The sequence below is a fragment of the Apium graveolens genome, chromosome 9 (genome assembly GCF_009905375.1).
Source record: "Apium graveolens cultivar Ventura chromosome 9, ASM990537v1, whole genome shotgun sequence".
NCBI lineage: Eukaryota > Viridiplantae > Streptophyta > Magnoliopsida > Apiales > Apiaceae > Apium > Apium graveolens.
The window spans coordinates 285,602,527-285,674,615 of NC_133655.1; the positions used below are offsets into that span (position 1 = coordinate 285,602,527).

Here is a 72,089-nt window from a genome sequence, read left to right on the forward strand (position 1 = left end):
TTTCTTCGACTTTTTCGCCTTCGCTTTAGCTTCATTTTCTTTTTTTTTCTTGCGCTCAAGCGCCATTTGAATATGGCGTAGAGCTATTTCCATGTCTTATTCTGTTTCGGGCCCGTCGTAAGCCACACCATCTATAATTACCTTATTATTGTCAAAATCGTAGTAGAAAACCATTTTTAGGATATTATAGAAGATAATGTTGAAGAGAAAATGTAGAATGAAAATAGAGAAGAGAATGTTGAAAAAAAATGAGATGAGGCAGGACTATTTATAGGTGAAAATCTGAATTTTAAAATTCACAAAATTAAATTTGGCACAAAAAAAATTTTGCTGAAAAAATTTCATTTGACTGTTGAAATTACCGCAATGAAGCATTGCGTCATTGCGGCGTGTCCAAACTGCCGCATTGTTTCATTGCGGTGTGTCGGTCAAGCTTCTGCTCTATTGACCAGTCAATTCAACTACCGCAATGTTTCATTGCGGTGTGTCAGTCAAACTTCTGCTCTATTGACCAGTCAATTCTTATTAATATTGGCACAAAAATAAGTTTTGCACAAAAAATAAGTTTGACTGTTGATAAATTTTTTAAACTAAAATAACTCAATTCACTAAAAAGTATAAAATTAATAATATTATTTTTTAAACTAAAATTATTCATACGATAATTTAAAGAAAAAGTACAGAAAAAATTAAATTGATAAATTTATTATTAAAATTGATAATATTTTAATATATTACTACTACTTATATTTAATGTTAACATATTTTAAAAAATTAATTACTGTTGAAAATTAATATTATTTTTATACTTATATAAATAAGTTAAATATTAGAATAAGCTAAAGAGAGGGGCAGTTTGGACATTAAAAACTGGGAGCCTAACAAACAATGAAACATTTCGCAATGTTTCCTGTGCATGGCGACATCCCGCAATGTTTCATTGCGGAAGTCAAAACCCGCATTGAAACATTGTTTTCCCCCGCAATGTTTCATTGCCGTGGGTTGACTGGCTGTCCCCCCCAACCCACGTTGGCTCCTGATTATTTCCCATTCGTAAAACATCGTAAATATAGCATCATGTATATATCAACATTATTTGAAAACAAACACAACACAACAATTTCAAAAAAGGTAGGGTTTGAAAACTTGCATGGAGTCCAAGACACGTTTCCCGACTTCCTCTCGTTCCGGGTTTTCTAATCAACAAACATCATAATGTTAATCAGTATTCCTACTCTCATCACCAACTTATATTTTTAATAAGTTCAATACTTCATAACTTTCATTATTCGACCGACTCGAAATAAGTATCACTCCTTGGTCGAAACGGACGGTCAAAGTGGTCTTCTAGATTTGATTTTACCGAATATTACTATTACGCGACTAGCACTCCGTCATTTTTAATAAATCATAAAATTAATATTTTATACGAAAATACCTCGAGGAGCTTCTTGAGTGCTTGTAATTTATCCTAAAAGTTTCATTTTGATAAAATGAATTTAATTAGGTGAAAAACATTTCAAAAGTTTGGTCAACTACGGAGTTTTACTATTCAAACCGCTTTCACTAAAATGTTGATATCTCTCAAACCGTTAACTCAATTGATGCACCGTTTTCGCGCCCATTTGTCAGAAAGCGAGCGCGCCCGCGCTGATATGCGGGGCGACCGCTCTGGGTCGGGATTGCAGAATCCTAATTGTAATATAATAATGATTTTTCAGACTCTAGATCGTATTGGGCTTATATATAAATCCTTTTGAAGACGTTTTTTATAACAACGAGAAGAAGGAGAGAGCAGTAAGAAGACCTAATAACACAATACAACGAAGGAGAAGAAGATCTTATTTTTACTTGTGATTCTTTGCTTAAGTTGTAACGTTGGATGCTTGTTTTCTTATTCGTTTGAACCTTACACTCTTGTTAACGTACTTTTGATTATTATTCAGTTTATAAAGATCTAGTTTTATACCATGATTTCATTGGAACCCATGGTGACGATGAGTTCGGTTATGAACTAATCGTTATCGTGGGATTCTAACGGATTTACTTATGAATTTTTATAGTTAATTTATTTCAATATCTTGGTGTGTGGTGATTGATTGATATCCTAGTATTGGTTGTGCTTATTCATCTTATGTGCGTAGCTAACATATAAGATAGCGTGTTAATCTCTATTGAAGCGAAAGTGAATATAGAGGTTTAGAACTTGTCATGCTAGCATAGGTTCATGTATAATTGTTATGCATGATTCGTAGGTAATTTTAACCATCTTACTTACCCTATGTAATCACGATAGATAACTTGCGCATTAAACCTTTATATTTTCAAATTCTATAGACATATAGGGTCTAAGCATAATTAGTGTCTACTTAGCTTCTATCTCTTTTGCGGATGTCTCGTAGTAGGGTATTCGTGCAACGAAAGTTGGCGTTTACTAGTTCCGTGTTATCTGATTAGTTGTCATCACCATTGCATGTTAAGGTTAAGAACAATGACTTTGAATGAAGTATTTAATGAAATTAGAATCTTATGTTTGTCTCATATAGTTAATTCAATCACTTTTATTCTTAGTTAATTGCATGTTAGTTTAATCTTAGTTATAAACATCTCAACTTGTTATTGTCTTAGCATTTAGCGATAGTCATACCATTGTTACATATGTGCATAATCTTAAGTTAACCGAAAAGAGTCTCTGTGGGTACGGATCTGATTTATATCTTATACTACTTGTGAACGCGTATACTTGCGTGTAATTTTAGCGTGTGTTTTCTCCCTAACAACTTGATAGTGACATCTACATACAAATTTCTGATGGATTAAAGATGCCTGAAGCATGTAATTCACAATGCCGAGAGTTATACTCAATTAAATTAAGAAGATCTTTGTACGAATTGAAACAATCAAGACGAATGTGGTATACACGTCTGAGTGAGTACCTTTTGAAAGATAGTTACGTTGATAATGCAATATGTCCATGTATTTTTATCAAGCGTAGGGTTTACTATCATTGTTGTATATATTGATGATTTAAACATCATCGGGACTCCTCCTGAACTTGATGAGACGATTACATATTTGAAAAAGGAATTTGAAATGAAAGACTTGGGTACAACAAAACTTTGCCTTGGTTTTCAAGTTGGACATTTATCAAAGGGATTTTTTGTTCACGAGTCATCATATATCGAGATGATCCTTAAACGATTTATTATGAATAAAGCATATCCAGTAAGCACACCCATAGTTGATGAAATTTTACATATTTTGAAATCCAATCAAATTAGATGAGATTTTAAAGGATTATTCTAATTATATCCTTTATATATAATAAGCATAAGACAGTTCTTATCCAAAACTTTGGTCCCCTACCGCCAAAAAAATCTCAACCGTTGATATGCTATAATTGAAAATATACGATTAAGATTATATCTTATTAGAATAAATTTATTAATAATACAATCACAAATAAAAAAATAGTTGCATTTGTTCCACTACTATTCCAACACCAAAATATGATATAATGATACTGCTATTACAATACCAAAATATGATACAATGATACAACAATCAGTGAAATATGATTAGATGTTCTACTATATATAGTTGTAATATTTCATATCTACATCTGTATATTTTTCAATATTTGTGCATTTGTTGCAACGATACTACAACAAACTACCAAAACTAAAAACAATATTGTAATAGTATTATAAGTAACAATATATATGTACATTAAAAAATGTTAAAATTGAATTTTGAAAAAAATAAAAAAACCGTGCATCGCACGGGCTATAAGCTAATTATCAAAATTCTATGCAAACATGTTTCCTCCCAAATTTTAATGAACACGATCTCTCGTTGTTTCCAAATCCTAATATCATATAATTATATCATTTACTATCTAATGTTATAATATGCTGAAATTTATATAAAATTTTTAAAGACCAATTTATCTATGACATCTTATTATTTTATTTATAATAAAACCTTTATATTTTTGCTGAATTCTCTTCGATTTGAGTAAATTTTCGTGCTAACATTTATATTCCCAAGTAAAAAATGAAATGAAATAGACTCATACAATTTTTAAATAGATTAAAAATAAAAATTATTTAAATGTTCAGTTAGCTTCACTTATTACTCTCGTAATTTTTTTAAGTGTTAATACAATCGAGATTAAATATTGAACCATACATCATGCAAATTTAGTGCAAAACATGATGAGATGACCGATCTTTGGACTCAGAGGATGATAAACTTAAATCAAATATATCAAAACAACAATAACAAAGTACCGAAGCAAATAAAAAAGACGATGAAAAATAATATAACAAGAGTGAGAAACACGGATAGTGACAGATGAGTTAAACTTGTTACTTGAATCTTGTCATTTATTTAGAAATATAATATTGTTATTAGTTGATATTTGAAATTATAAAATAAAAGAAATATTAGCAAAGCAATCCATTAAAATTCATGAGATTTTATTCAATCCACGAGATTTTATTCAATCCATCAAAATCAACCATTGAAATCTGTATAGAATTAAAAAAATCAATATCCAAATCTTTGTGAAATTTAAAATATCCATGAATTTAAAAAATTCATTAAAATTCTTGCATTATTATAAATCCATTAAAATCTCAAACGAATACACTCCATACACAACTGTATCCAAAATTTTCTTCCAATATTTGAGAAGATTGGGAGAGAAATGATAAGGACAACTCCAACACGAGTGTCAAGTACAATGTGACATGACATTTTTGGGTGCCAACTTATTAAATTGTAAAGTGTGCTTCAACGGTGTAAAGAGAATTGATCAATTTTTGACTTCTTGACATCCCTTAGTATTAGCTAAAATTCGTAATATATATATAGGGGAATGATCAAATACAAACTAAAATTAAAATAAAAACTTAGAACTAATCTAAGTCATTAGATCTACCTAATCTAATGGTCCCCCTTAAATCACACTACCCAACTACCCTGCACCCCCCACACCCAATTTCAGCATTTTCCCTCCATTTTTAATTTGATATTTCCCGTCAAACCGTAATTTTTTTAAAATCCGATTCACTGTATTTTTTTACATCTCTCAATGATCGATTTGAATACCATATGTGTTATATTTCGAATACATTTTTAAAAAAAATTATTTGGTTTCTAGTTTATATTTTAAATTGGTTTCTATTAGAGTAGCCCCCTATATATATATATGAGTCGTAGACCTCGGAGACCACTATTTTATCGGAGACCTCGGAGACCACCTATGTTCTGCAATCAAAACACTATAAAATACATTATTTTATGAAGTATGTTCAACAAATATCACTAATTCATTAAAATTGTTGAAGATCCTTTAAGTTTAATAAGTAAAATGCGTATGTTCTACAAGCTGAACAAATGTTCTGCAAATTAGACATGTTGCGTAAAATAAATAATTTTGTAATGTTCTATATGCAATACAAATATGATATTCAAGTTTTTGAATAAAACAATGATTTTTGCAAAACATGATTCATAAAATAATAAGTTTTGCAATGTTTTTATGTAAGATTTTACTTGCAGAATATAAATGGTCTCCAATAAAAACATGGTCTACATAGAACGTAACTCATATATATATATATATATATCATTTAGGGATCATTTGTTAACTCCTAAACCAAATTAAAAGTACTAAACGACGCGACTATTGACTGATTAAGATTGTTTGTGCGTTTAACTTTTTTCTGGACGTGACAAATTTTTCTTTGAATGACAGAGACTTAAATTTTACTCTAACTACTACGGTGTGTCTATGTTTAATGGGAAAAAGTGACTTGTATGTGTTGTATATTAATTTTATATTTTATTATCATTTTCTTTTTATATTAATTTGACATAATCATTATTTATAAATCTCATATGAAAATAATTTATTGCAATTAAATAAATACCCCATTCGTCCCTAAATACATGTCCATTTTGACTTTTGACGGGTCAACTGGACCAAATTTTGACTGAAATTTACACCTACTATATAATAAAAATTATATCATTGAAAAATACATTTAGTCTATTTTAAAATTTAACTGTCATATTTAAAAAATAATTAATCAATAATTTTTAATATTAAGTCAAAAATTGGTCAATTTGACTTTTAGAAAAACAAAATGGACATGTAAATATACACGTATTGAGTAACAAAAAATATTTATTTTATAAGATTGTACCTTTCTTTAAAATGTTGTGATTACGTACAAAATTGATAAAAAAAAATTTCCGCTTCTTCCTGAAAATATGAAAAAATTTGACATGACATTTTATTAATAACTTAAAATAAATACATTGTTCAGAAAAATAAATATTTTTTTATCAAACAACATTACTCATCGAGTATTCTAATAATCAATCATCGAGCAATTTTAATCATTCAGAAAAATGGTTCAGATTTAACAAATGGTCCCTTACTTTTTCAATTATTTTTAATTAATTTATTTATTTACCATTGATTTCACTTGTTACCGATCTCGTTCGCAACTAACAATAATCCCACCCCATCAATCTCTCTTACACATCATAATCATGGGGTGAGTTCTATGGAGTCCACCTTTTTATCGGAGTCCTCGGAGTCCATCTACGTTCTGCAAATAAAATATATTGTAAAACGTGTTATTTTGCAAAACATGTTACACAAATAGCATAACTTCAACAAAATCATGCAAATCTCATATATTTACGGTACAATATGTATGTTCTGCAATATGTTCTGCAACATGAACATTTATGTTCTGCAAACTAAACATGTTTTGTAGAATATATATTTTTGCAATGTTCTGCTTGTAAAATGTATGCAATCTACAAGATTTTTGATAAAATATTGATGTTTGTCGAAAAATAATATGTTTTGCAATATTTTACTCTCATAATCATATCATATACATATTTGTATATTTGTTTTGTTTGTTTAGTTTGCTCATTTTTTGATGTTTGACTTCATTCTTTTCTCAGTGCTGTCTTCATTCTACGCCGTCGTTTCTGCATCAATACAGGTAAGCTCCTTCATCTCAATACATACATACATACATATATTAGTTTCTTCTTTATAATTTGTTCTTTAAAATTACAGTAATTATATATATTTTACTGCATTCACTTGATTAATTACTCTCCTTTGATCATCTGTTAGTTGTGCGATTACTAATTTGCGATCAAATTTGTGATATCTGCACTTGTTTATGTGTAAACAGATACTGTTACGAGCGGGATATACCGAGTATGTTTTCGAAATTCGAAGTCTTAGAATTAGTTATTGTGTTTTATTGTATTGATTTAAGTTATTAATTGCAATCTTTTGTATTTTGTTACTTGTTAGTGTATTTGTAGGTTAATTAGTGACTTTAAACGTATCGTTTGTAGTTACAGTGTTATGTAGAGTTACGGTGCGTTTATGCTTAAAATGATTTGTTAGTGCTATTACTGTCCTCTTATGAACATCGCGTTTGGTTGGAAGAAAATGAAATTCGGTATAATTTATTCATTGTTTCCGTGATTTTGGTTCTTAGGAAACTAAACTAGAGTTTGAATGGACTGATTTGAGAATGAGGGATTCGTTCTCCTTTGTTCACATTGAATCAACAAACTTCATCGTAGGAAAGACACAGTCGTTGTAGAACGATTTCCCTCTGTTTTTTTATTCTTCCGACTATACATTATGTTTTCCCCTTTAAATTCGTACACAAGTTTTAATTCCAACCAAATGGAGCGTATTTTCGATACTATATGAACTCACAGAGCTTATTTAAACTAATTATAGCTCAATATTATTAAAGACTGTACATATTATTTTGTCACTTTGGTTACGTAGTGTCTGAGACCAGCATAGATTGTTTAACCTTATTCTTAGTGCACTTTCATTTTGAAGGCTTGGCGAAACTCTGAAACACCATGATATCACCAGAAGAAGCACTTCAAAAAATATTGAATGTAGCTCAGCGGTTACCGCCAGTTAATGTTCCCATTCATGATGCTCTTGACAAAGTCTTGGCAGAAGATATTCGTGCTCCTGACCCTCTCCCTCCTTACCGTGCGTCTATAAAGGTACCTTCTCATTTTTTTTAATTTGTGCCCCTCTACCCATTCTCTATTTAGCATATCCATTGTGCAGTCTATTTCTCCTATGTAAAATTTTTAAATTGTTTAAATTTGAATCTGGTAGTTCTAATACACTAGGAGTTCTCAAAATCATAATCTGATTTAGTTTATGCCATATGTGCAGGATGGCTATGCAGTAGTTGCCTCTGATGGGCCTGGGGAATATCCTATAATTACTGAATCGAGGGCAGGAAATGATGGAATTGGCGTGACAGTGTCTCCTGGAACTGTAGCTTATGTCACGACAGGAGGTAGAGGACCGTGTAGTTTATAGTTCGCTTTATTTGTGCTAAACCTTTCTTTAACATTGGTTGTATTTTTTGGAAACTAAACATTCTTTCTTTCCAGGACCAATCCCTGATGGAGCCGATGCAGTTGTGCAGGTAGAGGATACTGAAATCATCAGGAGTGATTCAGTTGGGTTGAGCCGAGTAAGAATATTGGTGAAAACTAGTCAGGGAGTTGATATTCGCCCTGTGGTATGACCTTTATACTGTTATGCTCACTTTCATATTCTACCCAACTGCTCAAGTTACTTTGCAAATATCAGGAATGTCAGTGTGACCTTTAAATATACTTAATTAACTCTGCAATTACTGTCTATGTCTGAAATGGAAGTCATGCAAGTATGAGATCAGTAGATCACCAACAAACATAGTTTGGAAACATTGCGTTACTATATCTATCATAGATTTTGCTATCTCTATCTCATTTCTGTTTTCTGTGATCTTGTTTCCTGTATCCTTAAAACTATTCCTGATGGTAGAGTTGGACTTAATGTACACATAATCACCATTTAAGCCACGCTATATTTGCTCAGCATGTTAACTTACAGAAAGCTCGTATTTGAGTTATTCAATTTGTTAGTACTTTTTCCTCTGGTCTAATATTTGTCATTAAGCTACAAATAGTATTGATGGGTCATGGGGAGCACAAGTATAAGGGAATATATATAATTCTTATTGTGGTTTATATACTAATTGTGGTAGAGAATTAATGTATATAGTCATTTGTATCTTTTGTATGTGGGGCTAGGTGTTTGTTGAATGTTTATTTACGTTCTTCCTAATAGGCACAATTGTTTATGGGTGTGCGTCCGTTAGGTTAATTTTATAGGTTTAATGTGTAATATTCAGAGTGAAGTTCAGACCTCACAAAATTAAGTCTCTCCTTTTATGGGATGCATTGATTCTCTTTTCTCTCTTCTGTAAAAATTCCAAGGAAGTAGTTATTCTATGGTTGAATCAACTTTAGTGTTTTGTTCCTTCTCAATTCTTGTCCTGCATAAGATATATTGATCACGAGATTTAGTTGTAATCATGTTTGATTGATTGTTACATATTTCTACAACTTTCATTTCATTTAGCTACCCAATAATAGTTTACTTTAATGAATTGCTTCATTTTAAATTTAATGTGTGTGTGTGTGTATGTATATACATGTGTATAAGTGTGTGTGTGCATTTTTTTTTTGCATGAAGTGCTTATCTGGTTTTCTTCGGTTAGGGATGTGACATTGAAAAAGATACTGTAGTGTTAAAATCAGGTGAACGATTAGGCGTTGCAGAAATCGGGCTACTTGCAACCGTGGGTGTAGTGGAAGTGAAGGTACTTATTTGTTGACTATTTGTGGGATCGAAATTTGACCTTGTGCTCATAAAAATTGTAACTGTTGAATTCATTCTTTCTTGCAGGTATATCCTACGCCTATAATTGCTGTGCTATCCACTGGTGATGAACTTGTAGATCCAACTACAAGGTGTTTGGGCCGTGGTCAGGTCCGCAGATTATATGATAATTATATTGAAATTTTCTTATCCTTTCAATTGTTTTATTTAATATTCATTCTCACTGGTTGCCTTGAGTTTAATTCAGCTTGCATGTTCACATATTGTAATTGGCTTGAAATGAATATGTTAAATGTTAACAGAGTAGTAGTGAATTAAATCAGGTCCTATATGAAGTTTTTCTTTAGTGATCTTCATTATCTTTTTTCGAAACAGTTCCAAAATTGGCAAAAAGAACGAAGTGTTCGGAAGTTCAACTAAAATCTTTCTTTCATTTTATTAGGTAATCTGAAAATTTCCTTTGCTTTTTAGTCCTTTATTTTTCCTTTGTTCACTTTTTTATTGTCCCAGGCTTCAGGCTAGGGTGCAAAACATTTAATTCAACACGTGACAATTTTAGGGTGATTTCTTGATCATTTGATCCCGAGAATAAGTTCACCGAGCAGTAGCTTTTTCTCTTATCATAAGATATTTTCTCCTATTCCTCTTCCTGTTGGTCGATTGCTCATATAAGGGATGCATGTCATATTTATTATAGTCTTTTTCTGTCTGTATTGCATGTTATTCTGAATCTAATTGAGTCTAAATTTTGTAACTCACTGACTGTGAACTATTAATTCCCAATGTAAGCTCACAAGTCATCATATATTCATTTTCCATATTATATGTTTTATTTGTCGGTGCATTAAACGTCTGTAGTTTATTCTTGAAATTTTCCTACAAAGTTGATTGTTATGTGCAGATTAGGGACTCTAACCGTGCTATGATGCTGGCTGCTGCGGCACAGCATCAATGCAAAGTTGTGGACCTTGGTATAGCTCCTGATGATGAAGAAGAGACTAAGAAAATTTTGAATCGTGCTTTCTCTTCTGGGATTCATATCATTATAACTTCTGGAGGAGTTTCCATGGGGGACAGGGACTATATCAAGCCTTTGCTTGAAAAGAGAGGAAAAGTTCATTTTGACAAGGTAAACAAATGACCTGTTTTTTCTTGTATTTAGTGCTATCGATGTCTTATTTTCTCCTTTACCTTTCATCCTTGTTTTTGTTGTTCGGTGTCATTTTTATTGGCAATAAAATTTTTTAAACTGCCATTTGGCAAGATAACAATTACTTTTTACGTCGCAACTTTAGCATATATAAGCTTGTCAAGATTCAGAAAAACAATATCAAATTTTTTGGAGCATTTTTTTAGTTATAAAAAGTAAAGGGAGGGTGTCTATGTGCTGTACAGTTTTTTGCCTATGTGATATGTGTATGCTTACGTATGGAAAAATGCAGAATGTAGGAAGCTTAGATAAACTTGGCTTCACATAACCGTGAAATATGATGCTCTAACATATTTTATTATCAAAGTGAATTATATCTATATATGTGTGTGTGTGTGTGTAATTACGAAAATGGTCTTGTACATTGCGCTGAGGAATATGTTTAGATAATTCTCCCTATGTCTCAATTTGTTGTATTTGTTTTTTTAAGACTTTGACCCGCAGACAAATTTGTAATCCACTTGCCCATGCATCCAATTATGTTGTACAATATTACCCTTATTAAGCTCTACAAGTATTAACAGTAACCAAATACCTTATTAAGTTATTAATAGGGATATGATTGAACTTTAAATATCTAATGAACTTTAGAAAAAGAGAAAAATTAAATGTCAGAGACAAGACTAAGCTCTTATAGAGTTATAGGCCATTAGAGGGAATGCTAGTTAAAAAGTTTTTTTCAGTATTATTTTAGAGATTTAGGCATATAGGTATTTTCTTAGATTATGAAAATGGGAGTCCTATAACAAAACTAAAACTCAGCTTACCGTTTTCTCACCTCACCGGTATGTGGATATTTTGAAACAATGAATTTACTATCGCTAGGTGGCTTGTAGCCGGGGTTGACTATGGCTAGCCACAGGCCCACAACCCTCCTTGCCCCAACAATGCCCATATTATGTTTTCTATATATAACCAAACTGAACATGCCAGTCTTAAACTACCAAAGGTCTGGGATTGGATTCCTGACAACTGCACAAAGTAACAAAATATTTGAATATTAGTATTTGGTTGTCAACCACCCTTTACTGAAAGTCAAGGGTTTGAGACTTGACAACTAAAAAAATTTACATGTATTTATTTATTAATGTACACAAATATCTACAAATAATTATGTTTAAAATATTTGATTATACAATTCTATTAAATATGCACATGTTTCATTTATTAATAAAATTATGTAATTATTATAGATTAAATTTCTTTTAAATATCAAATAATATATTATTAGTACACATGCATCGCATGAATTATAAGCTTGTATTTTTCTTTTTCTTGGAGTTAGGATGACTGACTGCTGCTGTATTCTGTTTTCAGTGATTCCTGTGTCTTTCTTGATATGTAGAATTTAAGTTCTAGTCCATAAGTGTAAACAGTATTCTGCGCAGTCTGATTTAAAAATAAATAGAGGACAGGAACATAATAATATTTTGTCTCAGGTTCGCATGAAACCAGGAAAGCCTTTTACATTTGCAGAGATTGTTGCAGAACCAGGGGACAGCACTAAAGTTGATAAAATTCTTGCATTTGGTTTACCTGGAAATCCAGTGAGCTGTTTAGTCTGTTTTCACCTCTTTGTGGTTCCATCAATACGCCATGTTGCTGGATGGGAAAACCCCTACCCACTGAGGTCGCTGAAGTTTAAAAGAAATTTACACATTCATCTCCTCATCCACCCCCATATTATATACATATTGTCACTAAAATTATATAGAAGAGAATTTACAGCACATTTAATGATGTTATGTAATGAATGTTTTTACTTGTACATTTAACAGAGTGCTCGCACGCCTTAAGCATTCCATTAAGACAGATGCAGGCCGTCCAGAATTTCATCGTGCTATTGTCAAATGGGAGGCTGTTGATGGTTTAGGCAATCAAGGGTGAGAGTCGCTTATGTCGAAGAGTTGCTATATGGTCTATTTTCCAATTGATTGCCACAAGGGCTGATTTTTTCGAAATTACAATCTTGATGATTATCAGGCTGATGATATATAGTCACTCTCAATGTAACAAAGATGATATTTCCCACTTTGATGGATTTCAGATTTGTTGCTGAGAGCACTGGTCATCAGATGAGCAGCAGACTTTTGAGTATGAAGTCTGCAAATGCTTTGTTGGAAATGCCGGCATCTGGGGGCTTAGTATCTGCTGGAACCTCTGTGACAGCAGTAGTCATTTCTAGTCTGAGTGACTTCGCAGGGAGTATGAGGTCTTCACCAGTTTCAAGTCATGCTCCCAGACCTGATGGATCACTAGTAACTGTAAATGCATCTCAACATTCTGAATTTACTGTGGCAGTCCTCACAGTCAGTGATACTGTTGCATCAGGGTCTGGTCCTGATAGGAGGTATTCTACATACTTTTAATTGCCTCTTTTCCATATATTGGGCTTTGGTATTACCTTAACATGTGGAGATATATACTGCGGGTGTTTGCCATTCTTATCTTTGAGAAATAAATAGTTGATTCTAAAACATTGATTTTCTTAGCTGGAGGATTTTTAATCCAGTTTTTCTTTACACTATGGATTTTCTAATGCGTGTGTGTGTTATTGCACGTGTTTTCCAAGATGCTCCACCCAGAAAGATGTCTGAAAGTACAAAATGATTTATCTAGAAGAATGATGTCTAAAAAATAAAGAGAGCATTTGTGTGTGTGTGTGTGTGAGACATAAATATGACAATAGCTTATTGGGAATTTTGTACCTGGTCATTGGATCCAATGATGCATAATTTTTCAAAAAGAAGGAAACAACATAATTACACACAAACACACAACACACACAATTTTGTGACTGGTGTAAGCTTTTTTTTTCCTTCATGTTTTTAGTAAAATGGGCTTGGATTTAAATACATGCATCCGGATACACCTTTCTGGATCATCATTCCAAATGGGTCACTTTGCTGATGCTATAGAAATTGTGAAGTCGATGTTGCTCCATGTCAGAGTAGGACATAGAAGTACTGAATTATTCACAGAAATTACTTTGATATTAACTACCGGAGAAGCCCACTATTTAATAATTCAAGACTTGACATTTTATATGAAACTGCAAGTAAATATGCAAATTGCAGTACATACTAATGTTTGTACTTTATAAAGAAGGAGAAATGTAACACTCACTCTGTTTTACAATATTCGCTCTTGGACAATATTTCACGTACATTGAGGTGTAAACAATAAATAATACATTTGAAATCAACTATTTAGATTTTTAAATCAAATAATTAAATCTTTTTTGTGATATAAAAAAGAAATTTAGTATGAAAAGTTGTTATTTATTTTTTTGTACTTCAACATCGTAAGAAATCATCCAAAAGGCTATTATCTTGAAACAGAGCGAGTACTAGTACTATTTTTCCGAAGTTAACAGGTTCAAAATGTATTCTTAGTGTTCACAAATGTATACATTGCATCGGGATACACCTCTTTGGATCATCATTCCATATGGGCCACTTTGCTGATGCTACAGTGAAATTGCAATGTTGTTGTTGCTCCATGTCCAAGTGTGACATGAAGTATTGAATCTTTGCAAATATTATTAGCAATTTGAAGTACTCTTTTGAACGTTTTTGAATACTTTGGAACTACTTATGGCGCTGGACTGAGCAGAAGTTGTAAGATACATCTATTAAGATATTAGAAAATGCTTCACAAACATCGTATGCTGTTTTGTTGGATACACTTAATTTCTTGAAAGTAAGGAGTGCAACTTGTTTGCTAGTATCCTTGATAAAATATTTATCATAAAAAAGGAGTATTTAGATCGTAAATATACAATATACAATAAACTTGTCATAGATTGGGTGACTTAAAACATATGTCTTCAGGTTGTCATCAGAAATCTGTACTTTGTCCTCTTTCGTGCTTTTCCCTCCAATAATGTTTCCTTCTTTTTTGAATGCTCAATTATTTTGTAGTATTATATCTCCAAAATTCAAATAGTTGATTGTAGCGTCATACTTGAAGTTGAAGACTCCGCATCATGACGTCATATGAATTGGCTGATCTAATATAACAATTTCAATTATGCAGTGGTCCACGGGCAGTCTCTGTTGTAAATTCTTCATCAGAAAAATTAGGAGGGGCGAAAGTAGTTGCAACAGCTGTGGTTTCTGATGACATACCCAAGATTAAAGACATATTGCAAAAATGGAGTGATGTTGACAATATTGATCTAATTATCACACTTGGTAAGCTTTTTAACTCCAATAATCCTGTTTTTCTTTAGAGTGATAGTATAGTTTATTTTCATCCCCTTTTTATGTAACTGTTTGTTTAGGTGGCACTGGCTTCACCTCAAGGGATGTTACTCCCGAGGCAACAAAGGATATAATAGAGAAGGAGACTCCTGGTCTTCTACATGTAATGATGCAAGAAAGTTTGAAGGTACTGTGTTCTTGTGAAATTTTTACAATTTATGTCCTTAGTCTATTTATCATTACACATAATATAAAGAGATATATGCAAACACCACACAAATGCGCGTGGGCGCGCACACACAAACACACACACACTCACTCTCTTGCTCAGACTTTCACATGCATATCAACTTGAAAGATATCTTAGATGAGCAGTGAGCTGCCTATGGGTGTTTGACGGATTCTGCAGTAGAAAAACATATATTACTTTTATCTTCACAATGATCAAGCCAGTTTACTTATTCCTAATTTAGGAAAAAATATTAACACCACTCTGTTTCTTACATGTACTGTGTACACAATGAATTCCTGTCAAAGAGAGTCCAAATTTTGTACCTCATACTTCCTACCCACTATAAATAGCCTTCTCATTCATATGTTCATCCTGCAAATTTTAGAAGTGACCTAAATTGGCTTAAAACTTCAATTTGAAAAGAAGGAATTGCATGTTTGTAATTATGTTCCAAGCTCTCTGCAAAGTAGAGCATGCATATAGACCATAGTTCATGCTTCACTGGTTTAATGTAACTGTATTTAGTATGTACTTACTTCCACAGTGATATGTATAAAATTATAATTGCAAGTATACATGTTCACTTATATATCTGCCATCAATTGGATAGGTTACACCATTTGCGATGTTATCACGATCTGCAGCTGGAATAAGAGGATCTACGTTGGTAAGGCAGAATACCACCATCTCAAGTCTCAACACTTGTGTTTCTTTAGAATGTTAAGATGATCACACTGAAATATTAAACATTTCAAAGTGTTTTTTAGACATGAGGTGAATGATTTGATTTGTTTGACTTCATAACACCAATTTTTTATGCCGTGACTGGTAGAGGCAATCGTGTAAAAAATAAATTAAATTTGGGGTATCTATAAATTATAAAGTACTGTTCAATCATCATCTCACACTTGTCCCTTTCAGATAATCAACATGCCAGGAAATCCTAATGCAGTCGCCGAGTGTATGGAAGCTTTGTTGCCTGCTCTTAAGCACGCCCTGAAACAGATAAAAGGGGACAAGAGAGAGAAGCATCCCCGTCACATCCCTCATGCACAAGCTGTTCCAACGGACACATGGGAACAAAGTTATAAATCAGCTTCTACAACAGACAAAGCGGCTGGTTGTTCATGTTCACATTAAACTAATTTCCCCCTTTAATGCATCGACATTATATTCTGAACACTTTAAATGTACATTGTACACTAAAGAATAGTACCCTGGGAAGACCATGTTGTTTTCTTGCTCATCTTGTATAGACGATGGAAGCGAAAATATGAAAAGTTGTAATGAATATTTTGATATTAGTTGAGGAATAAAACCATGCCCTAAATTCGATATGACTTATCAGATTATTGGCAACGTTGCATCAATGCAAGATGGAAACTGAAATATAAGTTAGCAATTCATTTTTAATTCTTTTTTATCCAACTTTGTTGTAGAATTATAAATAGAATTGCCATCATAATAATCATCTGCGGGGATAGCTCAGTTGGGAGAGCGTCAGACTGAAGATCTGAAGGTCAGGTGTTCGATCCACCTTCACCGCATGGTTTTTTTCCGTTTTCGAAACACAAAATAATTATTTCTTATCTTAATGCTATCTATTAACCATTTCCTCAACACAAGCAGGTTTAATATCATGCTTTTTACTAAACAAAAAAGTGAAAGCATATAAATCCCGGCTTAATAGTGTTTTTTTTAGAATAAGTTTTTTTTAATAAGTAACCCGCAACCGCTACTTTTCGGGTGCGCATTGGGTAAAATCCACGAGCTCACGCAATAGTATACAAAATACGTGAACATTTGGAATGTATGATATATAAACACATACATCACGCTGGTGATTTGGTTCTTGTATCCCTTTGACAGAGGTCAAGAGTTCGACTCGCACGTATGTAACCAATTAGCAAAAAAAATATTTAAAATTTCATGAGGTTCTGATTAGTTTAGTAATGACAATTGCATTAAGCAGCACGTTTAGTTTCTTGATTTACAAGGACTTTAATTTAAAGTTGAATGTTTTATAAGCATATGCAGGAATGTCTGTCATCTTGTTTAGGGAAAAAAGAAAATAAGGAAACCAAATTTATACAAATGAAAATTCAATTCATTAGAATCGAAAAAAATACAGATGTAACGGTTAAAATAGGAAAAGGATTTACAATAAAAATATTCTTTTTTAAATTTCTTGTAATTTGGTGGGTTTTTTTTGTTGTTGACAATATTGTAATTGGGGTTAAAAACACTTTCCACTTCGTATTTAGACGTGACTTATTTTTAAATATTAAATAATTATATATAATTTTTATATTTTAGTAAATTAGTGAGGGCTGTAGCTCCACTAACCACTAACTCATTTTCTCAAATACTTTATAAATGATAACTTTTCTCGTTATAATATGGAACTCCGCATGCATTCATATGCGATCATAAATTCAATTTTGACACATGTCATGCCACACCATTTTATAATTATTTTTTGACACATTTTAGGTTAACTTGTATTACTAATAAATACAAACATTTTAATTAAATTTTATGTGAACACAAAAAAATTATTAAATTTATGCTACCAAAAAAGACAAGATTGGGGGTAGAGGTGTAATGGAATGAACGGCCAGGGCAAAGCGGCCCTCACTTGCAAGTCATTGAGCGGGTTCGAGATATATAGGGGTGCCGTTTGAATCATAAAATTTTAATTCGTTCAACGATGAGATTATAATATAAAAATATATTATAGCTGTATACTTATTATTTTTAATTGGGTTGAAATATTATGACTTATACAATTTCACCTAAAATTAATTGGTCCAATAAATTTTTCTTCCTTACATTTAAGTAAGCTTAATTTATGTCGACGAGACCGTAGTCAAGTAAAATCATCGAACATACGACTTTACTCCATTTTGTAATTTATTTCGGCGATGTTATAGTTTAGTGAGTCATCGAACATACAACACTCCTCTTTTCTTGTCAAATGAACTTTTATAAGCTTAATTTATGTCGACGAAATCATATTCTGGTGATAAAAATTGAACAGCAAAATTTACGACTTTTCTCAATTATAATTTGTATTGTACGAATGAAATTAAGATAAGTTTCCGAATCAATCTAAATTCTTATCATAATCCAAATCCGCATGATTATCTACGTAACTTTGAAAAATAATTAATTACCATTACTCTCGAAGCTGATTAGTGTTTGTGGCGCACAGGTGACCGCCCCACCAAATTAATTAAACATGTTTATACATGTCAAATCATGATTATGGTTAATATGATACTAACATATTTTAACTAATTATTCTAGTTGACCAAACTACTATACTATAACAAGGACAACCTAAAGACATTTGTGGAAATATAAAAAAGAGGTAAAAAAAGAAGAAACAAAAGAGTCAACTACATTTTGTTGTTTAATCTAGTGCATCTCACTTTGTTAACCCTCTTATTTTGTTACTTATTGGTTGATGAGTTTACTTTATCATAAATTAAACAATTTTACCTTTTAGTATAAGTATTCCATTTTTTTTAGATATAAACAATTGATTAATTTTTTTAATATTAGCACCCTCATGTATCATGTCATTGTTAAAGTCACAAAAAAATCTTACCTACTTACTCTTATCGAGAAATAAATAAGTTAAGTAAAATCGGAACTGAGTGTAAATTTGTCGAGTCGAATATAATTTACAACAAATATAATATATCATTTCACGATAAAGAAAAGTAGCATGATCGTAATTAAGTGTAAATTTAGCGAGCATATATGATTTACAATAAACACAATTAGGGCTGAGCATAAATTATCCAAACCGACCGAAACCGCCCAATCCAAACCGACCAAACCGAATTTTACGGTTTACTAACGGTTTGGTTCGGTTACGGATTGTCATTTTAAAAACCGAATTTTTTCGGTTTGGTTTCGGTTTTTACCTCCAAACCGACCGATATAACCGAACCGAACCGAATATTTAAATATATTAGTAAAGTGCAATTAATAATAAAATTATTATGTACAACATATGTGTAAACTAAAACATATAAAAGAACTAATCATAATATATTTTATTCTAAGATATAAATATTCATGTATGTGTTGTATTTTCACTATTTTTATTTTTATTCAATAAAAGCATAAGAATTGGTCACATCTTTTTCGTTCATCTTCTTGCCTTTTTTATTTTTCAAAGTCATTATTTTTATATATATTATTTTTGAATATGATTATAATAGAAAATATAATTCAATAATATGGTACAAAATTTCAATTCTCATTTACAATTTCAAGTTTAATTTAATTTCTAACTTTGTTTTATAGGAAAAACGGTTTAAACCGAAACCAAACCGAATCGAACCGTTTCAAACGGATTGGTTTGGTTTGGTTTTTTCACATAACGGTTTGGTTTCGGATTGGATTTTAGGGAAACCGCTAATTTCGGTTTGGTTCGGTTTGGACCTTCCAAACCGCCCAAACCAACCGATGCTCAGCCCTAAACACAATACATCATTTCACGATAAAAGAGCACAATAAAGATAAAATAAGGATTCCGTCTGAAAATGCACGAAATCCATATTTACACGTATAACAGTCTTTTATCGCGATACCGTATATTACAAGAATAGTTTATCTTGACCATCAACTATCTAACATTGCCTGCATAGCAGCATCAAAGCATGCCTAGTATTATATTACTCAGAATAAATACTTTATTACTGGGCTCTTAAGTAGTATCTAATCACAATTTTAGTGGTATCTAGGTGCACTAGTCTCTCATGGAAAATGACCCGAAGCATCAACTAATCACTTTGTTTTATGCCAATAAAAAGAACTTATTGAATATAAGCACTTGCATAGTTGCATTAGAATTTAGAACAGTTCTACTCCTCTCCTGGACTTGATATTGGTTAAGAATATATTACAAGTAGCCTATAATTAGAATGCTCAGATTCACTAGATCATCTAGTGATTGGCCTTTTGCTGAAAATTGATTTCTGATGGTATCTCCCTTACTTTTTACGAGATGCTGAGGTTCGATGGTATCTCTTTTACTTCTTACAAGACGTCGAGGGTTCGAATTTTACTTCTTACGAGATGCCGAGATTTGATGGTATCTCTTTTACTTCTTACGAGATGCCGATGGTTCGAATTTTACTTCTTACGAGATGCTGAGGTTCGATGGTATCTCTTTTACTTCTTACGAGACGCCGATGGTTTGAATTTTACTTCTTACGAGAGGCTGAGGGTTCGAATTTTGTCGGGCTGGTGTCATACACCAATCATTGTGCAGGTTTAACTAGAAACTTGATCAAAACTAGATTGTCCAAATCTTAATTTTTACAGTGTTTTTGTCTGCATTCACAGCAACTGATATCAGCAAATGAGAATTGATACACAGTGGTCCTAAAAGCTACTTGTAATGACAATAATAAATCAAACTAACTACTTGACAGAAGAGATCATAATGATCTGATCATAATTCATAAATGGTCCAGTGATCATATAGAATTTTGATACCAAATTTTGTCATAATCATTCACTTATATATAAACTTTTGATTAGCAATCATCTCCTATCTCACTGTCATTTCCATTACAATCTCCAAAAACCTCTAACACATCCTATTCAAGAACCCAAAACCAATATATATTTGACCCCTACCCCCCCCCCACCCCCACCTCTCATGTCATAACTAGTGCAATAAGTGTCAACTGTGTACAATCTTGCAGCTGGTACAATATATGACACTTTTGAGGTCCCTTCATCCCCACAATGAAGAAGTTGCAATTTTTGGTACCAACAATATGTATATGCACCACAACAAAACTCTCTTCCTCCTAGCTAGGCCATGTTTAGTACTTGCAATCAAAGACTAAAATTTGCCAACTACCTAACTAACTATCCAAAGACAAAAAGATTATGATTAGGGTGAATATGACCGCGACAAAGGCGTCAGATTCTTGACCTCTGCCTTCCAACACCCTTCGATATCCTCTGCAATTCGTCTTGCATCCATGGATGCCCCGAGGAGGCCACGTTTTGTGAACCCCACTGCGTATAGCCCGCCCTCGCCTTTCCAGCCGTTAGGGAATGGCTGTCGAGGAAACCCGTCTTTCTCTGAAAACATTTCTTTCTCCTGCAGAACAAAAGCATGAAATTTTAATCTGCAGAATCAAGAAATTAAGTAAGAAAATTGGTGTGACAGTTGAAAATTTAATTTAGTACCTTTAGCCAAGAGGGTACATTGCTTTTGTAACCAGTTGCTAAGATTATTGCATCAAAATCTTCTTTTTTACCATTCACAAACTCTGCAGTTTGTCTTGTTAACCTCTGAATCCCGGGAACTACCTGCAAAAATGATAAGCACATGTTATTTATTGCTGATCCAAATATTTTGAATAAACTCACACACAAATTCTCACTTGATTCAAAACCTTAACATCCCATATAAAGGAGACGGTACCACTAGAGCAATATTCCCGTTTAGTCAATTTTATAAGGTACCACTAGAGCAATATTTTCCCGGTTAGTCAATTTTATACGGTGCTACTAGAACAATATTTTCCCGGTTAGTCAATTTTATATCATTAAATTCCTTGGCTCCTGATTACTATTCTTAGCTGCCTAAACTAGCTTGTTCATATTCAGCAATTGATGCAAACATGGGAGTTTTTCTATTTAAACAAAAAAAAAACTACTTATAAACAAAAAAAATTACATGATGTGAATGCAGAAGTTGCAAATAGTGTTAGAGTACCTTGATGTCACCTTTTTTAATCCTATCAAGTGTCCCCGTATCCAACACGGGTGTTTTCCCGGCTGAACTCTTGAGCTCCAGAGGTCCGATTCGTGGTCGAACAAGGCCAAGTTTAGAAGTATCTCCGAGCAAAACTCTACAAACAATCAACAAGAAAGTATCGACAACTCGGACAGGAAACCACTTGAGCAGCCACATTGACAGCCCGAAAGTTGAGCTTCCAAGCATCTCTCTTGGCAGAACATGTACCTAAAAAAACCGAATCAATTGAAAAAGAAGTTAGATTAAAAAGATTCGGAACTTGCAAACAAAAAAAAGGTTTGTAAGTGTAGTAGATGACAGTGATGGAAGTTGGAACACACTCATCACTTCATGTATATTATATGTTTATGAACAAAAGATATAACGCATGCTTGTTAAATCCAAGAAAGCTAAACAAAACATTGAGTTCTTTAATACCTAAACAAGAGTGCATCTACAAAGTATAGATATTGAACTATTTAGTACTCATTCTCAAAACACTATCTTCATCAACACATGCATAGTATAGAAAAATTCATTTCAGACTGATGTCGAGGGTTCAGATTTTGTCAAAGATAAGGCGTGTGCGTGAGTGTGTTAATTACGTAAAAAATGAAATGAATTCTTACAGCATCTCTAACAACAAGGGAAGGAGAAGCATAATGATTGCAAAGATCTAAACAAACTTCCATTCCTGAATTTCCACAACCAACAACCAAAACTTTTTGGCCTTTAAATGCATCACCACTTTTATAACAACTAGTATGCACTATTTGTCCCTTAAATTCCTTGATTCCTCGAATCTCCGGTACAACCTCCTCCGCATTTTCCCCGGTAGCCACCACCAACCACCGACAAACAAACTCATGATCACTACCCTCCTCCCCATTCTTCACAATCCCCACGCTCTTCACGCGCCAAAACCCGATACTCGAATCAAACTCAGCACTCTCCACACACTCATTGAACAATGGGTTGATATCGAATTTTGTCGCGTAATCTTCCAAGTAGGTCACAAATTGTTGCTTAGTAGGGTAAGTTGGATAGGTTTGAGGGAAAGGCATGAGAGGAAGCTCACAAAATTGCTTAGGTAAATGGAGACGTAAACGATCATAACTTTTGAGTTGCCATAAAGAAGCTACACAATTTGTTCTTTCGATGATAATACTAGGTATTCCACGTTGTTTCAGACATGCAGCCACCGCTAAACCGGACGGTCCAGCTCCTACGATCACCGGACCGGGCACGAAAACACATCTAGGGCTAGGGCCAGTATGTACATGATGATGATCATTCGATTCTTTCCATGCCCTTTCTTTTAAATAATCCATGAATATAAATTTAAAATATTAAGGAAAAAATTAATGTAGTGATGAGTTTGAGTTAAGTGAGTGATCTAGCAAGAGATTATAGAAATATGGGTATAAATAATGAGAGGCATTGAGGTGAAAAAATGGAGGAAAAATGAGGATAAACTAATATGTGTTGAAACAATAACTTATCTTGAAGAAGATATAGAAGAGGATGTAGAAATCCTATAATGGTGGAGTGGATCAAGAGTTCTTATCCACTTAATGACTATGATCTCTTGGTTTGAAAAACTAATAATAATACAGAGGAGGAATAACCGGAGAAGGCAGGGCTAAATCAACATTCAATCAATATTCAACCCCAGAGAGAGATGTAGGGAGAGAGAGAGAGAGATGTAGGGAGAGAGAGAGAGAGTGAGAGAGATGTAAGGAGAGAGAGATGTATAGGGAGAGAGAGAGAGAGTGAGAGAGATGTTGGGAGAGAGAGATGTATAGGGGAGAGAGAGATGTCAATAATGTAGTACTCCTGTATAGTTAGAGCTATACATTCTTTTTGTTCATAGTAGAGTCACGAATCGAATTAAACTCTAAATGAGACGATGATTGCCAAGTGGTGAAGAGTAGTAATGAATGTGGGTCATGTATATATACTAGTTTCTTTTCTATATGTGTGATCAAATACACTAGAATGTGGCTCAGTATGAGTGTAAAACTGTAATAAATATTATAATATTCCAACAGTATATTCATTAGTTTATGGAATACAAACTCTTTTACTAACAAGATTCACTTCAAAATACTCTTCTAACTAATCTCTTGCAGTAGTGAAGTAAGCTTAAAAATCTATCACAAATTTGTGTTTTACTCAATTTCGATTTTCATTGGAAAAAGATATATTATTTCAATAATGGTAACATAATTAATACTGTTTTATCTATTTCTTGGCTTGTTTGAACTATGACGTAGGAATGAATTTTGACTGAAAATTACATAAAATTCTCATATATACAAATAATTTTTTAATAAAATAATTTTTATAATTATTTTTAGCCATATTATTTATATAATTTGTGATCAAAATCCGGTCAATTTGATTGCCAAAGGTAAAAAAAATAAAAAATTATGATAAAGAGGAAGTTTGAAATTTTAAAATCAAATTATTGCCCTGTGAAACGGATGGAGTATCAAATTAAGCACACAATCTTCTTTTAATTAATAACAAATTATATATCGTTAATTAAGATCACTTAATAATTACTTTTGAATTATTTTTTTAGAATATAATATTTCACTCTCTTTTTTTACAGGGGAGTACATTTAAATTATTTTGTCCACGATAGATCAATAAATTCAACGATTAACGATCAAATCTAGTGTAAAAAAGCACATAATTCACTGTCCAAACTTTTCTTTTTAATTATTCAATAATTAATTTGTATTTTTTGCAACACAGTGATTGTCTTTTTAAAAAAATTGAGTAAATAATTTTTTTATTATTACCATTACATATTTTTCATGAAGAGAGTAATGATACATCCCCAACAGTGTTTGACTATATTAATTGGCTTTAGATAATTTAACTAAGAGAAAATTTGGTTCAATAAATATAATTAATAATATATGATTATCTAATTCAAAAGAAATGTTAGGTTTTTCAAAAAAAATTATTAAAATTTTCTCAAATGATGATGTGTCACATAACACCGTTCCTAAATATATAATGGGACTATGTGAGTTTGCGTACATAAATGTGCGCCCAGAAATAAAAATTCGTCACGTAATTTGTTAAAATATTTGGGGAATATCTTTGAGACCTAGGACTACTCTTATCTAAATTTCTTCTCTTAACATCATTCTTCATATGCAATTTTCATGTAATACTTTATTATTAAAAGGTATATCATTACAAAAGATGAAAAATAAGAAATTTATTGTTCCTAACTATTAATTATAATATTAGTTTGTAGAGCATTAAAAGACTAATATCCTACTAATTTAAATAAATCACTAAAATATTGTTGATGTCGAATTAACTTTTTCTCTCGTATTTCCATTAAATAAAATATGACACTTGTGTATTTATAATTTTTTTGGATCTGTTTGTAGGATCAACATTTTTATTTTTTGATGTATAATTAATCCCTTTTTAGAAAACCAATGAATTTTAGCTACAATAATTGAACTTAAAATAGTTTATTTATTTATTTATTTATTTATGTGATAAAATCTGCCCAAGTAGTTACCATCATACTCCAATCAAACTTTAACTCAATAAAATGCCCGTTTGAAAAATTTTAAAATAAGTAACTTATGTCTTAAAGTGAATAAGTGACTTATAATGAATACTTATAAGTTAAATAAGTGTTTGGTTAAATATCAGAATATTTTTTACTTAACTGAACTAAAATAAATAAAATTTAAATATAATTATCTTAATTCGTAAATTTTAAATTAGAAAGACATGTAAAAACATAAATTTTAAAACAAAAGTTAATAAAAAAGCGAAAAATCAAAATAAGTTAAGGAAAAGTATGTCGTTGTTAACATTCAACTTATCAGCTCATAAGTTGTAAATTCGACTTATAAACTGGGTCGACAAACACTCGTCAATAAGTATTTATTAGCTTATAAGCGAATAAATAGCTTATTTTTTGTAGCCAAACATGCCCAGCCCAAAGTGTATAACATCCACACTAAATATTTAATATTATTTTACTCATTTTCCAGCCCTACTTGAGCGGGTCGGCTTTGTATATATAGAATTAAATGTTTCGAAATTTAAGTTGCCTTCATTAATCGACGACGAGTATTGCGTGAATTCTCCAATGGCAGTTCGAATTATTTGGATCAGACTGAACCTGGTCAATTTTTTTATTCTATGATTAACAAGCCTATAAATGGAAAACAAAATAGCATCCACATATTGTTCGTGGAAATAGAGACATGATCTTTGACAAAGTTCTAATGCTGACATGTATAAGAAACCCAGTCTCATTTTGTATATGCATAGAGCAGGGATATGAATAATCTTTTAAAGTTGTACGACATCTATAAATGTGTTCGGAGATATATTAATACTTCTTGAAAATACAGTTAAACGATTTTTCAAAAATGATATAAATATATTTGTTTATTGTGGCCCCGCTATTTTAAGCAGTTGACCGTAAACGCGAAAATCTGTAAAAGTTGTAAGAAAATATTAGGACAAAACTTAATTCAATTTACACTCATTTTATTCGTTATTTTGATAATTTAAATTTATTCTTGCCTTTTCCACTATTAGTTTGATACTTTATGTATCAAAATCATTATTCTAAAAAACGAAAATCGGCATTTTTCAGTATAACAACCTTTCAGTGATTAATCGAATTGATTAATCAGGATATTAATCGGACGTGTTTAATAAAATATAAAATTAATTAATTTATTATACTAAATATATTAGTTTAAGAAAATAGTGCAGTGATTAATCAGATTATAAAAATAAATCAGCAGAGTATATTAAAACAATTAATCAGATGAATAATCGATAAAATTGGTAATTTTTAAAACAGAGATTAAAATCAAGATTCTAAGTAAGATTCCATATAAAATATATAGAGTTTGTAATTCTGTTTTCAAGAATGGATTCTCTTCGACCTAAAAATTGCTAAACATTTATTGTTCACTAATTTGAAACAATACTATTACGAAACCGGTAATTGAAATATGACGTAACATTATTTGGGGTACCTATAACATTAACAATAAAAATATCATCAGAAAACAGCTCACTGAAAGCTACGGAAGTATGTGTACATGTACGGCAGCATCAAGCATTTCATGGCCGAAGCATGGTCATGAATACGTATCCATTCTTGAACGGACCAAGTATATATACTGCAATATATAATGATAATCCAAGATCACCTCGGGGTCTTCTTCTTGCTGGGCCCGGATTCGCACTCCGTTTGGACAGGAATAATTGAGGCGAGCGGTGTAACTGTAGGGTGGGAACCTACAAAACAGAATCGGAGGGGGGTGACGTCCCCGCGGCATCTCCGGCGTGAAGATGAGAAAGGGTTTCAGGAGGAGAAATGGGTAAAACGGGAATTATACGAGTTTATTGTGGTGTGTATATGTGTGTATACATGAGAGAGTGTAACCTGTAACGTTCCTTTTATCCTACCTTTTATAGGTCTCCCACTACGGTTTAGGGGTTTGTACCTTTTGATCTGGACCGTGGGTGCGTCTTTTGAACTGTGGGACGTGTGGATGCTCAGGATGGGCCGATATTCTATTGAATCCGGACCGCATGAATGTTCTGGATCCGGGCATGTGGACGGCGGTGATTTTGCCATGCGTCATGGGCAGGGTTAATGCTGAGTGCTTCCTGGGCTCTTCTTATTGGGCTCTGGGCTTCTGTTATCGGACATGCACTAATATTGGCTATCATTTGCCCCCCACTCCTTTAAGCGGGTTTACCCGGATGGGGGAGTAGGTTAGTTATTATTGTGCCGCAACACCTTAGGAAAAAAATTGGGGGTTTATTTGATTTTTTGCCCCTAAACCCGGGGTCTATTGGGAATAAGACTCTGGGGTTGACTTGTTTAGTCATTCGGTTTGAGTCCAAGGTGTGATTCCTCGAATTACTTAAAGAATTTTGGGGGTTTGTTTGAAATTTGCCCCCTAACCCCGGGGTCTAATGGGAGTAAGGATCCGGCGTTGACTTGGTTAGTCATTCGGTTTGAATCCAAGGTGGGATTCCTTGAAGTACTTAAAGAATTTTGGGGGTTTATTTGATTTGTTGCACCCTAACCCCGGGGTCTAATGAGAATAAGACTCCGGGGTTGACTTGATTAGTCATTCCATTTGAAATTTGAATTTTGGATAAGATTTGGTGGATTAGGGTAATCTGACATTTGATTTGATCTGACTTCGAGAAGCTGATGTCGAAGATCCGGAGTGTCAGAAGATTGTTTGGATTCCAGCCGGGGTCAAAAAATTTCATATTAATAAAATTAACTAACTGTTTACTCCCTCTGTTTTTTTTATTTGTCGTTTTGACTTTTGCACATATTTCAATATTGTTTGACTGCCTAGTTAGAAATATGATTTTAATTTTTTTTTTGTGAATTAAAATATAAGTTGTCTACTTTTATTTATAAAAAGAAAATTTTATAAATGATAATTTTAACTAACCGTACATTGAAATGTGTGCAAAAGTCAAAATGACAAATAAAAAAAAAGAATAGTTATGTCACTTATTTTTACAATTTTCTTTTTTTGAATAAAAGTTCAATGTTTTAATTTTTATTCAGAAAAAGAAAATTGTAAAAAAGAATTACAGAACTATACTTTATATACACCTTAAAATGCGTGTCAAACACACTCTAAAAAATGTAAAAAATTGGACGGAGGGAGTATAACATAGAACAATAAAATAAATCGAGACAATTAATGTGAATTTCGTTAACAAACACCATTTATGTTTTGAGTAGATATCCTCGTATTTCTAAATTTCTGTGATGACTTTTTCGTATTACAAAAATTAAGAAAGCCGTTAAGTTTTATGTTAGGAAAAATAGGTGACCTACTGTACCCCCAGTAGATCCGTCTATGCATTTAATTCTATTAAGTATTTCTTCGATACCCCTTGTTAAATCAGTCCCCCTATGTGTGATTTTATTAAATACACTTTCGATCTTCTAGTATTTTTATAATTTAAGTATCAACAAATAATTGATTTAGTGGTTGACGTCTTTGTTTCTCTAAAAGATATTAAGAATTCAAAAACCGACGTGTTTGTGAATTTAACCGAATTTAACAAATTAAACATGAACGAAGAAGAATACAAGACATGTACTATGTTTTAAGCTCTGTTATAAAAATTGGCCGATTTTTCAAAAATTACTGACAAATCGCTAAAAAATCGGCCAAAAATATTTGTCCGATTTCCGATAAATCGTAAATCGGTACCTGAAACGAATAGTTTCGATTTCCGAAATCTGTAACACTGGCTTTTAAGAGGTAAATGTCAAAATGACCTTATTGCTTGTGATAATCAACTAGCACTCTGTGTCCGTTTGAGAAATTTTAAAATAAGTAATTTTTAATTTAAAATGAATAAGTGAATTTTAAGTGATAAGTAGATAAATAATTTTAAGTTATATAAGTGTATGGTTAATTTTATTTATAAGTCAGATTTTTTTTATTTAAATGAACTAAAATAAACAATTATTAAATAAAATTATCTTAATTCATGAATTTTAAATTAGATTAATATTTAAAAACATATTTTTTAAAAGTAAAGTTAATAAAAAAGAGAAAATTTAAAATAAGTTAAGAAAAAATACGTCGTTACTAACATTCAGCTTATCAACTTATAAGTTATAAATTCAACTTATAAATTGAGTAGACAAACATTCATCGATAAGTTATTACGAACTTATAAATTATAAATTGACTTAAAAGTGGGAAACAAACATGCCCTATATATCGTCGTCATTTGACTGCTAAGTAGAGTGAAAAGACACAAGAACTCTAGTCTCTTTAGACAATCGAAAATCGAACATGAAAAGGTGAATTAATGGTGCATGAATAATGCACATATACATTAATATATAATATTACATCAATAGCAGTACAGTATGTAAGGCAATGTTGTACTACCATTCAATTGCAATATTGCATAATGATGATTTGGGCCAATGTCGAGTCTTATAAGTTGTTTGCTGTACTAGCTACTGAGTTCGTTCGCACTCTGTAAATCAATCATTTGCTTAAAATTGTAGTAGTGTGTTAGATTCAACTCACTTTACTTTCTTAATGCAGTGCAATCCCGGTTTACAACTTTAATAATTGGATATGAGTTCAGCAACTTACTTATACTTATGCCATAGTTACATAGTTAAGTCGATTTTTTTAATAATATAAGAGACTTGGGTTTGATTTTTAGTATTGTACTTAAAATTATAAGTATAATGTATAATATTTGATTTTTTTGCTAATTGATTACGCACACGCACGCAAGAAGTTGAATTCCTGATCTCCTGTAAGGCGGTATAAGAGCTCACAGCATATCTCCAATATATAATAGCCCAATATGATTATAAAATTAGTGGGTCTTTTTAATTTTAGTGAAATGACGATTTTGCCCTTCTACCTAATATTTAGGTAAAAGTTGTTGCTTGTGGGAATCGAATCTGAGTTTTTACATTCACATACGCATCTTCTTACCACTACACCAAATTGAAAAATGTGTTTTTAATCATACACATAATATGTGAGTGTCATAACAAATGATAATTTATTTAACTTTAAACATTATTACTGATTTTGTTTAAAAAACATAATTATTGGAATATTTGTAGAATTAATTTTAAAGAATTGAATTTAAGATATAAAGTTAAGCATAATATATAAACAGATCACTACCTTATTTATTAAATAACTTTTAGTTTAAAAAGTATGTCTCGTACAATTTTAATATATAATTTTTAAAAAAATAAATGAATTGTACATATAATTATTTTTTTTTAAATTGTTGAAAATAGATGCACTTATATATAAAGAATATATATGTATATCACATATTTAGATATGTTAGTGTCATAAATAATCAGTGTATTTCAGTTTATTTCGAATTCGAAATCAGAACCTCACCCATTATGACTAAATGAACCTGTCGAAAATATAACGTCACTATCTAGATTTAAATTAAATTACGAGTCGGACAAAAAAATCTTACCAATAAGAGAATTTTTTTTAATATCTTATGACAATAAAAATTAATATTTTTGAGTTTTTTTATTGGATCAAGTCAATTGATAATATGTATAAAAATTACTTAACCCATTTTCAAAAAATACTCAAAATTTGACTACATGACCCGACGGGTCGGAAATACATCGCTACTTTCTAGGTTTAGTAAATTTAAATTATTTTGTAAAATCTCATATTAATAAAAATTAATTTTTTGAGGTCTTATACGATCAATTGAATTGATAATATGTTTCAAAATTATTTACTGACCGGTTGTACATTATTGTTTTTAGGACTTGACCCAATATTTAAATATATTCGGAATTTGACATCAGATGGCACGAGATCCGTTAAAATTACAACGTCTACTAAATCCATTTATTTTTTAACGTTTTACCATTAAAAAGAATTATGTTTATGAAATTATTTAACGATGGTGAATTTATAAAAAGTTGACTCCAATGTCCTATTTTTTTCATTATCTTTAGAAAAAAAATTAAATTACACAACTAAATAGTAAAAAATAGATTTTTCATTAACATGTTATTTGAAAATGATAAGACATTTGATGTTTCTTCATCAAATATAGATTATTTACTGCATAATTTAATTAAAAATATATTTGTATTCAGATATTTGTGAAAAAGATCTTGAATCTTAAATTGTTAAATTTGATATATTTTTATAAGTAATCATATCCATGAAGTCTCTTTTTCTTTCTTAGAGTACACGAGTCCAAAATCCTAGTACTAAAATCCAATCTAATGGTTCATGTTTAATTTTTTTATTAATTTAAAAACTAAAATAATAAACTCGAGGATATGAACGTGTATTATGGTGTTATATCATTAATGTTAAACAAGTTGAACATGTACGTGTTCTACAACATAAAGATGTATATTCTACAAAATAATTATGTTCTATTGAATCATATGTTCTGTAATGTTCAACTTGTCAAATATATTAGATTTGCAGACTTCGTTAAAATAGTGATGTTTGTAGAACATGGTTCACATTATAATAAGTTTTACAATATTTTAAGTACTATTTAATTGCAGAACATATGTGGACTCACGTACTCAACAAAAAACAAGGATTTAATAGAATTTAACTCATATATATTTATATTATAAAATCCAATCTTTCGAAAAAAAATATTTAAGACGAGCAATAATAATTTTACGAAAATAATATTTAATGCTGGAAAATATCGTAAAACTATTTGGAATTACTTTAATATTTTGTATTATTAGAAAAGAAGTTAAAACTATAATGTATTGTAGCATTTGATTTAATCCATGTTATGTTATCTAAAGAAAAATAATAATATTAGTCGATAATTTAAAAGGATTGATAAGTTCAACTAATATGTTTTTCTTTTTCGCCACGAGTTCAATTAATATTAAAAAAAATTAACGAGTTGAAAAATCTGTAATTTTAGAAAAACAATATACAATGTTATCAAGTTATTATAAAAGAAATATTAGAATCATATACGAAAGCAACTTGAAAACAATTTCAATAATGATATTAGTATAAATTTCTCTTCGAATTATTGAAAAAAAAGTATTTGAATATGAGTAGTTAGTCTTTATGATATATGAATTATTTTTAGCATCAATGATTGAAGCTTTGTTGAGTAAAATTAGATATGAAATTATTATCAGTACTACTATGATTACAATATATAAATAATTACAATTTACTTATTAGATAATTATAATTTTTGAATATTTATAAATGCATGTTATTTGAGTAATTTGATTGGCCAATGATTAGACATCTATTATATATATAATAGAGTAAGTGGGGGGTTCGTGAGACAATTTATTCATATTAAAATTACTAAATTGTCCCTCATAATTGTATGTTAATAATTATCCTAATTTAGTATGCATATATTAATTAAATCTAATTTAATATGTAGATATTAAGACTCTATCTCATTATTACGTGTATTTAATACTACTTCATTATTTAATATTAACAATTAATACTTATATATAGATAGATTAAATACATTTTAAGGGAAAAAAATAAGATTAGTATATGAAGACTTAAACATGGATAATAGAATTTATTCTTGATTATAACAATATGGGTAACTATTATAAAAAATATAGTTTTCATAAAATGATTAAAACTGCACGTAAACAAAGATTTATATTGAAAATTTTAAAGATATATGTTATATAACGTTACAAATCTTTAACCATCTATACTATATTATAATAGACGAAATATTAAAAGTTTGGTAGTCGGTCTGTCGGTACTTGCTGAAATTACTTAATTACCCTTACTTAATTATTATAATTCTAATTATTGGTTCGATCAATTCTAATTTTAATTGATATTAAAGTCAATTTTCTCTATTGGTTTACCAATTTAAATACTATTTTATATCGAAATATATATCATTATAATTTATATTTTAATTCATATCAAGTTCTATATTATTCTAATTTATTACTTCGGGTTAAATTAAATTTAAGAAAACTAAATATAATTATTAAGATTTAGTTGATATATCATGCGAATTGAGCTAAGATAAAATAATAATACTATCAATCCCCCTAAAAAATTATACTAATGAGCTTGAATAAACAAAAAAATATATTTTATTTATCCAGGATAAAAAAAGTACATTATACAATTGATTCGGACTAACACAAAACTAAAATAAAATCAAATTAATTCGTATAATTAATATTAAACTAAATATAATTCGGGATAAACCACTGATCCGAGATAAATTAAATTAATATTAAACTAAGTATAATTCGTATCCTATTGATGTGAACTAAAAAATCAAATTTTAATTAAAACATAAATATTATTTTTTTAAAAAAAATATACATAGAATTATCAATAAAACTATACCGTTCAATTAATAATATTGTCTTTTTCAAATATCTTTTATATAATTAGAGTTAATCGATTAAATAATCATCATAATAAAATAATTTTTTTAAAGATCTCAACATAATGTAGATATTATATTTTTACCCTCAATAAAATAATAATTTCGTTATAATAGCATTTTCCACCTTACCGGTGCTATCACTTTAAACAAGTTTAAATGTTCTAAAAAGTTATGAACATACACGTCTACTAATATAATTATTATAAAGTCATATCATTTAAAGTTTTAAATGAACAAAATTAAGAATTGAATACAAAATTTTTAAAAAAATTTATATGATATTAAAAAAAACTGTGCGATCCGTGCACGGGTTTTAAGCTAGTATTTATAAATAACAAACATCAAACTTCCATACATGTATAAAAAAAACAGTTGAAAAAATTCGAGGATCATGAATTTTATAACACATACTTCGAGAGTTAGGGATCATTAGTCTAATAACACATAATTCCGTCAAGATCAACATTTAATTATTTCATTTATCGCACTTTTAGCATTTAAATATATTAATTATGTAAAAAAATTATTTATTCTCATTTTACACATGTCCAACACAAGTCAAGAATACCATTACAGATCTCTATTATTTCATCTTAATGTTAAATGTCGAAAAACATTTATGCACCCTATAATTACACCCCAAAAAAGGCAAAAAATATTCATATACAAACAAATAAGTTAACATCATTATTTAGCAAAAAATAAAAATAAAAAATAAGTTAACATCATTAATTTATGAGGAACAACACGAATATACCGTTAACAACTTTAATTAAAAACACTCTATCTAGAACATGCTCGTGCAACTATGGAATCATTAATCTAATAACACATAATTTCGTCAATATCAGCAATTAAGTACTTCACTTATCGCACTTCTAACATTTAAATACATTAGTTATTTTAAAAAATTATTTATTCACATTTTGCAAATGCTCGTAACTTGCACAAGTTAGGATTACCATTATAGGCCTCTATTGTTTCAGCTTAATGTTAAATGTTGAAAAACATGTTATGCACCAACCACACCCCAAAAAAGTCAAAAAATACTTATATAAACAAAAAAAATACGACAACGTCGTTAATTTACCGGGAAATAACATGGATATACCGTCAACAACAATAATTAAAAATGCTCAATATAGAACATACTCGTGCATTGCACGCGTTATAGAACTAGTTTACATAACTAAGATATATAACATATAAATAAATGAGACTAGTAAAATCTACTCAAAAGTATACCAAACAATAATTTACATATATACACACGAACAAATGATTTCATCTTTACTAATTTTAGAAGATTCAATTTTAATGTTATATTCAGATTTATTGATACACTAGAAAGAGAATAACAAAAATATTTTATGTTGTGAAAATGATAATGATCAATTCAATTTTAGTTTTTTTCAATATGTTGAAAACTGGGTGAATTATGCCAATTTTGAATTGATGAATTATGACATTGACAATAATTTGACATCTTATAAAATTATCTTTGTACAATAGATTTAAAAATAGGTCGTGTCAACTTTAGTCAATGAATTAATACATTAGCAATGACATAACATCAACACAGACGTTAAATTAAAAAAATTAAGATTTTCTATCAAAAATCAACATATATTAACTGTAGTGTAAATTCTACGTTGTTGAATATACGATGCAGGTCTTGACGACTTAAGTTGTACATTACCAATCCTTTTAAATTAAGTACAGTAGTTATAAATTAGTATTAACTTTATTAATAAAATAGCTTATTAATCATGATTTATTTTATCAAAACTCAAACAAATTATTCGACTCTCCATTAAACATATATGTTTCTTTTTAATTTATTTTTTATTAACATACTGAAAAAATTCTTTGAATTAACTTTAAATCTTTTTAATTTAAGCATACAATGACTACCCTGTCTGTATTCATTCAGTATATATAAATTACACGACATAAATAAGAAAATATATAATTCGACTAATGAGCCATATTAGAAACGTTATGTACGTTGTTAATGTCTTACATGAAAATCATACACATTGATAAAAACTCAATATATATTTGATATATCTTATACGTTAGAGAATATTTATCAATAAGAAAATAATCAATAATGTTGCTAATATAATTGTATGAGAGTACAAAAAAAAATCTAGAAAATGACTCGGATTTCGTACGGGTTATTATGCTAGCTATATCCAAGTAAAGGAGCATAAACTAAAACATTGTTTAATACAAATAAATTTAATTACTTCTAGTAATTTAACGTGAGTAAATCACAAAACTGTGACATGATAATTCTGATTAATATTTTGGTACCTGAAATTTTAAATTTACAATATGAAGGTCAAATATTTGTCCGTATTTTTTAAAAGGTACTTAAATACACAATTTGTTCTTAAAAAATGGTATTATTGTCACATATTCCAAGAAAAAAGTAAAGATTTTTTTAATGTGTGCCATGTACACATGTTGAGCGCAAAAATTTATAAGTTTAATACATTTTAATTATCTATAATTTTTAATAATGGTGAACCTTTGAATACACACAGAAACTCGACTAAATTTGTAATTTTTCCCGTTTGTAATTAGGATGTGTTTATAATCAAACACTAGACAAATCCTAAAATTAATACTAAACCAACATATTACAAATTTAAAATTTCGACATTATAAAACCAATATGGGGATTATTGTTTGCTTAACTTAACAAATTTAACATCCAGACTTGGAAGTTAAATTTTGTTTTTTTTACAATAGACTAAAATTGGCCACAAGCTTCTATTTTTACTTTTGTTTATTTTAACTCACAATATTTCATCAACGACAAAGTTAATGTTCACAATAACAATGATAGACAGGAGACACCCATGTTTTAATCTACATAAAGTTTGTTAATGATCTAATTATCACGAAGAAGAAAGTAGATGAATTTGAAGAGAATGTTTAGCTTTATAATTAATTAGGTCAAGTTTATAATTTCATATATCATTAATCATGAAAGCATCTACAGGCTTCTTTTAAACCACTATCTAATAATGTTGCAATTTATAATGTTAATTAAGTCCAACATGTAACAAAGTAATGGATCATTAGCATATTGATAAATATAAACCTATATATCTATATGATACGTGCTCGAAACCCTACATAAACTAAAGCTATTTCATAATTTGTCAAGAAAAAGCTTTTTCTTTTTTTTTTTGAAAAGGCCAGAAGAAGATTTGCATTCATTATGAGGAGTGCGCGACGAGACACGAGACTCGAGGCGCGAATCGAGTTTGAAGCGTATTAATCGAGTTTTGAAGCGTATTACACTCTCTGTTTTTTTATTTGTCATTTTTATTTTTTCACACATTTTAATGCATTTTGACTGGTTAATTAGAATTATTGATTGTCTTTTTATAAATAAAAATAGATAATTTATATTTTAATTCACGGAAAGAAAGTTTTTAAAATTATGTTTTTAACTAGCTGGTCAAAATATATTGAAATATATGCAACAGTCAAAGTGACAAATAAAAAATCAGATATATTATTAAATAAATATTATTTTTTGAAAAATGTTAAATACCATAAAATTTAATATATATCGTAATTTTTCTGAATTTAATGTGTCACCAGTAGCTACCAACTTTTTGTTGAAAAAATTTAGAGAAAAAAGAAGACACCTACATTTTGCAGAGAACTTGTACTGCTATTTTTCTTGTTTTTCTTTTCCTCTCCTAAAACTCAAGCTAAACTAGCCATTATATAGGTTTTACAAACATATTAAAACTAACTACTACTAAAACTAACCACTATTAATTAATGGGTAAATTACATGTCCATAATTTACTCCATAACTCCACTAGCCCACTACTAAACAATTCTAAAATAATATTTTTCTCTAATAATTAATCTATTGCTAAATATCTAATAATTAAATAAACAAATAATTAATAACTAAATTTAAGATTATTCCAACATTCACCCCATAATCTTAAATTTACGAAGCACTTTCTCTTCGCCTGTGATGCACTTCTCACCACCATCAATTTTGATGCACAATCTCATCAAAAACACTTTGGAGCACTTTCTCTCCAAAAACACTTTGAAGCACTTTCTCTCCACAACTCTAAAGAAGTGGTTCTCCCTCGATCAATTGTGCCATCCTTTCTTCATCATTCTGAAATCTACAATTCTTTGCCAGATGCTCATATTTTTTGCATTTGTAGCATTGTGGCTTTCCTTTGTACCAGCAGTCTTTTTCTTCATGTCCCATCTTATGACAATGGTTGCATTGAACTTTGTTACATGTGCATTTTGAGGATGAAGCTTTAGCTAATAGCAGTCCCTCATTTTTTCCTCCAATTTCTTCCTCCCTCATTGATCTCCTTTGAATAATGGAATAGAGACGGAGAAATTGTTTGATGCCATTTGAAATATGATAAATAAATATTTAACATATATATATATAGGTGTATATTTTAAAATATCTCACAAAGCCCTAGATCATGACGCTCTGATGCCATGTTGAAAAAATTTAGAGAAAAAAGAAGACACCTACATTTTGCAGAGAACTTGTACTGCTATTTTTCTTGTTTTTCTTTTCCTCTCCTAAAACTCAAGCTAAACTAGCCATTATATAGGTTTTACAAACATATTAAAACTAACTACTACTAAAACTAACCACTATTAATTAATGGGTAAATTACATGTCCATAATTTACTCCATAACTCCACTAGCCCACTACTAAACAATTCTAAAATAATATTTTTCTCTAATAATTAATCTATTGCTAAATATCTAATAATTAAATAAACAAATAATTAATAACTAAATTTAAGATTATTCCAACACTTTTCTCATAATAATACTGAACATGGCGAATGCACTGCTGCACTCACAAGTTAAAGCTCGTCATATATAGCCACATTATTTAATTTGATACAAATTTTGGGAATATATTTAAAATATCAAGCACTCATTTAATTTGGTACGAGTTTTGGAATCCCAAAACTTAAATATTTGCGTAATATATTTAAAGTACCAAGAACTACTTTAATTTAATCTATATTCAACTTAAATTTAAAAGAATTTAACTTGGTTCGTTTTGTTTTGGACTATAATTTGAGTATAGTGGCTTACAAGCTCGTCCGGCTCAAACAGCTCGCCCGGCTCAAACAGCTCGCCCGGCTTGAACTCGTTTAAACAAGTCCGACTAGACTTCTTTAACTAAACGTCCTTTAACTAAACGAGCCGAGTTCTGGTAGATTTAGCCTCGATTAAGTGTTAACTTAAACGAACCGGCTCGCCCAACTCGTTAAAATCGATTTGTTTAGCTAATCGAGTTGGCTCGACTCGTAAAATTAAATTAGTCGAGTTCAGGTAGATATTTAAACTCGATTAATTAATCAAGCCAGCTCTATTTTACTCGATTAATCTCGGCTCGAATTGTACTCGACTTGCTCGACCTACGTTACGTCCCTAATTTTGTTGATGCAAACTAAGTTACCCTAGTTTCCCCGTACGTCTAAATAATTTTAACAAATTTAACATTTCAATTTATACCATTCTTATTTCACCAACGACTTTGATAACGACAATAAGTTATATTATAGACAAGAGGAGTAATCGATAAAGTTTTTGAAATGGTGAATCAAAGAAAGTGCAAATACATTGGACCGAAAGTTACCGTTGATGGAGAATTGCCGTCCAAGGTATCAAAAGTACATGCGCACATGCCCTATTATTTCAAAATATGAAGATGAAAAGGAAGCTAGGTAAAAGTTACTCCTATATATAATAGGCTTTTTGCTCCTCTTTACTGGGAACTAGGAATCTATTTAAATACCTACCCTCTTCCCCTATAGCCTTTGTAACCTAGCCTAGCCTAGCTGCCTATATATTTTACAATCTTGAATCTTCACACTTTGGGCCACCGATACTCGTACAAATAAAGACTTTTATTTAGTTGTATATAGCTTCATATGCCACACATGGACATGTTAGAATAGGAAGTTAACCTAACCACTCTCAAACAATTATATTTTATAATCTTGTTAATAGTATGCCTTATTATAAAAACAACTAAGTACTCCCTCAGTCTCATTCAATTCTATACATCACTTTTGGACACGTTTTTCAATACTCGTTTAAAGTATAATTTCATAATTTTTTTTTTAATTTTTTTTTTCCGAATAAAAGTTTTATGTTTAAACTTTTATTCAATTTTTTTTTAAAATATCGTAAAACAATACTTTATAAAATCCTCGAAATACGTGCAAACAGTGCACGTATATAATATAGAGGGACGGAGGTAGTACATTTCTAGTGCAAAGTACCAAAGAATCAAATGTCTCGAGCACCGCTCAAACCTGAATGCACTATTAAAAAATTAAACGAATATCTTCGTGTGTGATATTAAATATCATTAGTCCTTGATATCGGTTAACACCCGATATTTATTAAACTGCTATATAACGATTTTAAGACTAGATGTGATGTTTTTACAACAAAATTCAGTTTAGATTACGATATTTCTAGTTGAATATAAGTATATTATGAGTTATTAATCCATTAAAATATGAAACTCTACAAACTCTAGAACCCATTTATTAAAATTCATCCAAATAAACCTATGTCAAAATAGAGAATCAACATCGGCTCAATTAAACGCTCGATGTAAAATGCGAGATTAGACATCGGTTCACTTATATGTCCGATGTGAAATGCGGGATTAGGCATCAGTTATGTTTCTATATCTGATGTGAAATCATTATATTTAATATCAGTTATGTTCTTAAACCGATGTCCACTTTCTACTATTTTTAAAATTTAAGACATCAATTTTGATAAACTTCCGATGTTATTTGCCTTCTTTACATTGAGTTTATTTTCAGAACCAATGTCAAATGATTATTACACATCAATTTTTGTAGTTCTTTTTCATTTAATATTGTTTTACCTGATATCCTTTTTTACATTTTTTACATCGATTTACATTTATCATTGTGATGTTAATGTTTTGTATATTGCATGCCATCCTGGTACTGTTCACAGCCATATGAACCAATTGCTTTTACAACTAAAAAAATACTAAACAATACAACATAAGCATAAAACTACATTGATACCAAATTTTTTAACATTCAATATTCCAACAAGTGGTCACTTCGGTCATTCATTCCAAGTCTAAAATAAACATCCCAAACAAAAATAATAAAACCCAAATTCACTAGTTATTACATCCGACATTGTAAACATATTTGACTAATAAATATGTATCAATGTCAAATTTCGACAATTTCAAATATAAAACAGAATGATGGATGTAATTGTCACCCTATGATGAAATGGGCCAAATCATACATTTACATAGTTTTATAAGAGAGGTGAAGACAGGCTTAAATCCTACTCCCTCGCTCCGTCCCGTTTGATTATTATACGTAGGAGGTATGACACGAAAATTTAAAAAATGATAATTTTAGTGGAGAAAAATAAAAAGAGTAAAGGATACAATGGTGGGATCGATTAATATTTAATATATAAAATGAATGTAGTGCATGTAAGTGGGCGTCGTTATATTCATATTATAAAATTTTATTATTTTTGAAACACATATAATTGAGAATAACGTTCCAAAAAATCTATATAAAAATTGAATGGAGAGAGGCAGTAACAGAGATATGGATGAGTGGAATAAAAATGGCAAACTTAGGCTGAAACTCTTGATTTTTCAAAAAATCTTTGTAGATAATTTTTCTAAATCTCAAAATTTGGTTAGCGATTACTAAAAAAGTTTTATTAAGGTGAGACTATCATCAAATTATTGATGATATTTTATTTTAATCATGACTATTTTAAAATTTTGGTTCCATCGTTGCATATAAGTGTTTTAGTTAATGATTTTACCAGAATCTAAAGATTTCATGAGAAGTATTTAATCAAATTTTATATTACAAGTTCACAACCTTAAAATGTTAGGAGGACCACTTGCTTTTCACAATTTAAGAGGGCTTAATAAAATCTTACATTATTATAATCCCACAGTTAGGTATTCTCACTTCTAAGTAGGAAACTTGGATTGAAGTGTACGGATCACTTGAGATTTATACACGTACGTTAAATCTTACTACCATGTTAAAGTTGTTTAATATCTTAACAACACATTATCAAGGTAAGTAAATAGCGCATCCCACATCATATCTCATCCTGATTGACAGAATGTGTAAACAACATCACTCACACTGTCACACACCAACATATGTATATAAAATATGACCATAATCTGTATGAAATTTGATAATGATGAGAAGTTAAGTGTTATTGTTCCTTTGCCCACCAAAATCTCTTCCTTTTCTTTTCTGTCTTTAGTGAATCAAACTTATAATGCTAATGTGAATGGTAGGGTCTTAATATTGTTTTCTTAATCTAATTTCAATAAGCCATGGTTCAGAATCTACATTGAGACATTCAGTTGTAATAAGCGTAAGAATATGTGTAACAAAATAATAATAAAATAATATGACAGTTTCTAGATTCTCGCTCACCCCAAGAGTTGTTAGAACAGATACTCAATTGTAAGGCAGACATATAAGTCATATTAGTCAAAAAAATAAAAATAATATGACAGCATAAGTGTGAAAATTTAATTTGTGGATACACATGCGGGTACGGTCTTATTATGATAAAAGTTACTCCCTCCGTCCCTTTCAATTGTTTACATTTTTCTAAAAAGTGTCTGACACGCATTTTAAGGTGCATATAAAGTATAGTTCTGTAATTTTTTTTTACAATTTTGTTTTTCTGTATAAAAATTAAAACATTCAACTTTTATTCAGAAAAAGATAATTGTAAAAAAAAGTTACATAACTATACTTTTTATGCACCTTAAAATGCGTGCCGAACACTTCCTCAGAAATGTAAACAATTGGAAGAGACTGAGGAAGTATTATTTATAATATATTTGAGAATTTTTTTATGTCACTAAAAAAATTATTTATGTGATCAAAACATTTTTATATGTGTGTCAAAAAATCAAGCAATTGGCTAAAAAACAAGGGAAGGAGGACTTGTATTTGCTGAAGGATTAAGTATCATTCTTTCCCAAAACATTCAAATTAAAGTCATCAATAATAATAGTAAATGAGTCACTTAATTAAATTGGTTAACTAAATTTCTTGGGATAATTAATTTGGACAAAATCATGGCTCGCGTGCGCACGTAGTTAGTACTCGAGTCCAGCTAAAAGTATCAAGATTTGGTTATGTTGATTAGACATGATTAAGCCGAAAGTATTAATATTATAAGATTACCACTGATTAATACTTCTAACTAGTTGTTAATATATAAATGATTGTACTATCAAAGGATTTAATATAATCAAGATAATCATTTATTTGTTTTTATACTGTGATTACTTTGCTACAAGTGAGTGACCAATTTTATATTATATATTTATCGTTTGACTTTCCTGCACATATTTTAAAATACTAAAAATAATTATTTTTCTGAATTAAAATATATAATTTAAACTAAAATTCATGAACAGAAATTTTTAAAAATAATTATTTTAACTGCACACTTTAAACCACATGCAGATGGAATACTCATATGAAGTTCAAAAGTTGTATCATGAAAAAGAGTAATCAAATGACGTTAAGCTATCGTAGCTTATGGAAACAACTTTTTTTCACCAAATCCTTATGAAGACCAAACTTCTCGGTGAAAATATGTTCCATTCCTCACTTGTAGGATCTTTACAAAAAAAAATAGAGTAGTGCTGTATTCCAAAATTCTTCTCCAAAATTTTCACTTACACGCGGGTTACCATATTATATTCAGGAAAGTTGCTATTTATTATACGCCACATTAGCTTTTGGGGAAGTTTTTGGGGAAAAAATTTGGGGAACCTATCATTTCTTAAAAAAATATATTAAATTTTGAAAAATTACGGATAAATTTCAGATTTAGGAACTTTTTTTTGCCCAGATTTAGGAACTTAAATGTAAGTACATGATGAACGTAATAAGTAATACTCCCTCAGTCCCTTCCGATTATTTATATTTATGAGAAAGTGTGTGGCACGTATTTTACGGTACGTAAAAAATATAGTTATGTAACTTATTTTTACAATTTTTTTTTCTGAATAAAAGTTGAATGTTTTAATTTTTATTCAAAAAAACAAAATTGTAAAAAAAAAATACAGAACTATACTTTATATGCACCTTAAAATGCGTGTCAGACACTCTCTAAGAAATATAAACAATTAAAAAGGACGGAGGGAGTATCACGAGTTATTCCACCACTAACCTTTCTTTTTTTAAGGGAAACGTTTTCTCTATTTATTATCAAATCTATACTATATTATAATAGGCGAAACATTAAAAGTTTGGTAGTCGGTCGGTCGTTACTTGCTGAAATTACTTAATTATCCTTAGACCCTTAGTTAATTATTATAATTCTAATTGGTCAATCGGTCAATTCTAATACTAATTGATAACGGAGTAAACTTCCTCTATCAATTTATTTATATTTCATATCAAACTCTATATCATTATTGTTGATATCAAAGTCAACGTCTTGAACCAATTTTAAATTCTAATTCATATTTAGTTATATATTTTTGTAATTGATATTTCTGACTAAAATCAATTTAAGCAAACTAAATTAAATTATTGATATAAATTATTCTAATTGATATAATGTGCCTCGGGTTAAGACACAATTTATATCTATCTATTACTATTATATAAAAGACGAAACATTGAAAGTTTTGGTACGGTACGGTACCTGTTTTTTGGTACACGCTGAATTTACTGAATTATCCTTATTTTACTTAAAAGTTTTATTAGTCTTACGAATCGAATTATAATAGAAAAAGAAATAAAAATCGTTTTCAATTATAACACGTTACCTTTACCTTTTTTATATTTCTAAATTAAAACAATTTCTTTAAATATCACACTCTTAGTAATCGAATTATAATAGAAAAAGAAATAAAAGTCGTTACCAACTATAAAACGTTATCTTTTTATTTCTCTCAATTAAAACAACTTCTCTAAATATCACAAACAACTTTATTTAATAAAATTTACTATTATATATAAGACGAAACATTGAAAATTTTGGTACGGTACCTATTTTTTGGTACACGCTGAATTTACAGAATTATCCTTATTTTACTTAAAAGTTTTATTAGCCTTAGGAATCGAATTATAATAGAAAAAGAAATAAAAATCGTTTTCAATTATAACATGTTACCTTTTTTATTTGTCTAAATTAAAATAATTTCTCTAAATATCTCACCCTTAGTAATCGAATTATAATTGAAAAAGAAATAAAAGCCGTTACCAACTATAAAACGTTACCATTTTATTTCTCTCAATTAAAACAACTTATCTGAATATCATAGATAAGTTTATTTAATAAAATATAATAATAATATTATAACCACCAATAACTAATAAATTACCTCTTTCAACTGCTTAATTGTTTATTTTATTTAATTATTATTTTACTTAAAGACTTTGTTAAACTCCTTGACTTTAACAATTAATAAATTCTTAATTACTTTACAAAAATAACTTAGCATCATCATCCCTATTACTCGACAACAATAATAATCTCATCTCATAATGCAAAATCCTCTCTTCTTGAAACAATGCAAAAGTCAAAATCATCTGCATCTCTAACAAGTACCTGTCGCAGATATATTTTTTTACGGGGTCCACATTAAAAAATATTTGTTTTATATAATTTTTAGTATTAATGTAAAGACAAATATATTTAAAGTAATTATTATCTTACAATTCAATTACATAAACAAAATAGGAAAAAAAATTATTTGATTTTTGAATTCGAATTATTTATCTATCTCTATTATTATATTAAATACGAAACTTTACAGTACTTCCTTCAATTACATAATTTCCATTTTTAATTATTTTTTTAAGACGAAACATTGAAAGTTTTGATACGGTACCTGTTTTTTGGTACACGCTGAATTTACTGAATTATCCTTATTTTATTTAAAAGTTTTATTAGACTTAGCAATCGAATTATAATTGAAAAAGAAATAAAAATCATTTTCAATTATAACACGTTACCTTTTTTATTTTTCTAAATTAAAACAATTTCTTTAAATATCACACCCTTAGTAATCGAATTATAATAGAAAAAGAAATAAAAGTCGTTACCTACTATAAAACGTAACCTTTTTATTTCTCTCAATTAAAACAACTTCTCTAAATATCATAGACAAGTTTATTTAATAAAATAGAATAATAATTTTTTTTATCGTAGGTAACCCGCAGCCGCTACTCTTCGGGTACGCACTTGGTAAACCCTACGGACTCACGCAATAGCCTGCAAACAACGTGAACCAAGATAAACCGCATTTAAGCGACAGGCTGTGACTCATGAGGCATAATCATAAATTATCCTCCCGTGGGATTTATTAATGTAAAGACAAATATACTTAAAGTAAGTATTATCTTACAATTAAATTACATAAACAAAATAGGAAAAAAAATATTTAATATTTATCTATCTATATTATTATATTAAATACGAAACTTTACGGTACTGACTTCAATTACATAATTTCCAATTTTTAAATTTTTTTTAATATTTTACTCAAATGCCCTTACTTAATTAATATCTAACCAATTACCTTTATAAGTAAAATGCGTTGTTTTTTTTATTTTCACCAACTAAAACAACTCTTTCTCTACAAATATTATAGACAATTCTTTTTAATCTATACATTTTTTAAATAAAACATGTTCTCTTTTTTATTTTCTTCAAATAAAACAAATCTTTTTCTAAAAATATTATGCACAATTCTTTTAAATATTTGTTGATTATCTATCTATTAATCTATCTATCTCCTATATTATATATACTATTATATTAAAGACGAAACAATCTAAGTTTTGTTGGTAGTCGGTCTGGTCACCATAATTATAGTATTATTTAAAATAAAACACTTTCATAAATAGAAAAATATTCATTACAAAATTATAATATGTCTAATGATTTTCGTTAAAACAAAAATAAAATGTAAAATTCACCCGGCCGGGCTAAACAAAATTATACTATTGATCAAATTTTAACTAAAATATTAATAAAATTTACATATAGGTAGTTGTATTTGAAGAATCGGGCTAAAATAAAATAATAAATATTATTGATCCCGCTAAAAATATTATATTATTGGACCAGACCTTAACAAGAATAAAAATTTGAAAGGAAATTTGTGGGGCGATATAATGTCATCAAACTAAAACAAAATAATACATATTATCCATTTGGTCTAAAATAAAATAATAATCAACCTGGGCTAAAAAAAATAAAAATAAAATAGTAGATATAATTAGATGGATTTGGTTAATATAATGGGACTCAAACTAACATAAATTTGTTGCCATTGATACATAAAATTTAAAATGGATTCGGGTTTTAACTTATTAAACAAACATAAATTTGAATATAGTTAGTTGGATTTGATCGGTGAACAGAGTAATGACAGTTCGTATACTATTGATCTCAACTAAAATTTAACTTTTAATTAAAAATAATAATCTTTCGTAAACGCGCTTATAACTATCAATAAAAATATAAATTTTAATCATTAAATTATTTTTAAAACTGTAATGTCACTAACTTATACAACTATGTGTATATTAATAAGCATTATCAAATCATATTATTAAAATTTCAAATAAATAAGTTTCAAAACTTAAAATTTTTACTTCAAATTAAATTCAAAACAATTATATAATATTAAAAATAATCTGTGCATCACACGGGTTTTAGACTAGTTATATTATTAAAGATGAAACATTAAAAATTTGGTTGTTGGTTGTTGGTCTATCTATTATATTTAAAATAGGACACTTAATATTATATTTAAAATAAGACACCTAAAATTACTCGTCTATCAATTCTATTATATTTAAAATAAGACACTTTTATTATGACACTTCATATTATATTTAAAACAGAACACCTAAAATTAATCGTCTATCAGTTCAATTATATTTAAAATAGGACACTTATATTATATTTCTATCAATACTATTATATTAAAGATGAAACATTGAAAATTTGGTTGTCGATCGTTGTTGATCGTTAGATTTATTCTTAAAAATTAGTATTATTTAAGAGGTATAAGGTTCGAATCCTGCTGGTAACATATTAAAATTATAAAAAAATTAGTATTCTTTGAGAGGTATAATCAAAATTAGAATTTACAATATATATGATAAAAGCAACTGTGCATCGCACGGGTTACATACTAGTTATATATAAAAGATGAAATATTGAAAGTTTTGGTACGGTACCTGTTTTTTGGTACACGCTGAGTTTACCGAATTGTCCTTATTTATTACTTTCACTAAATTATTTAATTATATAACACCTTCAACGCACTTCATATTGTGAAATTTGACTTATCGATATCTCTGAGTTCTCTAGTGGAATTTGACTTATCGATAACTCAGAGTTCTCTAATAAATGTTGACTTGTCGATAACTCTGAGTTCTCTAGTGAAGAAATGACTTGTCGATATCTCCAATCTCCATATCTTCAATTTGGCTTGTCGATATCTCTGTGAGTTCTCTAGTACCTTTCCTGACTTCTCGACAAGTCATTTGGAGTTCTCGAATGACTTTTCTATAACACTAAATTTGTGACTTGTAAAGATCTTGACTTAGAACATTTTTCCTAAAACAGATTTATTCAACTCCAAGTTTCTTCATAATTCTTCTGAGGCATGATCTTCTTGACCTTCTTCCAGATACGGCCATCTCAAGGCACATCATAACCTACAGGCAAGACCGGCGAGACCTGGGAAGGCAACCCGATTGGGAGTCGGATCCATGGTACTCGCAGCCCCCCGGACTTCATATTCATCATTTTTTAAAGGGGGGAAGGGATCTTTTTCTGCAACGGTTCCGTAACAGGTTTTTTCGGACATTTTCTAGGATCAGAAGGAACCGCTATAATGCAAGTAAACTTCCTCAATGTATAATATTGAGCGAGTAAACAACCTTCTCGGCTAACTCCTTTCAACACGGAGTGCTTGGCTTCTTTACCTATTTCCCTTTACAGTCAATCAAGATACTCACATTAAAAGTTTGGTAGTCGGTCGGGCGGTACTTGCTGCCCTTAGTTAATTATTTTAAATCTAATTTAGTCAGTTGGTGGATCAGTCAATTTAAATTCTAATTGATATTATACTCAACATCCTCTAACAATCTAAATTCTATTTCATATCGAACTCTATATTATTATTAATTAATATTAAAGTCAACTTATTCCACAAGTTTTAAATTATAATTCATATTTAGTTCTATATTATTTTAATTAATATTCCAGACAAAAAATAATTTTAGCAAACTAAATACAATTATCGGGTTAAGAGCAAGTCCAACAGTGTTCTAGTGGTTTCCTTATAAATATTATAAAATATTAACTCTTAGTGATTTAAGACATAATTTTGAATTTTAACTCCAACAATAATCCTTATCTTCCTTCCTTATTATTATTATATTAATAAATTTGAAAAGATATGGACAAAAAGTGGAATAAAGAGAGAGATAAATGTAAAAAGAAGAGAGATAAAAGAATTTTTTATTGTTAAAAATTTTTAAGGGAGCACTAGAAGTTCCTTAAAGATAAAGAATAAATCTCATATCTTAGTGATATAAGGAAGTACTAAGACACTTTTAGAGTGCCATTTTTTGTCAAAATCCTTATAATTGAAGTTAAGAGATCATATAAGGGAGCTGTTGGACTTGCTCTAAGATAAAATAATAAATATTATTGATCCGGAAAATAAAACTATACAATAAAATTAGGATAAACAAAATAATATAGATTAGTCATCTAAGATAAAAAAAATATTATACAATTGATCCAAAATGACACAAAAATAAAATCAAAATATAATTCGACCAACGAAAACAAAATCATATATACTACATATCTGGGCTAAAACAAAATTATCTTATTGATCCGGAAATAAATTATTAGAATTAAACTAAAAATAATTAGTTGGACTTGGTCTTAGTAATGGGCTTCAGGCTAAAATAAAATAATGTAAACTCTAATATGGGATAAATCAAATTAATATCAGATAAAGCATAATTCGTGTCTTATTAATATGAACCAAAAATTAACTTTTAACTAAACATTATTATTATTATTATTATTATTATTAAAACACACATAAAAATGATAAATAAAACTGTTGTTGGGAAAGTATCAACAATAGTATATAACTACTATACTAACACAATGAGACAGTTATATAATCAATAACAAGAACAAGGCAATAGTACCAATAATGAAAACAAAACACGAAGGTCGTAAATAAAATATAATCAGCAACTGTAAAAGAAAATTAAGAAGGGAAAGAAAGCTTAGCGTAATGAAGCTTTCAATCACAGCTGAGTCACCAATCCCTCGAGAGAAAGAGGCTATTCTTGAAGAGTTTATTGCCCTCACTTACTGTGTTCAGAGACCGCAATAACCCTCCCAGGATAAAACAGCAACATCACACCGGTTCACAGCAACTCGATGTACAAACAGCGATCTGACCTCAGTCGCCAAAAAACCTATGCTAATCTGTATAAGTTTGGAGGAGAGAAAAAGAGGAAGAAGATGATAGCTAGGGTTTTTTTACGTATGTATATTTCAACGTCAATCAACCTCTATATTCCACAATGTTTTGTTCAGTATATATATTACATCCCAAAACATAACTGAATATATTACATTAATTAAAATAAATATTCTGACTTAAATTCCATTTAATGAATATTTCCAGAAACGTAACAGTCGGTATCAGGATTTAGCCCATCAGGATTTACACTTAGCATCAATGGATAATGCACTCAGCAATTCCATCAATGGATAATCCATTTTGTGCATCAATGGATAATCCACATTGTACATCAACGGATAATCCACATTGTGCATCAACGGATAATCCACATTGTGCATCAACGGATAATCCACATTGTGCATCAACGGATAATCCAAATTGTACTTCAACGGATAATCAAAATTGAACTTCAACGGATAATCCACATTGAGCATCAACGGATAATCCAAATTGAACTTCAACGGATAATCCCCACTGTTCATCAACGGATACAATATTCACATTAAAACAATATAATAAGTCAGTAAATATTTTAATTAAACATTTCAAGCTACTAACTTAAACTCAATTTCTTTATGGATTACACTAAGAAAATGACTTAGATCCAAACATAAAAGTTTAAGTCCTCATAACAAGGAACTACTTCCAACAATTAGTTTTAGGAAATTACATCAAGAACATGTCTAAAACATGCCTCAAACTTTCCATTTTCTAACAATCCCCCACAAATCCATACAGAATTGCATATCAGATTTTATCATGACTTGCTTTTCAGAGTCGGTACCCTCCCGGGTTTGAACCCTCCTAAGTCCTCTACTTCGATGGCTACCGGATATAGATGGAATATTTCACCTTGAATCTTTATCCGTGAAGTGTAACCACACTGCATAGACGACGACAAGTCAAAGGCTATGGTCAGATCTACGGCTTAGAGATATTATGGTCTTGTCTCGATCCTGTTAGTCGAATGCTTCAAGGAATAACCCTTTCCTCTAATTGCGACCACACAATTGCATTCGCTTAGCTGGGCATCTCCAAAGATGTACTGCTAACATCTCGTCTTTCGACTTGACCCCATTCAGAGTTTACAAATTCTGACACAGTATTTGGTCCATCAGAATTTATTAAATCCTGATCCAAAACTGTTACAATCAGAGTTTGTTTAAAACTCTTGCTAACTAGCAGTCTAAGTACCTCTAAAGGTTTACAGGGGATAGACTTAGATACATAAGTATCTAAATGTATATGGTAGAGATACTACCAATTCATCCTTATAACTTGTTATTACCACATTGAATACACTTCGAGGGATCTCCTCTCAGGTGTATTGGGTTCCCGCTGTTGATGAATTATGATGGGTTATCAGTCTCATCCCCAACCTAAACTTAAGGACTACAGCATGCTCAAGCCCTTTAGTCAGCGGATCAGCTATATTATTCTGAGTTCCTATGAACTCTATAGCAATAATCCTATCAGACACAAGACCCCTTATAGACTTAAGCCTAACTTGGATGTGTCTCTTTGTTTTAGCATTATACTTAACACTTTTGACTTTGTCGATAGTTGTACGGCTATCACAATGAACAGAAATGGCAGGAAGCGGCTTGCTTACTACAGGTAACATGCTCATGAGTCCATGTAACCATTCAGCCTCCGTCCCCGTGGCATCAAGTGCACACAACTCAGCCTCAAAAGTAGACCGAGTAATCAAAGTCTGTCTAGAAGACTTCCAGGACACTGCTCCACCCGCAAAGGTAAACACATATCCAGTCACTCCATTGGACCCGGATTTCTTAGCTATCCAACTTGCATCACTGTACCCCTCGAGTACCCCCGGAAATCTCCGATAATGCAAACCAAGAGAAATTGTTCCCTTGAGATATCTAAGAACTCTATCCAGTGCCTCCCAATGAGTCTTGTTTGGACAGCTTGTATATCTAGCTAACTTAGACACAGAATAAGAAATATCTGGTCTAGTCACATTAGCAAGATATTGCAAACTCCCAATAATCTGAGAATACCTTAACTGAGACACAGGAATACCTGAACTATTCTTGATAAGGCCAACTTTAGGATCGAATGGAGTACAAGCGATTCTACAATTTGAATAACCATACTTCTCAAGTATAAATTTCTCTATATAATGAGATTGTGTCAAGGTTATTCCATCGGTTGATCGAGTCAACTTGATCCCAAGAATCACACTAGCTTCACCCGTATCCTTCATCTCAAAATGCCTTTTTAAGAAACTCTTTGTCTCATTAATAATCTCAATATTGGTTCCAAATAACAAAATATCATCCACATATAGGCACACAATCACACATTCATTTCCTCTAACCTTATAGTAGACACACTTGTCACTTTCATTAACTAAAAACTCAAAGCTCAAAACAGTTTCATCAAACTTCTTGTGCCAGTCTATAGGAGCTTGTTTTAGGCCATAAATGGATTTGACTAACTTACATACTTTCCTCTCGTTACCAGAAGCAACAAATCCCTCAGGTTGATCCATATAAATCTCTTCTTCAAGGTCACCATGAAGAAAAGTTGTCTTTACATCCATCTGATGGATGATAAGACCATGTACAGAAGCCAATGCAATAAGCAATCTGATTGTTGTCATTCTAGCAACAGGAGAGTATGTATCAAAATAGTCAATTCCTTCTCTTTGCCTAAAGCCCTTAGCAACTAGCCTAGCCTTGTACTTATCTATTGAACCATCATGGTTTAACTTCCTCTTGAAAATCCACTTACATCCTATAGTAGAACACCCAGGAGGGAGATCGACTAACTTCAATGTTCCATTAGAAACAATAGAGTCCATCTCACTTTTCACAGCGCCTTTCTAGTGCCTTGACTCCGAAGAATCCATGGCCTGACGGAAAGTTAAAGATTCGTCCTCGACATTGTAAGTGATGTAATCACTTCCAAAGTCCTTGACTAGCCTTGCACGCTTACTCCTTCTAGGTTCCTCTACTTCGTTAGGAGTAGAGCTACTACTAGGATCCGCCCCCACATTCGTCATCCTTTCCACATGATCGGGAATGGAACTCGATGTGCGAGTGGGATCATCATCAGAAGTATCTTGTGGTATACCAGTCTTCATAGGGAACACATCTTCAAAGAATGTTGCATCACGAAACTCAACGATTGTATTCGCCACAATACCATCTATGTCAGATTTTAAAACCAAAAATCTCATAGCAATTGTGGTTTCAAGATAGCCCAGAAAGACACAATCAACAGTTTTCGGTCCTAGTTTCTTTCTCTTGTGTTCAGGGACAAGCACCTTGGCAAGGAACCCCCACACACGAACATAACTCAAACTAGTTTTACGCTTTCTCCATAATTCATAAGGAGTCTTATCCATGTGTTTCAGAGGGACTCTGTTCAGAATATGGCTAGCCGTATTCAGAGCCTCTCCCCACATGTACTTAGGCAACCCCGAATTAATCAGCATACTGTTAATCATATCTTTAAAAGTTCTGTTCTTTCGCTCTGCCACCCCATTAGACTCAGGTGTGTATGGAGGAGTCACCTCATGAACTATACCATTGCTTGCGCAAAATTCATTAAATGAGGTACTCGTATACTCACCACCTCTATCTGACCTCAACCTTTTAAGTACTTTACCAGTTTGTGTTTCACCTTCATTTTTAAACATAATGAATTTATCTAGTGCTTCATCTTTATGTTTAAGTAAATAAACATAACAATATCTACTACAATCATCTATAAAGGTAATGAAATATCTACAATGATCCTTAGTCAACACACCACCAAATTCACATATGTCTGTGTGTACTAAATTTAACAAGTCAGAATCCCTAACAACATTATGAAATGGTTTCCTTGTTAATTTAGCAGTCACACATACTTGACATTTAGTTTTCTTATCAATGGCATGCTTTGGAATCAACTCTAAAATCATCATATTCTTTAGAGCACCAAAATTTAAATGACCAAGTCGTAAGTGCCACAAATCAGATGATTCTACACAATTAACAGAAGGTGCAACACTATCATTAATAAAACTGCCCAAAACAGGCTCCAAATTTATTAAAAATAAACCGTCAGACAAGTAACCCTTGCCATAAAAAGAACCAGTATGTGTAATAACCACTTTATTACATTTGAGAGAAAGTTCAAAGCCATTTTTAACTAAAATGCTTCCACTAATAATATTTCTACGAATAGAGGGAACATGATGCACTCTAGTGAGAGATAGAATCCGCCCAGAAGCAAACTTCATGTCCACGTTTCCTATTCCAAGCACTTGAGCAGCACTAGCATTCTCCATCGTCACTGTCACTCCATGAGTCTGTTGATAAGATACAAACAGAGTAATATCAGCACAAATATGCACATTAGCTCCAGTATCAATCAACCATTCATTAGACAGATAAGTGGAAAGTAGTTTAGGGTTGTAGTTAACATACCCGTCGTTGGCTTCAGAGGCAACAACCTCACCAACAACCATGTTAGCCACAGGCCCACTAGTAGTTGCAAGTCCAAGCACAGTGTTTGCTTGAGCTACCACTCCAGCTTTCTTTGCTTTCTTCACAGGACAGTCTTTACTCCAATGACCAGCCTGTCCACAAGACCAACAAGGTTTGTTTGTCTTTGGTTTCTTAGCCTTGTTCTTGTCATTTTTCATTTTAGTGTTTTCCTTCTTACCGACAGATTTCCTTTTCTGCCCAACAGTCACTACGTTCGCCTTCGAACTACTCCCATGTTCAACAAGCATCACATGTCCTTGTTTGGACTTGTGTTGTTCCTGCACAGAGATGTCCAACATAAGGTTTGTCCATGTGATCTCTCCTTTCTGTCTTTTCAGGGAGAGAGCAAACTCCTCCCAAGACTTAGGGAGTTTTTCAATCACATCCATCACCTTAAACTTCTCAGGTAAGTCCATTCCAGACTCACCCAAAGCATGCACCAACATCTCAAACTCATGTACTTGCTCAGTCATGGACCTGGTATCTACCAGCTTGAACTCAAGAAACCTCGCCACAGAATACTTCTCAAGACCTTGAGAATCAGTATTATGGGTTTGGTCCAGCTTTTCCCACAACTGTTTAGCACTATAAGCATCCGATGAATAAACATCGAACAAAGTGTTCGCTAAAGCAGCCAGAATGGCAGCCCTAGCCACCCCATCCTTCTCAGCCCATAGCGCATAAACAGTCATAGATTCAGGCTTTTCTTGATCCACAACAGGAGGATCATACTGTACCACCGGCCATAGACCCTTAACAGTTAACCAGAGCTTCATCTTTTTCTGCCAGCGAGAAAAAGAAGCCCCCCCCACTGAATTTATCCGGCATGCCCGATAAATCAATAGGTTGTGGAAATCTGTACTTGGTCCAATCTATGGTGGACACAGTAACTCCAGAACCAGAACCAACAATAACAGGAGTCTCACCAACAGGAGTATCAGTTTCGTTAACCATCTCGTTAAATAGCTATATAACAACTAACCTCTTCAAGATTGTTGGGAAAGTATCAACAATAGTATATAACTACTATACAAACACAATGAGACAGTTATATAATCAATAACAAGAATAAGGCAATAGTACCAATAATGAAAACAAAACACGAAGGTCGTAAATAAAATATAATCAGCAACTGTAAAAGAAAATTAAGAAGGGAAAGAAAGCTTAGCGTAATGAAGCTTTCAATCACATCTGAGTCACCAATCCCTCGAGAGGAAGAGGCTGTTCTTGAAGAGTTTATTGCCCTCACTTTTAGAGTGCCATTTTTTGTCAAAATCCTTATAATTGAAGTTAAGAGATCATATAAGGGAGCTGTTGGACTTGCTCTAAGATAAAATAATAAATATTATTGATCCGGAAAAAAAAACTATACAATAAAATTAGGATAAACAAAATAATATAGATTAGTCATCTAAGATAAAAAAAATATTATACAATTGATCCAAAATGACACAAAAATAAAATCAAAATATAATTCGACCAACGAAAACAAAATCATATATACTACCTATCTGGGCTAAAACAAAATTATCTTATTGATCCGGAAATAAATTATTAGAATTAAACTAAAAATAATTAGTTGGACTTGGTCGTAGTAATGAGCTTCAGGCTAAAATAAAATAATGTAAACTCTAATATGGGATAAATCAAATCAATATCAGATAAAGCATAATTCGTGTCTTATTAATATGAACCAAAAATTAACTTTTAACTAAACATTATTATTATTATTATTATTATTATTAAAACACACATAAAAATGATAAATAAAATTGTTGTTGGGAAAGTATCAACAATAGTATATAACTACTATACTAACACAATGAGACATTTATATAATCAATAACAAGAATAAGGCAATAGTACCAATAATGAAAATAAAACACGAAGGTCGTAAATAAAATATAATCAGCAACTGTAAAAGAAAATTAAGAAGGGAAAGAAAACTTAGCGTAATGAAGCTTTCAATCACAGCTGAGTCACCAATCCCTCGAGAGAAAGAGGTTGTTCTTGAAGAGTTTATTGCCCTCACTTACTGTGTTCAGAGACCGCAATAACCCTCCCAGGATAAAACAGCAACATCACACCGGTTCACAGCAACTCGATGTACAAACAGCGATCTGATCTCAGTCGCCAAAAAACCTATGCTAATCTGTATAAGTTTGGAGGACAGAAAAAGAGGAAGAAGATGATAGCTAGGGTTTTTTTACGTATGTATATTTCAACGTCAATCAACCTCTATATTCCACAATGTTTTGTTCAGTATATATATTACATCCCAAAATATAACTGAATATATTACATTAATTAAAATAAATATTCTGACTTAAATTCCATTTAATGAATATTTTCAGAAACGTAACAGTCGGTATCAGGATTTAGCCCATCAGGATTTACACTTAGCATCAATGGATAATGCACTCAGCAATTCCATCAATGGATAATCCATTTTGTGCATCAATGGATAATCCACATTGTACATCAACGGATAATCCACATTGTGCATCAACGGATAATCCACATTGTGTATCAACGGATAATCCAAATTGTACTTCAAAGGATAATCAAAATTGAACTTCAATGGATAATCCACATTGAGCATCAACGGATAATCCAAATTGAACTTCAACGGATAATCCACACTGTTCATCAACGGATACAATATTCACATTAAAACAATATAATAAGTCAGTAAATATTTTAATTAAACATTTCAAGCTACTAACTTAAACTCAATTTCTTTATGGATTACACTAAGAAAATGACTTAGATCCAAACATGAAAGTTTAAGTCCTCGTAACAAGGAACTACTTCCAACAATTAGTTTTAGGAAATTACATCAAGAACATGTCTAAAACATGCCTCAAACTTTCCATTTTCTAACAACTGTATCGTTCAATCAGTACTATTGTCTTTTTCAAATAGTTTTTATAGTTTATCAATTAAGTAATAACCTCTCTAAAATAATATTTTTGTTAAAGTTTTAACATAATGGAGATATTGTATTTTTACTCTAAAAAAACTATAAAATGACTATAATAATATTATTTCCCCCGGTATCAATACAATTATCTTAAATAGGTTTAAATATTCTAAAAAAATATATCAACATATACGTGTATTAATATAATTATCATGAAGTTATATCATTTTAAAAAAGTAAATATAAAAAAATTTTAATGAACAAATTTAAGATTTTAATTTTAATTTTTTTAAAAAAAAATATATAATATTAAAAAAATTGTTTATCCGTGCATCGCACGGGTTTTAAGCTAGTACTTCTATAATAACCAGAATGGGGTATGGTTTGGTTCAACGGTTATTCCCTAAATTTGGTTACTAAAAAAATAAATAAATAGTGTTATATATTCGCCAAACTACTAAATTATTAAACTAATACTCACATAGTCTACTTATTCTACTAAACTGCAACCACAGCTTATTCTATTATTAAAAATATTAAAAAAGTAGTGTTATATATACGTTAAACTAATAAATTGTTAAACTACTAGATATAGTATATTTATCCTACTAAACTACGACCATATGTTATCCTACTATTTTTTTATAAATTTATTATTATTATTATATATTTATATAAATATTTTGAAATTATAATATAACGGGATAAATAAAAAAAATTAAATATTTACGGGAATCCGTGCATCGCACGGGATTTAAGCTACTATTATATATAAGAAACAAGTGTAAATATTATACTTAAGTAAAAAACTAAATTTAAGTATAATTATGTTGTTTAGGATTCTCATAAGTGTTGCTTTACTTTTGACAATACAGGCAACAAGATTTCTAATCACCACTCGTCATGCCGGCCAAGATTTTTTTTAATATTACATAATTTTTAAATTTAATTTAAATTACATGAATTATTTCGAAAAAAAATTGTTATTTAAAATAGAAAAGGTGATGAATTTTAGTTGATAGAGTTAATTGTTTGGTTATTATCAATTGTAATATTTTTAATCTTTTATTGCATTAAAATGTTCGTGATGTTTTAGGAAAATGAGAGTATTAGTTGGGAAAAATAAAAAAACTGTATTTTAGCTGAAAAAGGTAATTGATTTACATATATTAATTAGGGTAAAAATATGAGTTATTAGTAATTATAATCTTTTATTTTATTAAATATAGTTGATCGTGATATTTTTCGAAAAGGATTCTTATAGATCAACAATATTCATTAATCAAAATAATATTGTACAGATATTTTGAATTATTCAAATAAAAGTTATATCTATACTATATTGTAGCATTTTATTCATTGCATTTTATATTATTTAAGGAAAAAACATATATTATTCAATAATTTGAAGAATTAACGAGTTCAACTAATATTTATAAAACTTTATCGAACTGAAAATTTTTAATTTTAGAAGAATAGTATAAAATGTTATCAAATAATTATATGAAGAAATATTAGAGTCGTAATGAAAAAAAACTTAAAAACGGTTTAAATAACGATATAAATACATTTTTTCTTTCGAATTCTTAAAAAAAATCATGAATATTAATAATAAGTCTTAAAAACATATAATTCATTTTTATGTTACAACTATGATTGATACTCGGTTGCGTAAAAAATGGATATGGATTGTTTGTCAGTGATAATGTGAATACCATATATAAATTATAGCAATTTATTTATTACATAATTTTAATTTTTTAATAATTATAAATGCATTTTATTTAAGTAATCAATTATTTCACTAGATGTTAATAATGATTATATATGTACATAAATCAGATATTTAGCATATAAATAATTGAAACCATCATAATTTACTAAGAGATGTAACATACAATAATTTACATGCTAACACACACATATACATATAACTTAATTTTGCTTTGTTAATAGGACTGTAAATAAAAAACTAACATTTTCTCATACATACATACGTTGAATTTTAAAAACTAATATTTTTCATTAAAATCAACTTTAATATTAACAATAATGTAAATTTTATATTATTGTACATTATGATTGCAAGTTATTCTGATTTCAGTTATGCATTTTTTATCTTTTTAAATTGAGTAAGTTAATTATAAGTTAGTAGTGAACTGAGTAATAATATAGATTAGTACATATAGTTTATTTAAATAAAATTCAAGATTTTGGTCAACTCTGTATTCAACATATATGTTAATTTGTAAACATATTAACGACATTCTACATATTAAGTTTAATCGTTTCGTTTTAAACATACATTTACTACTCTGTTTATATTCATTCATTAAATATAAAATAACGGGTAAGAAAATATAATATAATAATAGTTGAGGGGATTTTCACTCCTAAAAGTGAGGAAGCATTCGAAACTCCTAATGTTATAGAGGGGGACATGAAGCTTGTTGGAGAGAAATTTTATCTCCATTTCTTCAAAATTTGACTCAAGAACCTATATAAGAATATTGTTGAAATTGCCCTGCAAACATTATAATTGCATGATAAATAAAAAACTCTAGATAATGACACACGGGTTATTATACTAGTTATTATTTGATATATCAACTAAATCTTAATAATTATATTTAGTTTGCTTAAATTTAATTTAGTCTGAAGTAACAAATTAGAATAATATAGAATTCGATATGAATTAAAATATAAATTGGGAGAAGAAGTTGAATTTAATATAAATTATAATGATATAGAGTTCCATATAAAATAAAATTGAAATTGGTAAAACAATAGAGGAAGTTGACTTCAATATTAATTAGAATTTGAATGGATCGACCCAATAATTAGAATTAGAATAATTAAGTAAGGGTAATTAAGTAATTTTAACCAGAACCGACCGACCGACTACCAAACTTTTAATGTTTCGTCTATTATAATATAATATAGATATTTTGGATAATTGTTAATCGTTCAAGCTCATATTTCAGATAAGTTATCATATTAATTTTTGTTTTTCGGGAGTTCTTTTTTCGATATTAAAATTTAATTATCTAAATTTTCAGTACATGAGCTTTGTTAAGTGATGAACCTTATCGTATGAAATAAACTCTTTTTATTATATTTTGGTACAATTTATATACGAGAATGTATTTTTATGAAAAAAAAATTAAAGTAAAATTCACCAACTTAAAATATTTATAAACTACTATATGAACAGTTTATTAATTATCCAATTCTTTTCAAATATAATATACCGTAGGAGTAACTACTCTATGAACAATGTATTAATTATCCAATTCTTTTCACATATAATGTACGGTAGGAGTATTGCATTTGCTAAAAAAGATGGACTATTGTAACCAAAAGTGAGGCTTACGTTTTAAAAATATTGCATTTGGATATTTATGATCGTATTTAAAAAATATTATTTCAAAATATTCGAGAAAAAAATTGAGTTTCTTTTATTTTCCCCTATTATACAAGTTTTCTTGTTGGACTTGGGTATTGGGTCCCATGACTTCATATAAATTGTATTTAAGTTTTTATAATTTACCAACTATATCTATCTTATCGTTTAAAAAAATATCCACCAAACAAAAAAGTTCAAATAAGAGCTTTGTGTAGCCTTTCAGAAGTTAAAAACAATCATGCTTTATTTTATTTGGTTAATTCTTTTGATAAATGGTAATACTTTATTTTTTGGCATCACATAAAGACAATCAATATACTTTAATCAATTAATAATTAAATGAAACTAAAATGAAACCGCATAAAATACATTATTAAAATAGGCACTTTACGTAGTGTCTTACACTCACTCTCACTTTTAATTCCTTTTGAAGATTTTATATTTAATAATTTCAGTTCAAAGTTTTGATTAGACATGTGTAGGACAATATTACTTTTATTATTTTAATTCTATTAGTAGAAGTGCCGCCATTTACCAGAAATTATAATATTTTCAAGCTTTAAGTAGGGCAATCAGAATGAAATCTGATTCGATAAATTAATACTATTATACACATTTTATATATTTGATGTGTAATCAACTTTATAGAGAGCAGAAAATATCAATTTGCAAAATACAATCAAACTCGAAAATAAATTGTTTAATGTTATATGCGCGTAATTATAGCAAGGAAGGATCACTAAAAGGATCAAACAATTGAACAAACTCTAGATGAAGTTATGGTTTGAAGAGTATTTCTGATTAATTTAATGATTTATACGTTTATATTAGAAAAGATATTCTTGATTAGTTTAATTATTGGTGACTAATTAATATTTTGCATATCAAAATTTTGACTGAATCTCACTTTGATATCATTACTTTTAACCTTAACTCTTTGCATTTTAAATTTAAAAAACGGTGATTTTTTTTATCATAACTAATCTGCAGCCGCTATCTTTCGGGTGCGTACAGAGTAACGGGCTCACGGAATATCCTGCAAACCACGTGAACCAAGGTAAATCGCATTTAAGCGACTATAAATTTACCGAAAATTGATTATTGGTTCACACGTGGCTTCGTTAAAAAATTTATTAGTGTAAGATATTTTTTTCATTCAACTACTTGTAAAATTTTAGTAAAAAAATATTTAAAGTTATAATAATCGAAACTTTAGATATATTTAGAAAATGCATATTATAGTATCACATATCAGTTTTCTTGAAATTCATAATAAAATTTTATATTGGAAAAAATTATAATACATTATATTATATATATTCAGTTCGGTTCTTACGTTTCTATGATGTTAAAAAAATTTTAAAAAAATAAGTAGCGAATCAGGCCGGGAAGAATTAAGACCTGATCCGAAACCAAATTTATGTACGATTTAGTTCGATTTTCAGTTTTGAACCGGAAAACGTTCTCTACTAAATACAACCAATAATGACTAATTTACGCTTTGCATACCAAAATTTTGGTTGAATCTCATTTTAGGTTTAATATGCAAATGTAAATTTTAATATGCATCCCATTATTTATCTTGAATCTCACTTTAGGTCTATACCTTATACTGTAACAGTTTGCATCCCACAATTATTTTAAGAAAATAAAAATTATTTAAAATAATTTAATTTTCTTTTTCCATTTTTTGGTATAATTTAAAATGAAGTATAATAAGTCGAAGTATAATATTCCCTCTGTCCCACCCAATTTTTTATATTGGGGAACGGAGACTCACCCAATTCTTTATATTAGGTCACGGTGACTCGACACGTATTTTAAAACTGTTATGAAATATAGTTGCCTCAATTTTTTTTAATTATTTTCTTCTAAATAAAATTTAATGTTCAATTTTTTATAAAAAAAAAACTTTAAAAATCAATTCTGGAACTATAATTTATAGTAGTCTCAATAATGTATTTATAATTATGATTTGCGGTTGCGGATGCGATTTTAAATTTTTAAAAATCACAAAATCGCAACCGCAAATCATAAAATATATTTATAATAAAATATATATTATATAGAATATAAATTAATAGGTAAATACATTTATTTTGTTAAAAATTTTATTATTCAATATTATAAGATTAATAGATTAACACTTTTTTTATTATAACTTCAAGTATAATTCATTACTTTAATGACTCAAGGTTCGAACTAATTAGCCTATTCAATTCCTCTTAATATTTTATTATTATCAGCGAGTTCAGGTAGCAAACAGAATGGAGTTTGAGGTAGTTAGGTAGTTTATATATTTTAATACGTGAGACTTTGTTTTTTTTTCTCAATGTTAACTTACACTACAAAATAAGGGGTAAATACGACCGGCGTAAAAACGGTCGTGTTTGGTCGAATTTAGTACGATTAATTGGACTGCTGGTGATTAAATTTTAAGCTCACAATTTCTTACTTCAATTTTCGACCAAAATTGTTTTATACGGTCGTATTTAGCCGCACCCTTAATTTCAACCAGAATCGGTTGTATTTAATCTTGTTTTCTTGTAGTGTTATCAAGCAACTCAAACTTAACTTTATTAATGTTTTGATTTTTTTTTTGTAATTCTTAATATTTTATAGTAAGTAGTTGAACCGCAAACCGAACCGCAATAATTGCAACTGATGCAGATAACCGCAACCAAACCGCAATAATCGCAAATGATGCAGTTCGCAAATACGGTTGTGGATGTAAATTTTCTAAAACCGCTATTCGCGGTTTAGTTCGACTTTTATTCCAAAACCGATCCGATTCGAACCGCGTACACCCCTGCTGAGCCGCATATATGGAAACAGATTACTCGATAAACTTAGGGGACATTTGTTTACTCCTTAACGGAGGTAAATTAATTTATCAAACAATATTTATTATCTAGTATCCAGATTTATGATCGATTTAGGTTATTCAAATATTTTAGTCATTTACATATATTTTATCAGATTTGTCAAATGATTTTAAGCAAAATTTAATATATGAAAATATTCCAGGTACATTATATTAAAATAAAAAATAGTAACAAGATTAATAGTACTTTTGTTTCAAAAAAGATTAATAGTACCTAAGGTAAATAATCTCGTTCTTCTTTATTTTGGTTTACCGGTATATAGACTGGGCTTGAACTTGTTGTGATTAATATTTGGGTCTGTTTTTGATTGGGCCTAAGCGATTGTAATTTTGTAACTAGTGAAATCATTGACAATAACGTTTTTTTTAAAGGTTTTTTTACGATTTTTCCTTTTCAGTAAATATTTGTAAAAATACCTTAAAATTTAGTCAAAAATACCCCACTTTTCTATTCTTTTGAAAAAATACAGACCAAGTTAAATATGAAAATATATTGTCAAAATACAATTTTTTCCCATATTCCGAAAAAGGAGTTTATTAGGAAAATATATTGAATATATATATATACATATATATATATATTATTTTGGATATATTTAATATATTTTCCTAATATGGTTGATACTTCTAAGTACTTACATAATTTAAGTGAGTATAATTAATTTTTTAATATGAATGCGGGGCATTATTGTAATAATAGAATTTTTTTTAATAATAAAATATATTAAAAAATTAAAAGTATGACATTAAAATTACACTATTAATATTTAGCAAAAAATAAAAAAATAAAAAAATTACACTAGTTACTCACATAAACCCCCATAAATACATACTTTTGAACATTTTTCTTGTAGGTCTCGTTTGTATAGATGTAACCCAACTATTTAACTTGAAATTTCTTGGAATCAAAAGTAATTATGCTGTTTGGTTTCTTGTATTTTAGGTGAGTGAAGGGAACTCCAAATTCTAAGGTTTTTATAGTTATCACAAAATATTGAAATTTAGTTACCAGGTCCACCATAATCATCACAAGTTACATAGCTATCAAATATAAAAACGTTAATTACTTATCAAATTTAACTACGTAACTTATAGTTGTATAGTAATAAATCAAACACAGTTTTTTAATTACATTAAAACTTGTAATTGTAACTCAATTACAGGAAAGTTAAAATTTCTATATAATAACGTAATTGACGAAACAAACCAGACCGTAATGTTATTATCTCGGAGAGCCTCTCAGTTGCTTTGCTTTGGTTTTCTTACAGTTTTTCAACCTGGAGATGAAAAATAGGGCACGAGGTGAAAATTAAATATCTCCTGTACTGTATATAGTTGGAAAGTGATTGGGCTATCTCAAGTTATTGGGCTAAAGATAATATATGTTCAAACCCACTTTAATTTGCATAGATCCACTTCTCATTCCATTTGTGACGGCCCATTAAAGTTTGAAAAAAGAAATCAGTGATTTTATTTCTTAATTTTAATCATAATTTATGAAAAAAAATTAAAATTCCTTAAATGTAATAATAATGTGTATTACAAATAAATACAAAAAACTTAACTATGATTTGTATATAAATAATAGAAAATTAGATGTCAAAACCAATTTTGAGAACTGATACCGTAAAAGACCGATAAAAATATATTACGCTTGCTACGAAAAAGAATATATTGATAAATTAAGTAACTTTTATCAATATTAAGTTTTCTACCTTTTTAAATTTGTCGACTTTTCAAAAAAAAATTATCTCTCAAAAATATATCTTATTAAATACTACTGATATTTCTTCTTTTCTCCTAACATTCATATACGTAAAGATATTGATCTAAAATAAACAATATTGTATATGCTGTTGGGCCATAGTATGTGCTCGTACAAAATTTTTTTAAGTTTTCTCTAATATTTCATTTAATTAGTCAGAAACTTTAGTGGTATCCTAATTCCCTACTTACTTTAAATTAAAATTATTCGTTCCACTCTAATATAAGCGTTTTTAGCTAAATAACATTATATTTGCATGAACTTCATTTTAACATGAATTTCGATCACAACAAATTAAAATGTAGAATTCATCATAAAACAATGCGTAACAACATGTTTTTTTGGCTACATGCCCACAATAACGACTTTATTTGAGTTTTCTAAAAAAAGAATATTTGTAGAATTTCGATTCCAAATTCTGCTTAGGACATCGCTTTATTATATTTCTTATATTTTAAACTACAACTGAAAACACGAAAACTAATAAAATACGTGCATAAATAAAAATAAAATAAATCGAGATGGGCTAGTTTAAAAATGGACATGGTTATAGTTTTTTTATGTATGTGACTTCGGTGTGCCACTATTATTTGACTTTAATTTGCTTATTTTATTAATCAATGCTCTTCATCGTTTCAAAGCAAATTACATTGACAATTACTATAGAAAATAACGTAACTATCACAAGGGCTTATTTTAATTTGCTTGTTCCACTCTTTTAGGAGTCGTTTGGTTCGGAAAATTTGGGTATCAGGTATGGGTTTTGTTCATTCCAAACTCATACCTAATGTTTGGTTCATAATTTGTATTCGCTGAAACCCGTACCTGAAACCCACTTGAAATCAGATTTGATACCTTGGGGGAGAGGCGGGTATGAAGAAGTGGTATGAGGTATCATATTTATTTCTATTATTCATCTTTATTTTCACGATTAAATATAATTTATGTACACAAATTTTAAATTTGATATATTATTTAATTTTAAATAAAATTATAATAATATTTATCTAATGCCAGTTTATAAGATTTAATTTATTAAAAATATTAAATTATTATTTAGTTGGTTAAATTATATTTTACTAATCATATACTTTTTTAGTAAATTTTTATTTGTATTGTGTAATAATTTAATTTCAATTTACAATGTATACTTGCACATAATATTAGAATCAAAACTGAAATATCGATTATATTTAAAATAAAACAGATTCATTCCAGCACTGAACCAAACACATAATTTCAGGAATCATTCCACATTCCCATACGAGTCTAACACGATTCCTGATTTCAAACCCATACCGACTTCTGAACCAAACGACCCCTTAGACATAATTTTAGATTAACACAAATTTTTTGATGTTAGCAAGGGCTTAAAAAATTTACACTAATTTTTGACTAAACATTGTCACGACTTCAGTCTTGGTTAACCCTCCATCGCCTGATTCCTCCTCCGTCTATGTCAACTAGTTACATATCATGATTATCATCCACACATTTTTTCCTTGAATTTAATTAAATCACCAACCCACGATCACCAGGATCTTTAACTACACAACAGAACCTGTTTTTATGGCTACCAGGCTTCTCTGTGGTAAGAAAATATTTCTGAAAACTGGCCGACCTCGAAGCCTCGAAGAAAACTCCGAGCCATAACTATGCATGTTCCCCCTAATCCGCTATTAGACCCATAGTTACTTCATACACTGAAGTGTTTTCATCATTAGCCCAGTTCTGAAGTGTTTTTATTTGAAATAGTTCATTTATGTAGTTACGATACTAGTTAAGAAGTGTGAGGTTGAAAAGTTCTGAAATGTCAGGAGGAATAAATCTATACATGAGATTATTTTCGAGATAAATTTGTACAGGCTAGCTGCAAGTCTGAGGAATTTATTAAAGAGGAAAAAAAAGTAAAGAGATTAGTATTACCATTGTAACCTGAAAAGTTGTTATGTGATAGAATTAATTGGCCGGATTTAGCTATCTATATTGAGAATAGAAAGCGGCGACTAGTGAGATGAGAACAAGGTTCAGGGATATGTATGTTTGTAAGCCATGCAAGGACGTCAAAACAAAGATGACCAGTGTGACAAATGCAAGTGAAGTCTTTCCCAAAGTGATGGACGATTTTGTTAGAATTGCAGTTCCCAGGCCGAAGGTTTCTATGACCAAAAGAGGAAAAAGAAATGCAGTTCAGAGCTGATCTTATGGTTTAGTGTTGTAGCAGCCATATGTAGTGTCAAGAGGATACTATAGTGACACAAAAGATATCACAATGTATAAAGGGAAATGTTATTACAAGAGCAAGTTTTTTATTCCAGAGCTGAGTGAAAATACTAAACTGCCCCCCTCATTTACAATAAACATCTCCTGAAAAGATTAATATATGGGTAATTTGATAATTTCACATTCCATTGCTTTGGAAATAAAAAAAATGTTTTGGAAATAACATTTCCCTGTAAAAAAAACCCAAACAATATTCGTCTTGTGCACAAGGGTATGGTAGTCATTATATATATATTAGATTAGAAGTAGACTAGTTTAACCAAAGTAATGAGAAATGAATACTCCCTAAGTTAATCTTATCATCATTTATAAAGTATTTGGGAACAATTTTTGTAACAATATTTGGGGACTCTAGCATTTTCCTATCACTATTAACCAAAAAAGTATAGCACTTCTTTGAAACTCTATTAATCGAAAGAATTTTACCTAATTTTTGTTGATGAAATTTTTAGGTTATTTTGGTGTCCAATTTTTTTATATTAATAATTACTTCTTGTATCCAATATTTTATCTGTTGTTGAGTTAAATCATATATTAAAAAATACACACAATTTTTGATCAAGTGATTTAAAAATATTATGATTTTAATTAAATAAATTTTAATATATAAAAAATAGAACTACTTAGTTATTAAGAAATACTTATTAATTGAAAGAGTAGTATTAAAATAGAATAGATTCAAATTAACTTTAAAAAATTAAATTATTCATATTTATAATACTAACTTTTTATATTTTTACGAGGAGTTTGATAGAACAATCTTGTAACAAATAAATTTATATTTTTGGGGCTTCAACATAAATATGAACACAACTTTTTAATTTTCAATTACTAATCACAAAAAATGGCATAGTGTATTTTTAATACCGTAGTTGTAATATTTTAAAAGAATTTTATTATTGCAATAATATCACTCATGCATTCGCATTAAAAAAATTAGTTAACATAGGTACATAGGAACATCAGCCCCAATCTTATATAGCACCCAATATAAAAGAAAAATTTAAAAATTTACCTATATGAAAATCGAATAGTAAACGGATTAAAATATTATTGATTAGATCTGAGAGCCTCTCAAAGTTGTCTTACAGTTTTTTAACCTGGAGATGAAAAATATGGCATGAGGTGAAAAATAATATATCCTCTATATATAGTTGGAAAGTGATTGGGCTAAAGATAATATATGTTCAAACCCACTTTAATTTACATGAACCCACTTCTCATTCCATTTGTGACGGCCCAGTAAAGTTAAAAAAATCGAAAAAATATTCAAAATACCCCACTTTTCGATTTAAACTTCCCAAAATATGCAGATGCGCGAAAATTGTTCAAAATATCACGAAACATGCATTTAAGGAATGCATATTTAAGCTTTTAAAACTTAATAAAAAATACTCCCTCCGTCCCACTGGATTGTTTACGTTAATTTTCGGCACGCTTTTCAATGCTCGTTTAAATTATATTTCCATAATACTTTTTTTTAAAAAAAATTCTGAAAAAAAATTCATGTTTAAACTTTTAATCAAAAAAAAATTAAGAAAAAACATTATGAAACTATATTTCATTGAAGTCTCGAAATACGTGCAAACAATGTACGTAAACTATCCAACGGGACGGAGGGAGTACGTATGTGCATTGTTCAACATGCATATTCATTTTTGTTTTTAAGAATAATACATTTTCAACATGCGTATTTTTTATTAATTTTTGAAAATCCGAATACGCATCTTTCACATGCGTGTTCAGTCGGTAATTTGGGCGGAACATCCCGTCAAATGGTATTTTGGGTATTTCTCCACAAATAATGGGTATTTTGGTTAAATCGGTGATTTTATTTTTAACTTCGAGCATAATTTATTGAAAACAAATACCATTCCTTAATTGTAAAAATAAAGTGTATCATAAATAAATATGAAAAACACAATTATAATTAGTATATAAATAATAGAAAATTAAATGTCAAACCCAGTTTTTAGAAATGACACCGTAAAAGACCGATAAAAATACATTCGCTTTCTAATAAAAAGAATATATTAATAAATTAAGTAACTTTTATCTAAGTTTTCTACCTTTTATTTTTCCCAGACTCTTCAAAAATTTAACAAGTATGTCTAAGTTCAACCATCATAATTTTTTTCACTTTTTTTTTAAAAAAATTTATATCTGAAACACATCAGCTCTTCTTACCAAAGAGGGCATGATTGTTCAAAATGCATCTTATTAAATACTACTCATATTTCTTCTTTTTTTCTAACATTCACATGCGTAAAGATATTGATCTAAAATAAACAATACTATATTTACTGCGGGGTGATAGCATTTGCTCGTATAAAATATTTTTAAGTTTTCTCTAATATTTCATTTAATTAATGAGAAGCAATATAAGCGTTTTTAGCTAATTAATATTATATAAGTCAATGTCATTATATTTGCATGACTTCATTTTAACATGAATTTCAATCACAACAAATTAAAATGTAGAATTCATCAGAAAACAATGCTTAACATGTTTTTCTGGGCCCCATGCCCACAATAATGACTTTATTTGAGTTTTTTTTAAAAGATAATATTTGTAGAATTTCGATTCCAAATTCTTCCGAGTACATCGCTCTATTAGATTTATTATATTTTAAAAATAAACAAAATCTAGATTGGCCAGTTTAAAAATGGACATTGTTATAATCAAGAATAGTTTTTTTACATTAAGACCAATTTTTAAAAATAAAATGATTAAAATTTAAGTGTCAAAATATAGGTAACTTATTGATTATCATACTTTTAGTATTTTAATTTTAATAATGTGGTATAGACAATAAGATATTATATTTAATTTATTAATGACATCAAATTTATTAGATTCTCATACAAAATTCTCGAGAATCCCACGGTATGAGAATTTATGATTATACCTACTGGGTCAGAGCATGTCGCTTAAATGCGGTTTAACTTGGTTCACGTGGTTTGCAGATTATTATATGAGTCCGTAGAATTTACCCAGTGCGCACCCGAAGGGTACAAACCTTGTTGACAAAATTTAAGATATGAAAATATTCCGGATATATAATATTAACAAAAATTGATAATAACAAAATTAATAGTACGGAAGGTAAATAATCTCGTTCTTCTTTATCTTGGTTTCCCCGTTTACAGACTGGGCTTGAACTTGTCGTGATTTATATTTGGGTCTGATTTGGGATTGGGCCGAAGATTTGTTTCTTTGAAGATAAACAGCCCATCTCTTTTTCTCAGAAATTCTTCGAAAAATAACACCTTTTTCTTTTTGTAACACGCACGGCAAATGTAACTAGTGAAATTATCAACAATAACGTTTTTCTAAAGTGTTTTTTACGATTTTTCCTTTTCATTAAATATTTGTAAAATTCCTTGAAAATTTGTCAAAAATACCCAATTTTTCTATCCTTTTAAAAATATACAGACTAAGTTTTTTATGACTAATTAAAAAAAAAGTTTCATTAATTTGAATATAGTACAGCCGAGACAAAC

General features: G+C 29.7%; 2 protein-coding genes and 1 non-coding gene across 6 annotated transcripts; 2 read left to right on the forward strand and 1 right to left on the reverse strand.

Annotated features, from left to right (window-relative positions):
- The first annotated feature begins 6,905 nt into the window (after nucleotides 1-6,905).
- LOC141684211 (molybdopterin biosynthesis protein CNX1) lies at nucleotides 6,906-16,747 on the forward strand. 3 transcript variants are annotated; one of them, XM_074489073.1, is made up of 15 exons: nucleotides 6,948-7,034; nucleotides 7,233-7,258; nucleotides 7,907-8,082; nucleotides 8,261-8,387; nucleotides 8,485-8,615; nucleotides 9,642-9,743; nucleotides 9,830-9,913; nucleotides 10,665-10,892; nucleotides 12,413-12,603; nucleotides 12,752-12,856; nucleotides 13,021-13,323; nucleotides 15,012-15,169; nucleotides 15,259-15,365; nucleotides 16,021-16,077; nucleotides 16,332-16,747. In XM_074489073.1, exons 3-15 carry the CDS (start codon nucleotides 7,930-7,932, stop codon nucleotides 16,548-16,550), a joined length of 1,965 nt encoding a protein of 654 aa, XP_074345174.1. In that variant the 5' UTR covers nucleotides 6,948-7,034; nucleotides 7,233-7,258; nucleotides 7,907-7,929; the 3' UTR covers nucleotides 16,551-16,747. The 3 variants fall into 3 exon arrangements, with proteins under 3 accessions (XP_074345173.1, XP_074345174.1, XP_074345175.1); XM_074489072.1 differs by lacking the exon at nucleotides 7,233-7,258 and having other exon boundaries at nucleotides 6,906-7,034; XM_074489074.1 differs by lacking the exon at nucleotides 6,948-7,034 and having other exon boundaries at nucleotides 7,166-7,258.
- Nucleotides 16,748-16,884: 137 nt separating this feature from the next.
- On the forward strand, nucleotides 16,885-16,957 carry TRNAF-GAA (transfer RNA phenylalanine (anticodon GAA)). Its single transcript has one exon. It is a non-coding gene; the product is annotated as a tRNA-Phe (tRNA).
- A 4,135-nt stretch (nucleotides 16,958-21,092) lies between these two features.
- LOC141683026 (indole-3-pyruvate monooxygenase YUCCA6-like) lies at nucleotides 21,093-24,056 on the reverse strand. Of its 2 annotated transcripts, none has more exons than XM_074487718.1 (4): nucleotides 22,818-24,055; nucleotides 22,168-22,416; nucleotides 21,636-21,758; nucleotides 21,093-21,546 (listed from the first exon to the last, which is right to left on the reverse strand). In XM_074487718.1, exons 1-4 carry the CDS (start codon nucleotides 23,517-23,519, stop codon nucleotides 21,334-21,336), a joined length of 1,287 nt encoding a protein of 428 aa, XP_074343819.1. In that variant the 5' UTR covers nucleotides 23,520-24,055; the 3' UTR covers nucleotides 21,093-21,333. The 2 variants fall into 2 exon arrangements, 1 of the variants encoding a protein (XP_074343819.1); XR_012560066.1 differs by having other exon boundaries at nucleotides 21,410-21,546; nucleotides 22,179-22,416; nucleotides 22,818-24,056.
- Between the last annotated feature and the right edge of the window lie 48,033 nt (nucleotides 24,057-72,089).

Bases quoted from the DNA above. Each gene is read 5' to 3' on its own strand.
- LOC141684211 (XM_074489072.1), top strand. From the start codon at position 7,930: ATGATATCACCAGAAGAAGCACTTCAAAAAATATTGAATGTAGCTCAG. The intron at 12,857-13,020 runs GTGAGAGTCGCT...GATGGATTTCAG, and splicing joins GATGGTTTAGGCAATCAAGG to ATTTGTTGCTGAGAGCACTG. The intron at 16,078-16,331 runs GTAAGGCAGAAT...TGTCCCTTTCAG, and splicing joins GAATAAGAGGATCTACGTTG to ATAATCAACATGCCAGGAAA.
- LOC141683026 (XM_074487718.1), bottom strand. From the start codon at position 23,519: ATGGATTATTTAAAAGAAAGGGCATGGAAAGAATCGAATGATCATCAT. The intron at 21,759-22,167 runs GTACTCTAACAC...TCATTTTTGCAG, and splicing joins TTAAAAAAGGTGACATCAAG to GTAGTTCCCGGGATTCAGAG. The intron at 21,547-21,635 runs GTACTAAATTAA...TTTGTTCTGCAG, and splicing joins ATGTACCCTCTTGGCTAAAG to GAGAAAGAAATGTTTTCAGA.